The 72,089-nt window shown below is 33.4% G+C and overlaps 2 long non-coding RNA genes across 2 annotated transcripts; one reads left to right on the top strand and one right to left on the bottom strand.

Annotated features, from left to right (window-relative positions):
- Positions 1-12,410: 12,410 nt before the first annotated feature.
- LOC129217651 (uncharacterized) lies at positions 12,411-22,909 on the top strand. Its single transcript, XR_008580241.1, has 3 exons — positions 12,411-12,577; positions 14,503-14,674; positions 21,696-22,909. It is a non-coding gene; the product is annotated as an uncharacterized LOC129217651 (long non-coding RNA).
- Positions 22,910-24,507: 1,598 nt separating this feature from the next.
- LOC129217652 (uncharacterized) lies at positions 24,508-31,191 on the bottom strand. Its single transcript, XR_008580242.1, has 3 exons — positions 31,104-31,191; positions 28,456-28,525; positions 24,508-24,633 (listed from the first exon to the last, which is right to left on the bottom strand). It is a non-coding gene; the product is annotated as an uncharacterized LOC129217652 (long non-coding RNA).
- Between the last annotated feature and the right edge of the window lie 40,898 nt (positions 31,192-72,089).

Below are 72,089 nucleotides of genomic sequence, written 5' to 3' on the forward strand. Positions count from 1 at the left end.
TTTAAAAAATTATTTTTGGCAACAGGGGAAAAAGAAACTATTTTTTTTTTTTTTTTGATAGGATGTATTTATTTTAATGAGCTTATTAATTTTTATTATTCGCAACTTCAACGAACTATAGGGGCACTGCAGTCACTGTCTAATGGCGGAGTTAAAAACTTAAACAAACGCATGTGGTAACGAAGAAAATGCTAAAAGTGTTGTGATTTTTGTTGTTATGTATGATTTTTTCGCTTTATTCATTTGAAAAGATTTTTCAAAGTCTTTTGGTTATTCTGACCCATATAGAAAGAGATTAGAAACCAAAAAGTATTACGAAAGTAAACAATTAATGCAGAACACACAGTAAGTTGTTCTGAAGCAGCCATTTTCACGATGTTGAATTCGGAATTCATAAATTTTTGGTTCGCTTCGAACGGCATTTTCATTTTGTACCGTTTTTTCTATACATTAGTACATATTAAGTTCAGTTTCGTGACATTTCCGGCATTTGTTGACATTTTTGTCACATAGTGCACATACGTGGCAGACTGTCAAGAGTAACGTTTAACACTAGATAATTTATTTCTATGACTATATGATTGGATATCTAAAGAAATCATGCATTTAATTCATTCGTCATGGAAATGATTTACCTGATATGCGAAATCTTGTCAAGATACATTATTCTTTCACACAATTTTAAAACCATGACCCTATAAACAGATTTTTGGTGAACTTTTATTTTTTATTGTTCAAATTCTTAACGTTCTTTCTGGATTTTTCAATCTGTTCTGCAATAAATATTTCCAAGAAAATTTATTTGCATACTGTCTATTTCAGTAGGATACTGTAGTAACAAAGGTTATTTAAATCATTTATGTGGAATTAGGTTAAGGAAAAGTGTCCAGTCAATGTTGTTAAGTTCGTTTTTTTTTCTCATCGAATTGAAAAACTGATATTTATTCAAATTCACTCAGAACAAAATAAATAAAATGTGTACTCACAGTTTATATATGGTGGTAGTTTTCTTTTCAGTTGATTGACCATTATTTCTTTTTACTTATCGAATTCTGTAATCTTACTATCATTTTATTCCACTCATGATAAAAATTAAAAATGGTTTAACTAAAAACGCGAAATCTCGCCAAGGCTACTTTGCTCGCACAATTCCAAAACTATAACCCTAAACAAATTTCGCGAAACCTTTCAGCTGAGAATAAAAGGAATAAAGTAAATTCTTTCTCGGTTATTTATTTTGTTCTACGATAATAAATTCAAGAAAATATTTTGCATACTGTCCATTCCAACTAAATGCTGCTGTAAAATATGATTAGTTAAATTAATTTAAGATTAAAAAAAAACTCATATTCTTACAAATTCATACAAAACAATAAAAATTTTTACCTGGTATAACGTTATCCAATTTTGTTAATCCAGAGTTTTCTTGTTTACGCTTCCACCATTTAAACCTTTTTTGAAAGAAATAAGGAAAACTAACATTATTTTGAGAAGCTCGAGAATACTACTAAGGGACGAATTAATTTCTGTTGTTGAAGGCGTTCTTAGACATGTTGAATGCGTTACTCAGAACAAACTGACCGCGTTTACGTCAACAGATACACGTGGAGCGCAACGTGGCAATGTTTTAGTTGCATTCGCAGTTTTATAAATCACCGCAAGGTAGCGTATTCGAGCGCTGGAGTTCCGAATTGTTTTGAAAGCTGTTGAAGAATTTTTTTTAAATGGAAAAAAGTGTATTAGCTGCTTTGTTTAAAAGTTGCTGCTATTTTATTTGTTCGTTTTTTTTTTCTTTTTTTTTACGCATCTAATTTTTTTAGATGAGTGAGGAATATTTTATTCCTAGAAAGTAGCTTAAAATATTGGAAAAATATGTTTGAACAATTTGCGATTTTAGCTATTTTGAGAACATTGATCAGGTACTAGAAAGTAGTATGGGTATACGGGAAAGTAGGCTCGTCTAGTTCTAGACAGAACTTCTTGTTTGAAACTGAAGTTAATTTCAGGCTAGATTAGGCAGGAAGGGTTTGGTGACCCCACGGAACCATCTAAAATCAAATTTTGAGCTATAGTGATTACGTTGGAGAAAAGGGGGATCCGGGATATTTCCCCCAAAGTTCGTCGAAACTGATGATTGAAAAACGCAATTTTAGTTTGTTTTTGAATACGTTAAGTGAGAAAGGGTGGGATTGGGGGCCTCTCTAGAGACGCTAATTCAGACTATCTTTGGTAGTAATGTTAGGGAATGGATTTCAAGGTACTCTACAGCAAAAATTTCGAAAAAGAAATTCGAAAAATGCTATTGAGCAATTTTTGATGACGTTAGAGAGGGCTGTCTTCAGAAAAGACATTTTGGAGCCATCATTTTTAGGCTATGTTTGTTTACATTAAGGAAGAAAGGGTGAATAAGAGATTTAATTGGATCTTTAAAATCGGTGGTTCAACCAGCGAAATTTTCCGAAATTCCAGTCCTAAAAATGCAGTTTGAAGCCTTCTTTACAGGGTTGGCCGCATCGGACCCAATTGGGTTGGACCCAATGGGTTTTTTTTTTTTGAAAAAAAAAAAAAAAACATTTAAAAAACCCATTATTTAGCCCACTTTTGGGTTTTTTTTTTAAATTTCCGAGAAGTTTTTTAAAACTTAATTAATTTAAATACTTTCACGATTTAAACTTTTTTATTTGTTCTTCACCACAGCCAATGGACATAAAAAATGAATTTTGAACTTTAATGGTATTTCTTAACTCTTAACAGCATTAAAAAAATACTTCAAAGATTTTAAATAAATATATTTAACTTTTTTCTTTAACCCCTGGTCAATAAATAACTCAAATTATCTTGACTAAGTCCTGTCACGTGTGATTTTCTCAATATTTGTAGATTGTACGGAGGAAACTACTGTAGCTAAAAGGCTTTCATGTGAATTATTTTCTGCAAACCAACAAGTCGCAAATCTCGAATAAACAAGGTATATTTTTTATAAATCAACAGGTTTCACAAACGACAGAAAACAGAATACGATGTACAGTATTTTCATTATTTTCCGAAAAAGTTTAATATTTCTTACTCTGTACACAGAAATAGAAAAACAGGTAACATAAAATTCAAAGAAATGTCTAGATTAAGATGAAATTCCGTAAAAAGGGATTTAAACTACTTGAGGTTCAACAGTAGTTTTACATAACAAAATGAAAAACAATAAAGTAAAATGCAAAAAAAAAAAAAAAAAAAAAAAAAAAAAAAAACAAACAATGTAGTAATTACAAACGAACAATAGATTTTAACACTCGAGAAGTAACTTAGCCTTAACTGTTGGTAATCATGGAAACTAAAAATTTGAAACTTCACCATTCTTTGGTTTCGCCGTCTTTTTTACTTTTCTTCAGAAAACGCTGAATTTTCCAGTTTTTTTACCCCAAAACAATTTTTGCTTTGTCCATATACTTACGCTACAATATGCTACAAGTACCCCACATTTTCCCTAAAAAAAGACAAAAAACCCTCGTTTCTTTAAAAAAAAAAAAACCAGCTTTAGTTGGGTTTTTTTGGGTTTTATTTAAAAAAACCCAAAAAACACTGGGCCCGTAGGCTTTTTTTTTTTAAAAAAACCCCGGGTTTTCCCAACCCTGCTTCTTTAGTCTCGTCAAGACATCCTTTTGATCTTCGTTTCGGAGCCACACTTAAAATTTGTAACCCGGGGCAAAGACCCTGTCTTCCTACCTGATCTGAAACTGGGCAGCTAATTCGTGATTTTAATTAGAAAAAATTGCTGTAATGGGAGGAAATTAAAAATTTTAGTTCGTTGATTATATATGTATGACTCTCAGAGGAGTTGCAATTTTCCATTGTCCCCTCCAATCTCCACGCATCCACGACTGCTGAACACAGATCCATGCCTGATTACCAGTTCTGTCACAAATTTTGCAACCAAATGAAGCATGTATGTAAAGAATTGATATTAATGGATAATAGAGCAACACAATGTGCTCTAACATTCCATTTTTCTTAATACGCTATGCTGTTCGAAAATTGGCACTTACTTTGATAATTGAACATTTGAAATTCAGCATATTTATTCGACTTATTATGTTACCTTGTGAGAAATTCTTGAGGAATTTTGCTTGATTAAAAGAACTATATGATGCGGCCTGCGGCCGCCCCTTGCTTTGGCCGCCCTTGTGCGGTGCACACTCTGCACACCTGCTAGGATCGGCCCTGCAACGAAATTTTGGTTCAAAACAGAAATCAAACACGTTTAATGTAAAGAACGTTTTGTGTTAGTTTACTGATTAAACATTTTCATTGACTGGGTTTCCGCACAACCTATTTGAACCCCAAAAATCCTGAAGCAGGATCATAAAAAGTCTGAAGTTCCTTTCTCATTTGACTACCTCAGCATAAGGCAACGCAGCAGTTAGAAACTGACCTTAATAGGGTAAAAATATATTCGAATTGATGTAAAAAAAAAGGTTGAGGGGACAGGCGTTGAATCAGTTGGTCACCATTCTATATATATAAAAAAAAGTAGCTTGTAAGTGCTATCGATGCAAATTCGCTGTAAAAAGTTCCTCGACTTCATGAACTGGAAGGAAATTTGGCACAATGTTCAATCGTCGTCTGAGAAGGCTGAAGCGCAGTCCTATTCGAAAATTCAACTTATTTTTGTTCTAATTTCAAGAAAATCTTATTTTGGAATATCTGATCGAAAAAACGTCAATTTTTGCGATTTTTACAGCATATTAAACATTTTCAGGAGCTGCACAAGGGGAATTTTATACGAAGTTATTGAAACGCTTAGAATAGTTTCAAATTTGAGGAATCTCCCCCCTCCCCCCGATTAGCGTCGACTTATCTTCAGGACACTGAATAACTGATATATTTATGAAAGGTTCATTTTTAAGTTCTAAAATGCTTTTGCTACACGAAGGAATCTGCGCATCGTTTCAAATTCATTTAAGTTGGAAGATAGAAACGTGGCCCATAAAAAATACCTCAGGATGATTTGTTTCTTTGTGCTGAAGCTCGAAATGCCTAAATTAACGAGAAAAAAAAGTTGCAACCAACTTTAGGTTATCTCCGGCGTCCATTAAAAGATCATTTTTCAGTTTAAAAACTTTACTTCTATTTTAAAAAGAGGTCTTTTGAAAGGATTTGCAAAGGAATGTTTTAAAGAATGACAAACGACTTATATGGTACGAAATACTCTCTGTAATCGTATTATCACAAAATTGGTGAAAAGTCACTTTCTCTTTGCGTTCATCACTTTTGTGGCAACATGTCATATAAAGTCGAATGATTCTAAAACGTGTTTTTACAGTACTACTAACTCTGAATACTGAATCAAAACAACCGCAGATGAAAACTTAAATGGACGTTTGCCACACCATCGATAGGGTTCATTAATTAAAAACTTTTTTCCACCCGAAGAGATAAAATTCCGGCTCTAAAGTTTTTTTCATCGTCTGTGGGGGAGACTTAATTAGTAGCCGGAAAATATATTTTTTTGTTTTGGCATTTTCGTTAGTACGAACTAAAAAATATTTTTGTAGTTCTTGGCATCGGGGATGTTATTTTTTTCTTCTAACATTTTTGACCTTCTTCCTCCCTTAGTGTCAGAGTGTCACATTTCAAAAAAAGAAAAAAAAAAAGTGACGTCACACTTCTTGTTACTCCCTCCAGTTACAAACTCACAAATCAATACCCCCCCCCCCCCTCAAAGCGTAATCTCATTTGTGGTCAGTCCCTTAGGAGCCTCCGCTAATGCAGAAGTAGATTTAAAAAAAAAATCCTTTTGAATTTTTTTTTTTCTTTTTCTGCTGCCGACGAAGAGTTGATATCAATGAGTATTTTGATGGACTGATGTTCTTATCTTATTCTGATAAGGACTTTTGGGGAAGTTGTCCCTAATCTGATGGGGTTACTATTTTTCTTATATAGAACGCAGAAAGAGGTTTCCAAAGGGATAGTCGACCATAACTAATACCTTCCTGACATGGATTTTCAAAGATTTTAATTTTTTAAGTTTTGGAGACTATTGTCCCCAATTGATATTGTTTTGATGTGGTGGTTTTCTGGATTTGCTGATCTTACTGTGATTAAAGTTTTTAGATTGTTGTCCTTACTGACAAGATGATTTAAGCGCTTTGTGACATTGCAGAGGACTGCTGTCATTATTTGGCACACAATATGTGTTAATTATATTGAGAATTTATAGTGTTTGATGTCGCAATTATAAAAATTTTCCTTTTTATCTACTGCTTGTGTTTTTATTTCATTGACTGGAATAGAGTTTCGATTTGCATCCCGGTCAGAGCGATACGTTTCCGATTTCTTTTTATTGAGAAAAATTAATAGCTGGTACATTGAGAAATAATAGCTAATATTTCTTATAATTACCGAGGCGATTGATTTCATGACATTTGATGACGTCAATGGTTAATGCGCCGAGGGTCCACATAATGTTTTCTTTTCACATATAGGACAAGCGAATCGGTAACTTTTTAGGAAACTTCTGATTAGTGGTAGAGTCCCTACATGAAATCTTGCCGATCAGCCAGAGCTAACCAGTCGCTCTATACGAACACGACCCTAGACGTTTGCTGGAAGTCAAATTCAATCACCCTAGTTTGGCAACAGCCATTCATCTTTTTCTTTTTGTTTACATTTTGAAAAAATTCGAAATTTAAAATAATCTTCATTTCTTGAATCGAAATGAGTTTTTTTAAAGCAGAACAGCTTTGATTTGAATCGAAATCTTCGTTTTGTAATGACATATGTAAAAGATGTTGAAGAGGCGATTTCATTATTTTGCATATTAAATCTTATTTGTTTCTATTCCTAGTAACTTTCACATTATGGCCGTTAGCGCGTGCATTTTTGATGCCAAGCTATTTAATATTTTGAAGAATTTCTAAAAACGTGCTGTTCTGTAAAGGAAACATTTCGAATTTTAAACATTCCCTTTAAATGTGAAAATGTGATAGAAATGATCTGGTCAAAGCTAGCAGTTCTGGCCCTGATCGTTTCTCGGTGTCAGGTTTTAAGAATCGATACTAATATTAAAACTGCCACCTTTACTCATCTTCCTTCAAGTTTTTATATAGAGTTTCAATGAAAAAAAATGGAATAGGGTAAGCTTTTTTTTTTTGGATTTAAAAAAAAAAGGTACAGCTTTTGGTGGCCGTTGTTAAAAAAGATGTTCAACGTTTCATTACACAATATTTGCAGACACTTGTTTCAGGGTTTCAAGGAACCCTTTTTTCACTGCAATGAAATGATGACTTTTTATCCTAAAGCTCACACTTCACTGCATTAAAAAAGGAGGTTTCTTGAAACCCCAAAACACCTGTTTGCAAATATTATGCATGGTGGCGACAGATCAGGGAAAAGTCAGGGAACTTTATTAATCAGGGAAAAATCAAGGAAATATCAGGGAATTTTGAAAAAATAACAAAAAATCAGGGAAAATAGATTTTATGAAGAAAAAAATTTTTTTTTGCTTTACAAAATTAAGTACTCTAATTCCCTACGCATTTTCCGCCAATTAACTGTTCAAAAAAAAAAGTAAAATTAATGAGGTGAGATTATACACTGCCGCATATTTGTGCATCTGTTTTCCTCAATGTCAAAGTATTGAATCTTACTTATTAAACACAGGATGAACGTCCTAAGATTGCTTTTATGTCTGTTAGGTTGTTTATTTTACCTAGGGACATGAAATTTCCTATTACGCTTTCAGTGCTACGTAAAATAAACAACCATACAGGCAAAGAGAAAGCCTTCATTAATGCCTTAGCTCCTTTGCCTTTATTCCATTGTCTCGAAGTAATTAGCGTACTGTAATCACGATTTCAAGAAGAAATCTTTGGTTTTTGAATTAATACTATGAAAGCTTAAAAGTTATTACTTCTTCGCGATTTTAATTTAATTGCTAAAATTGAACTTTCAATAAAAAAAAACTTTGTTTTTTGCCGTTATACTATTTGATGTCACCGCAGATTATAAAGGTTTTCTTTTCTTCAGACTGAAGTGATTCTTTAATTTTACAACCAAGTTGTATTCTTCTTTTATATTTTTTGAAATTAACCAATTGTTTTTTTTTTCTTTTTTTCTTGCATTTCAAAGTTGTTTGTTACAAAAGCAATCCAAGATTTTTTTTGTTACATACTGAAATCATTTGAAATAGAGTTAACATGTGTACTTAAATAAATATCTTAATTTTTTTACTGTTAAAATGCTGTATTCATTCATTAAAACCTATGTTCTTGATTAGAGAAAAACTCCCTATGAATAGATGTCGAATGGTTTCATCTGTTTTGCATAAATATGTCAATTAGTTATATAAGAATAACTACATTACTTCTATTCTTTCACTATTACTTGTTATTTTTGCAACAATTATTGTACTCTTTGAAAACTTAGTTCAAAATAATTTCAATTACTTTTTAGTTCTATCATAAATACACATGTTTTTAAGAGTAATTTTAATAGTTTCTTAAAATTCTTATGCTAAGTGATTTTTGAAAGTAAAGTAGTTTTTTTTTTTTTTTTTTCTATAATCTTTCCATTGTAGAAAAATTTAATATACTGTTTTGTAGGTCCCCCCCCCCAAAAAAAAATTGACTTGATATGTTTTTTTAACCATTTTATTAAAAAAAGTAGCATCTTTTTAAAATATATCTTTAGTTCAACAACTTTACACAACTTAAAACATTTAAAATACTGCATTTTATGCAAACATACAATGGATTTCAAGTAGAGCAAAGAAAGAAAACCATTATCATTGGTAACGTAAATCAGGGAAATTTGGTGAACTTAATCAGGGAAATCAGGGAAAAGTCAGGGAACTTTTTTTCACAGTTCCTGTCGCCACCCTGTTATGGTATAAAACATGTTACAGCTTATTTTACTTCTCAAGCACAAAGGTATTTATCCAATTTTTAACACAGCCTTTGCTTTAAAAAGCCATAGCTTTCTGGTTTATGCTTTTAACTGGCAATTAAAATAGACATTAATCAATTTTTTTAAAGTTAGGGAGTATGTTCAAACATTAAAGAATTATGTAGCTTTAGAAAAATACTGTAACACATATTAAAACACGTTTGTTTTAAATCTCTTCAAATCACAATTTAAAAATTCAGAAAGGGTTTTGAAAGGTTAGGAGGTGAAGCAAATAAGTGTTCCGGCTTGTAGTTGTTTTGTGTATATTTTTAACAATAATGTGAAAATGTATCAGATTGTGAATAAATGTTTGGAGTTATAAAAGAAAGTAAAATTAGGTTTTAAGATTTATGCACTTATCATATTACTTGCTTTTAAAGCAAAAAAAAAAAAAATAAATAAATAAATAAATAAATAAAAATAAAATAAAAAATTAACGGATTATTTGGCACTAAAGCTGCACCAATATGCAAATTGGCTGATTAACCAGTTAATTGTAGAAAAATAATCAGCCAATTAATTATAATAGTTGAACTTAAATTTACATGTTTCCAAGAAATTCAATTTTAACCTAACAAAAAACTATTTAAAGAAAAAAAACTTTCATACAAGCCACTTTGCTTAATACCTCCCTCTGCTTTTGTGTAAACTGACAGAAAAACAGGGTTGGCTTTCTGCCGGCAGAAACGAGTTTTTGCCGTGCCAGTGCAGAAACTGGTTAAAACTGGCAGAAACTGGCAAAAACTTAAAATCGTCTTTAAAACTAAAGTAATTACTAAATAATATTTGTTTAGGTAAACAAAAATATTTAACTTCCTTTCAGAAATAAAAAAGATAAAATGTTATGCTAGTGCCCCTGATTTAGTTCAGAAAGGGAACTTTTCAATTGCTGATGCTCGTAGTATTTGATTAATCTAACAAAGGACGAAAATCCTATAGGCTCTTAGGATGGAGGAGTGACATACAAAATTAAACTGGCATTATTGTTTGTAATTTGCTCGATGGTTTGTAATTTGCTCACAAATAAGCTTCATCTAAATTGCTTGTGATTGAAATTATCATGTGCTTCCAGAAGAAAGTGTCAAATTTTACTTGCCAATATTAATCTAGATTTTGTACGTAATATCACAGCTTTGCAAAAGAAATTGGCTCCACTTCTCGAAACTCACTTTTCTGGTCGAATTTTTACCACTACCCTAGTTACTACATGATGGGCCAGTTTAAAAAATATATACAATTTGAATGTTTTATGAATATTGCTTGTTCCTTGATGCATTGCCTGCTAGTTCTTTTGTTGCAAGAATATTCTAAAGTTTCTCATTCGTGCATATTAAATTGGGAAACTATTTAGATTTTCGGAACCACCTTTTCCATGAAGCAACTGAAGAGTCCAAACAATGTAACATTTGATTCTGAATTGTGATAATATTGGAAATTAAATTGTGCTTTGGTTAACAATCAATTATTTTTTCCATGCATTTTCTACTGTCTGCCAATAGTTTTTTTTTTTGTCATTTTGAGTTTTTGCCAGTTTCTGCCGAAAATGTGGCAGAAAGTGGTTTTTGCCATGCCGGTTTTAACCGGTTTCTAGCAGTGGTTTTAACCGCCTCGACAGAAACTTGCCAGCCCTGCAGAAAAAGGAAAAAAAAATATAGAATAAACATCCTAATCATGTTGGTACAAAAACCTGAATAACAGTTGATTCTGTGGGTTTAACTACTCACTCTTGGTGTCTTGAAATATATGTTTTGAGTTAATAACAAAGTTTTTTTTGAGTATACATTAATACATGAATAATATACATACTCAAAACAGCTTAGGAAGTGAAAAAAATCTGCACTCATAATTTTTAGCAATATGGTTTCCAAAATAATTAAAATCTTCGAAAATACAGTGTAGAAAACAGTTTTACTCTGATTGGACTAGCCCTATGAAATCTTGCAGATGATAGGCCAAAAGAGTAGTAATCTCCAATTGTACATCAAACACTGCCCAATTTGATTCAAGCAATGAGTGACAGCTTCAAAGCGTGTAAAATTATGTGAACTTAAAATAAAAAACTCTTTAACGTTTTTGTGAGTTGAACTTTTTGAGAACTTCCAGCATAAATCGGATCATGTTATTTAAAAACTTGTGGAATTCCAACATTTTAAGACTAGTAATTGTTAAATTGCGCTTTTGACATTTTCAGCAGCTTAATAGCTAAAAGGCAAAAAAAAAAAAAAAAAAAAGGGGTGGGGGGGGGGTGAAGCTATTTTGTTAGGATATTTAAAAATACACCAGTGCAATTATTTTATGCCTATTAGTGGAATAGAATTAAAATGTTAAACATTAATAAAAATCTGTAAAAATATCAGTATGTTATACTCTTTATTCTGTTATTATATGATATTTTATTTTGTATTGCATTTCTAGACATCCTTAAAAACTGTAGATGAAATTTCCAATGATATTCAAACCTAGCAGTCAAGGACTGATGGAGGGAGCTGAATCCGGTGATTGAGCCCAACTTGCCTTTTTCTGAGAGGCTGTAAACTTTAAAGTGTTAGGTAATAATTTTATATTACTTTTTCTTTTATTTAATTTTGTACATTTGACAATCAGAACTGAATAGTTAAGTTCATTATTTTGAATCAAATGTCCTTGTGTTTACTTAAATAAAACTTAAGTAATTTATGATTTTAAATAGTACCTGTTCACTTTTTTAAGGCTAAAAATGTACAGTCTTGAGCAAAGAAGAGACCGAGGGGACATGATTCAGTTGTTTAAATTTATTAAAATGAAATATGTTACGGGGCTGAAGTTATTTTAGCAGGGTAGTGGAACCTTGGAACAGTTTACCAGAAGAGGTGGTAATGAGCAAGGGAGTAGATAGTTTTAAGAGGGCCATTGATCTTCACTGGGGATTGTAAATTGACTAGGACCAGTCTAGCTGGGCCCAGAGCCTGTTGCTGGTCGACACTTTTGTATTTGTAAATCAATATTTTATTTTTAAGCAATCAAAGTATTGCTTATTAACCTTAGTTGATGTTCCTATGATTTTTGGACTGTTCGCAGTGGGTTTGCCAGGTTTTGCTAAATCAATTTGGTTAATTTTGATTACATTTGGCTAGAAAAATTCCAAAGCATTAACTAAATTAAGGTTTTTCTATACTTTAGTCAAACCATTGTTTGTCTTTTTTTTTTTTTTTTGCACTTCAAATAGCTTCATAATTTTAAAATGATGCATCTATTTTGTTTTTAAGAACCTAATGTCATGAGACAATATAAAATGATCAAAATGAAAGTCTTAAATTTTCGGTCATCAGTTTCAGTAAACAGCTTTACAGCTGAAACTTGTCTTAAACTCATAGTTAATAAAGCCAAATAACGGGAAAAAACAATGCATATTTTTTGTTTAGAAAAATAATTTTTTTTTCAAAGGAATTAGCTCATTCTAGCTTTGTTCTCTCACTACATATGTTCTGCACACACAAGACTACACATGTGCCACCACCCAGGGAGAGGGACACTCGAGGTCCCTAAACCCAAGGACATGGACCCCCTTCCCCCAGAAGGAGGGAAATGTTCGTGGAGTTTGCTGTGAACTGCATGCTGCTTTTGTCCGAAGATGATTGTGTAAAGTTCAGAGCGTCAGGTATAATTTCTTCTAGACAAATAAAATTTGTAGAAACAATTAACTTGACGAGTAAGGTCCTATAACTACTTTTGGTTGTGAAAAACAATTTGAACTCAAGCAATCCAAATTCAAATTATCACTTTATTTTGCAATATTTTCAAATCATGACAGCTTCATGATTCAACTTACATTTTTATTTTGAGTATATAAAGCTAGGGCTGAACTTCTATGTTACTTACTGGTTATTTAATGAGTTTACTAGAATCTATGTTCATTATAATGCGTAAAAATGTAAACAAAACCTGATTAATAACTAAAAATTTAAACCTGTTGGGTATTTTTTTTTATGAAAAAGAAGTTTTTGTCTAGTAGAATTTACGTACCGGGGGGGGGGGGGGTTAACATGAAAATGTACTGGTTTACAAACAATGCAACTTCCACTAAAAGTTAAGATACATTTTTTTCATAAACCCAAGTGTTTTTGATTTCACGCTAATTCATTTTCCATATGTAGCTAAATAACTTTAGTTTCAACTTAAAAAAATAGCTGATCTTGCATCCAATTTTGCCTAAATGAAAATAGGGGAGGGTGGGGCACGTGGGGCACCTTGGGACTCCATAAATTTCAGCTATAATTTTGTAAACAATTAGTTATCTTAGTACATCACAGATGACAGCAGGATCTCCCCTTCAGTGTACTTTCGAATCTTCACATTAACAGATAAGCACTAATCTAATTTTCACTGTTGACAAAATTTCAGAGTTACATTAACGGGTGGTTTCATGATTAAAGATTTCAAGTAGGAAATGAAATAGTTTAAATCAGAGAAATGTGGGAATAAAAACCATGTCCTTTCATAATAATTTAAAGGTTAAAAAATTTATATTACTGCTAAGCCTAACTTTTAAAAAGTTGATATATAATAATAACCTAAGTGGGGCAGGTTGGGACATTGTCCCACCAGTGTACAGTACAGAAAAAGCCTATTTCATGGTACGTAATAGATTTGAAGAGGGTTTAAATGAACTAAAATTAAAAAAAAAAGGCTTCTGCTCTTGAAACAGCAGCATAGAATGTTCTTAGTAATAAGATTTCAATTAAAGTGGCTTCTAAAACATGAATTGAATATAGAACTTTAAAGACCATATATAAGTAAATTTAAAATGAATATGGAACCTAATAAAATTTGTTACTCTGTAAGTTTATAAATAAAGATTTTTTAATCAATTAGGATAAGTTTTTTTTCTATTCATTTACAGTTCTTTACGCTTGCGTCCCAAGGTATCCCACATAGTGAGGTAGGTTGGGATATTATGACTATTTCTTTTTAATGAAAATTTAATTTATCGAAATCAAGGAATAAAATAAAATTTAATGCAAAAATGTCTAAATTACATGCCCAGCTAAGTTTGTTGAAAATTGGTTAAAAAATTAAATTTCTATAAATCATTATATAAAAATTGTTCCAAAGTGCCCTACCTTCCCCTACACAAAATTTTAAACAATCAAAAAAAGAAAAAAAAAAATAGTATGATACAGCTTGATTGACTCAATCTGCCACTGGTCCTGGGGACCACAGAGCTTGGTTTTATTATTATCTGACTATGTTTGCATAGTAGTCTCAGACCACTAATTATTTCGTTCATTGCTTCCGATCAAGCACACCAGACAGTTACAACATTCTACAAAAAGAAGCAAAGCCCCTTTCCCTCCCAAATGAGGGGGGAAAAAATGTTTGCAAGCATATCTTACATGTACTCAAGTTTTCTTGCCAAGTAAAGAACATTTCTATTCAAAAATATAAATTTTTAAAAATGATTACTGAGATAATTATTCAACTAAAAGAATAAATGTGTGGTAAGGGAGAGTTTGAAAGAAATTTTGATTTTCATGCATGAAAATGTTCTCTTTTTTGAAAAATAATGTTTTTCTCTTTTGCTAGCCTTTGAAAGCAAGTTAACTTCGATAATGAGACAAGTCTGGTCTAATTTGAGCAAAATGGGTCGAAAGAAGAAGGATCAATCCCTCTGGAGTGCAAGTATCCAATAGAATTTTTTTAAACTCACAGCATCAACCTGTTTACACCAACAATGTTCACGAGAAATAGAAAATAGGTAGGTTTGAAAGCATACCCTTTTTAAACATTTTTTTTCTTAGGGTGTATCAAAGACAGAAACTTGATATGCATTGAAAAAAATGTTAAGTAAAATATCTATTTATCATTTAATAACTTTAAATTTAATTTCAAAAGAAAATGCAGTTAAAATTTAATACTTCATTTTAAATACCAGTTCTGTGTTTTATATTCCAAATTGAGTGTATTCTTCATTATTTGTCTCAGAGCCACCTAAGCCCAGATATAGCAATAAACTATCTTACTGTTGTTCTGCAGCAATAATATTTTAACGCTTATCCAGCTAACTCAGCAATAATGATTTATGCCCACAAAATTTAACATTCAAAATTTTGATATATTTCTTCAATCTACACACATTATTTGAAACAATACCGCCATTTCAACTCACAGAATTTAGAATCAAAATTATATGTTGTTTCGGCAAAGATTGTTTTGACTAATAATTTATACAACTGTGGAACTTAATCCTACTTTTACTTTGCTATTCTTCGCACCTGTAAAACATTACTTTATAATTATAGAACTTTCTCCCTAGTTTTGGCTCAATAAAAAATAAAAGAACTCTTTGAGCTGCATAATAAATATATTGGATACAGTTTCCTGAAATTTTCTCTGCTAATTAAATTTTAGACGTTTTACTCAGACAGACACTTCTGCAAATAGTGTTCATTTTTCTTTGTGTGAATTGTTAACTGTTTTTCAGTTAAAGATTTTTCTCACATCTACCAACACATTAACAAATATTTTAAATAGCAAGACAATTGCATTGGAAACAATTTCACTTCTCTTTTAAGAATATTTAAGAAATCCATATATGAATAAATGTAACCCATATGCTTTTTTTGTACTATATCCTTCTAAGTTTAAAATACACAAGAACAAATGCATAAAACAGTACATTCCTTCAAACACATAAAGTCACTGAAACAGGATATTCACTCAAAAAGAATTCCTTTGCTCCTGTAATTAAAAAAAAAAAGCTTTAATAAAAATTTTGTTTTCCATGACACCTTTACTCTCCTAATCAGCCAGATCTACTACTGTATATAGAACATTTGTCACTCATTATTTTTTGTTGAGCAATCCTTGCTTACCATTACACACAACTTACATTAATTCAAAATTTTCTAAGTATAATGTTCTGTTTAACCTTTTGAGCCAAGGCCGCTATATCGCTTATTCCAGATCAGGAGCTTGGAGTCACACAAATGTAACTACACCCACTATAAATTTGTTGACGACACAAAGTCATATTGGCCGTTACAATTGTGTTTCTCTAAACAAGATAAACATTATGCGTGGATAAGCATGCACAAATCAGAACTCAAGCCAGGTGGACATGCACTCTTGGGAGTCTTAAATAGGTTGAAGTCTGATATGCCTGTACCCAAAAAAGTAATGAAAAATTAAAGAAACTAGTTATGTTTGTGTGACCTTAAACCCTCGAGATTTAGGCTCCCAGAAAATTAATTCAGGGCAGCTCTTGTACCAGTTAAACAGCTTCAAATATGCTTTTTTGTCTGGTAACTTAGTCAAAATTGCTTCTGATTCTCAAATCAGATATTGAATTCACCAAATGACCATGACTAAAACAACATTCAAGTTCATCGGAGGCATAAATATATTGGCTGGTTGATTCTCTGTGGATTCTTTGTCCTTGGTCAAAACCATGTTTCAATATCTTACCCTGAACACAATCTAGAGAACCCCCACACAAGTAGCACACTTCATCTTATAGATTTCAACAAAAAATCAATACTGCAACAACTTTCCTACCTTCGATCCATATTGTTTACTACTATGTGTTCCGAACTCTTGGTACAAGTGCACTATAAGCCGGGCTCAAAAGGTTGAACTTCAGTCCTTTATATAAAAAAACTCATTTTGGACATCTGATTTTCCCCATCACAGTTTTCCTGCTCAGTGCCACAAAACCAAATTGCTCATTCAATGGCGAAATGTTACTAGTTCAAAGAGTACCTAAATCCCCAAGCTCGAAAAGATCAACTGGCATAGAAAACCGCATCTGTTATACTTCCTTAATCACATTTGACCCTAGTCTAACCAGAAGTATATTTCCATCCATAACAATACAAGGCTCCAGATAATAACCAGGGATGTTTAGAAATGTGAATATGCATCATGTATGTGTCTATTGTGTTTATCTGTATACATGTAATAAAATATGTAAGAAATGCAAGTAAAGTAAAAAAGGTTTGTATGAATGATATGTGCACAAGTATTGTACGTAAGTTTAGAAATATTATTTAATAGGGAATTGATTATATGTATGTGTGAGTGTGATAATATATGTAGATATATGGTGTTTTTATTAGCATAAATGAAAAAAAAATCATGTGTATAAGTCTGTAAACTATACTTCATGTCTTCATGGATGAGTAATATTATATTGCCAGCTGAGTATTACAAGTAGGTAACTGTATATTTGGAGGAAAAAAAAGAAAAAGTTTTACTTTTGTTGACATTTTTTTATTTGGAAGAGGACAAATACTTCTTATTTAATGAAATTTAGAAATGGTGGTTTGATAACATTTAAAGCAAGTCTTCACATTCCCCACAAATCATAGAAAAAATATTAATTCGTTGATTTTTCCTTGAAGCAGTATGAATGAAAAATGAAAAATCTGAATTGTAATTACCCATTTTCTATCATTCACCCAACAATATGAATGTAATGCTCATATGCGAATAGATATAATGTGTTGTTCTTATGTGTGTAAACAGGCATGTGCAAAAATTAGTAATGTTATATGAACTAATCAATTTAATTTAAATATAACTAATTCCTTGCAAGATAAATAAGGGCGATTCTCTAAAAACCTGACATTTTCCAATCAAATTTTAAAAGAAAAAAGCTTACAAAAAAGAAAAGAAAAGAAAAAAAGCATTTTCCGTTTGTTAGGAACTTATTAAGAGAAAAATAGAGAAGACTCACTTTAACCATGCAACACCCCTCAAAAAGGGGTTCAAATTTTCACACAATTTGAGAGTGACAAAATAAATATATCATAAGTTTTTAAAAATTAAACTTAAGTAATACAGAAGTAACCTAAATCTAAAAGTATGTTTATTGCATGACATAACAAAATCTATGTAAACTCTCCCAAATTGAAAAATATTTCTTAGAGTCCCAGTCAATTTATATAAGTTTTTCCATATTATTCACTCTGAATAGCAGACAGTTATTTTAATAAAAAGAAAAAAAAAATTGCTATACTAAAGTTATGAACTTACAAATTAATAAAAAATTTTACACTAAATTCTATTGTTTGTTATTTCTAATTCTTTAATTTAGAAAGGTATTTACTTTGTCTAGAAAGTTTTGCTCTAATTTATCTAAGTCAGAAATTTAAAGCCAATTCATTTACCTATTCAAGCAACATTTATATTGAAAAATGTATAACCAACAAATCTCTTTTTGAAAGATTTGTCTGTTCAAGAAAAAAAGAAAAGAAAAATAAAGTTTTTCTATTGCTACATCTTTTATTTATCATTTGCCAAATTTAGCTTAGTTTAAATCATAATTTATTTTCTAATTAACGTATTGGAAAGAAGTTCTGTTCTATTGACTGCATTACCAGTGCTTTATAAATAATGCCGGGAGAGGGCCTTTTTTATGCCAGGAGCACAACATTTTCCTCATAACTTGCCTGTTACATGGGCCCTGAATTATAATTAAGGTAAATAATGTTAATTTTATATTCTAACCTCTCAATTCAATTATAAACATTATGAGTAAAATTACATTTTTTTGTTTATTTTAAACAAAAATGTCCTTAAGAATGACAGCAAAAATGTTACACACCCCATTTCAGGACTTCAAAATTTTAATAATGACAGCAGACAAATCATATTAACAAAATAATCAAGGAACCCAAAAAAATGGTGATAAGAATGTACAGCAGATTATTATTATTTTTTTTAACCATAATAATATAATCCATTCCTAGGCCAGGAGAATGACATGGAAACCTTAAGACAAACTTATAAATGATGTGCCTTGATTATTTATTAAATAATTAAATTTCCTTGAAGAATGTTATTTTACATCTTTAAGCATGCATAATTTAGTACTACACATATGCATTTGTGGAATGTTGATATAAATTTTTTAAAATACTTTAAGTACATTTGAGAAACAGATTGGCACATGCCAAGAAAGTGAGTTTCGGGTTATTCAAAAAATGTGTGATTTTGGAAAATCACACGTAAGTGTAATGGGAATGTTAATCCTCATAAATATCTCCTAATGATATGAAAAATAAAATTGTGTGAATGGTATTAGTACGAGAGAGATGCATACAAATGTAAAAGTGTGAATATAATATTGAAACAAAAAGTATGCAAAACCATGTACTATGTATAAATTTTATTTTATGCATGTAAAAAAAGACTAATGTCATTGTCAGATAAATAAATTAAGGTACAGATGTGATATACCCCCCCCCCCCCCCATTTGGCGACATCCGATTTTTTGCACAAAATTGAAATATTTTTCTCGCCAATGAGGCGATAAATTTTTAAGCATGGCATCACTGGTGAAACTAACTTGTGGTTAGCAACGCGAAGGCAAACTTGTTCGAACTTGTTTACTTGGGTTCTTGGTTTTACGCAGGAGAGATACGTGTTGTTTTGTGCAATATACCTTACAGGAATGCTTATTTTGTGTTAGTTTAGATTCAGTAGTTGTGTTTTGGAGTAAAAACATTAGAAAATGCCAGTTTCTTCAAACTTGAAGGTTAATTAAAAGTTAACTCCAACGTGGTGTGTATCTGTAACGCGCCATTGTCAGATGATGTTTTGTTTTGGACTGAGTGTGAGGATTTATACCATGAAAAGGTAAGTTCTTTATTTTAGAATTCACATAAAAATTCTCACTTCGGAAATTCTTTGTTTTTTACAAATCCTTGAGGGGTTCTTGTAGCTTTTAACTTTATTTTTACTGTATGTTAATTAATTTTACAAAAATAGTTCCGTTATTTTGTTCTAAAAGTTAATTCTTATCGATGCCATGAATTATTTAGACATTAACGTGCCTCCTTTAGGTACTGAATTTTATGTTAACAATTGAAAGTTCTTTCGGTTGTACTCTTAAAAATGCTGAATTTTATTAATAAATCTGCAAAATAATGGTGCATATTTCACACTTAAAACTGTCATTATTGTACACTGAACGGAAGGAGCCACCCTTGGGTGTACATACACATGAATATGCATAATATACATAAATATACATAATTGTGACCATACTCTGACTGTAATGTATATTAACAGTCGGAGGGATAACGGACCGAGCGGAGCGAGGTCCTGGCGAGCCAGAGGTCTCATAGTACTTTCGTAATGAGACCGAGGCAGGGCCGGCAAGCCGAGGTCTCATTACGAAAGTACTATGAGACCGAGGGCTCGTATCCCAGAGAAATGATGAAAAAACAATTAATGCATTAATTTCGACTTGTAATTAATACAATAATTTATTTCATTGTATTTTAATATGTTTACAAAAAACCCCGGCCCTGTACATTTTTGAAGCATATATTCGTGATGTTTTTTGTTGTGCTTTTATGTTGTTTTTATATATATTGTGTTCTGAAGTGCTTTGATCATGTTTTTTTTATCTGATTTTTTCCTGTTGGCGCTAAAAAAGCATCGCTAAGAACGATGTATGACATATGTCGTCATACATTGTTTTCTTGGCGACGCTTTCTTGGCGCCAACAGGAAAAAGTTGCCATGGGTGGGGTATATCACATCAGTTCCTAAATTAATACAAATTGCATGGAGAGACAAATTGTATAGCATGTTTTTACTGTGCATTTTCGGAATATTGTGTATTCATAATGAGTGTAAATTGTTTGAAACATGCATGGGATAAATTGTTTAGCCTTTTGTTTTCATGTGTGTAAGTGTGCTTTTCCCCTTTTAAGTATGCATGTGCTGAGCGATTCCTGTTGTGTAGTAATATATTTCAATGCATTACTCATGCCCCTGCCCCATCCGTAAAAAATATCCATGGTTATTTACGATGAACAGCCCATTTAAGGTTGACCAAACATTTAAAATCATTTATTCAAACAATCACAGACAGGCAGTTATCTTCAGAAATAAGTTATTAGCAAATAGATTTAAAAAGTTATATCAATGAGTTCAAGTATTTTGTTTAGAGCACATTTTTCATTAAATGATACTTTACTAAAACTTGCCTACTAAAGCTTAGTGAAAATTATAAAAAACAGTAAAGCCATTCTAATAATTAATACAATTCTTCCTTTTTTACTAGAAAGGATTTAAAATATATTAGTCAGATATTTCTTTACGGAAAGGGCTTTTGTTTTGATGGCAAATCTCATTGTAAAAATATAACATTACAACAATCGAATTATTTGATAAAATTAATCACATTAAAGTATAACATAATTTAATCATATTAGTTTATGCCTAATCAGTTAATTTAACTAGCAAATAAACTTAACTAGCTAGGGTCAGTTAGCAAATAAAAATAATGATCATTTTAAACCTAAAATTTGATACACTTGAATCACTTATAACAAAAAAATAAAATAAATAAAACGTCTTTAAGCTGATAAATGTGTATTATTAACAACAATGTTTGTAAAAGGCATAAAATTTGCAGAAAAAAATGCATAAACATTTTTTGTATTACAAAGAACCTTTTTTTGTAACTCAAAAATATTTGCATGTAATTTTTTGCAAAATTTGATTATTTAATGTGATTATTTTCAAATCTTACACCCTAATGACATTAAATTGTATGAATTTCGTCACATGTTTTGGGGTTACAAGGAAATTCAATTCAATGCAAAAGAAATTATCTTTTAGATGAAAAAACATCCATTATTAACATTTTTTATGTATTCCATGACATTCTAATGTTTAAAATTTCTGAATTTCACTCAACATTTGCAGAATTTAGTAGAATATTTACAGATTGTAAATTGTTTAATTCAATTTTCTTTTTAGGCAAAGGAGGGAAAGGTCTGCAGTCAAGAAATCTGCTGAGATCCTTAATGTCCTGCCAAATCCTAATAATCCAGTCTAAAATCTACATTGGCTTTTGAACATAAAATTCAATTTACAGTTACCATTTAAGTAAATAACTTTGCTATATTTTATTATAACAAAAAGTCCATCGTTATTGATTTTAAAGATTAATCATTTGAGTTATTACGCTAGTGATTAGTTTGAGAATAGAATAAAAATGGAGTATTCTGTACAACTGCTTTATGTAATGATTTAAAACAAATTGAAAATCTAAATATTTTTAAAAATTAAAATCTGAACATGTAAAACTACTGTCAGTACAACAATTGTATATGCAACACAAAAAAATTAATCATACTTATCATAATTTAAAGCTAAGATGCTTTGATATGTCACAAAATTAAGGTGGTTAAATTTTAAAACAATGATGGTTCTATGAATTTGAATGACATAGGTAAAAATCAAACACTAGATTTATTTTGAGTAATCCAGATAATACAAAAGAATCTGTATGCACATTATTAAAAGAGAAATGCTGAGACAAACAAATCTGCAGTGAATATCGATCTGTATCAAATTTTTAACTATTTGAAGAGAAGACAAGTTTAAAGACACAAAAGTTACGAAAGAAATTTCAAATTCAGCACGGTTCCCACACTTTTTAAGGGGGCATAAAAATTTTTTCTTGGGGTGCTGATTGATTAATTGATGTTTCTAAAGTTCCAATGATCATTTAGTTATTGAATGCAGTCGTGAATGTTGATCACCTAAGCCTTATTAAAATGCGATTCTGAATTTATACATGGTAGCTTCTATTTAATATTAGCTTAATTTTGTAAAACATGCTTAATAAGCCAGTCTTTAAAAAAAATGGATAAAAAAACAATTAAAATCTATAATAAAATATAATTTGAAGAATTCAAAAAAAGAAAAAAAAAATCTTGATGTGTTCAAGTTTCTGCTTTACCATAGTAATAATTTTGAATAAAAACATTTATGAATCCCAATAAATTAATTGTATTTTCAAAGGGCATTTAGTTAGTACATCAAAAATACATCAAAAATAACAATGATTGTAATAATAAATAGAAATAAAATACATAAATAAATAAAAATTAAAATAAAATTACATAAAAAAAATTAAAAAACTTTAAAGTCCAGTTATAATTGTATTGTGTGATTCATAATCGTAAATTGTGTGTTATGTCAAGAAATTTTTTTTATTTAGTTTAATTTTTTTTTTTTTTTTTTGGCTGTTAAAACTTAGATTATATTCTTGTCTGAAATGTCATTTCATTTGAACTAATAAAATTCCTTCCAGCAAAACTGATCGACTCGGAATCTGTTTTTTGTTTTGTTTATTTTATTAATTTTTTCTACGAAACTCTTTATATGCAAATTAAATATTTATGTCTTGTTATACATCAGCCAAGGCTTAGAGGCAAAATGGCCCTTTTACCTTTCGAGAACCATATGCTTTGTTGCAATATGGAAATTTTATGATTAAAAAAACAGTATTTTTGAAAAAAAAATTTGTGTGTGTGTGAATAAGATTCTGATGTCGTAACATGAAAAATTTACTATTTGAATTTGATAAATTACTGAATAAGTTTTGAACTTAGGTGACATATGTGTCCCATTGTTGATTACAGCATAACAATACGAGCTTTTGAGTGCAAGCAATTTGTGTGAAGCCAAACTGGATGGCTTCACTCAGATTACTTATATACCAATAACAAGTATGCATATTGATAAAAAGTTCCTTGTAACCCCCAAATCTCATGTAATTTGTGTGCTTCAGAACATTGTTTGAATTCAATTTTTACTGCACAAGGGCAAATATTTATTATATTATTTTTGAAAAAGTGTGTGGTATATAGAGAGTTGCATTTAATAGATTGCCAGTTTAAAAGTATTCTACTGTATGACATAACCTCACTCTAGCAAATCATTCAAAAATTGATAATAGAAAAAAGAAAATACATTTTCATTAAAAAATATTCAATTACAACTGTCAGTATCTTAAACCTTCATACTGAATGAATTAATTTCAAGGTGATGAAAGTAGTAATTAAATAAACTTATTATGAAACATGCTAATTTTCAAGCTGAAACATTAAGTTTAGACGGCTACTGAACCAAGAACATTTTAAAAACAGAAAACAATTAAAATGGGAGATAAAGTCTACAGATTTTTAACAGCTTTAAAAACGATGAACATTAAAATAAGCTAAAACTAAACTAAATCAAAACAATTTACAAAATATATAAAAACAACTAATAATGCTTTGTTAGAAAATTTTCCATTGGTGGTATTACAGCAAATTTCTTTTTCCATAAAAGTTCAAAACTAAAAACTCTGTAATCTTAAATTCAAAATACAAATCATTCTACAGTACTGTATTCAATACTAAACTTAATTTCTAAGTTGAATAGAATGCATATTTAATTTCTGACAAAATTTTGCTCAGGCACTCAAAACAAAATACTTGAAAATGTAAAAAGATAAAAGTTACAATCAAATAATAGTTTTCTTATTGTATAACATTAAACCTTTGAAATCTGGATATATTGTTGCAATTTATTTATAAAAACTAGTAGTTTCAACCAGAGAAAAATAACATTAATGATATCTTCCATGTTAGACAATAATTTTGTATATGAACACAAGGAACTTAGATCCTTACTTTATTGAATTAATTACTGAATAGTAACTACATATTCTGAACAATTGAAACATTTTTTCATGTTCAAAAATAATAAACTTAATATTTCAAAAATCATAACTTGCAAAAAAAGTGGCATCTTTTTGTTTTACATCCTGGATAACACTTGACACAGACAGAAGGACCATGTACACTTGCTTAACTGTTGCTATACTGTTGTGCAGTTACTGTACTATATGACATTTTCATAGCTAAGAGGAAAAATGAAAGTTGGTAAAGAATGTAAAAATAAATAGTTCTAGTTATACATATCATTGCCTCAGAGCAACAGTAAGATCTCTTAGTATTATTTCTGGGATTAGATATCTTACTGTTGCTCTGAGGTGACGATATATAACATCTTACAAGATATTAAGAACAGGTTATATATGCAATGTATGATGGATTAGATCTTTATAGGAAGAATATGTCTTGAGAAAATACAAACAAATACTGAGCTAGAACAAACTTTATTTACTGAAAAAAAAATTATCACTCAAGCAAGGGTGTTGCAGAAAAGAAACTTGGAACATGAAGTCATTTAATAAAAAAAGATCTATCACAATATCCCTTCCAAATAAATAATTAACAGCAAGACCATAACATTATAATTTTCATTTTCTATATTTGTAACATTATTTGTATAATACATTCAGGATTGGCATTATCAGAATTGGGCAAATTATTATTAGAACATGGTAAATTATAATAAAAACAAGGGGAATTATCAGAACATTGTAAACCACTATCAGAAGGATTAATAATTGCTTGACACCTTCTTTCATAATATCACTCGAGAATTTTATTTCATCACTGTCAGAAAGATTTTTAGGCACACAACTATACTTGAATCAGTATCAACAACTGAAGATGTTTGCAGCTGGTTCTTTTAGTTCTAACTAGTTTTTTTTTTTTTTTTTTTTTTGTTTAAACCAAAGTTTTTTTTTTGTTTGAAAACTTTTTGAAAGAACCAAATTTATGGTCCCAGAAAGTAGTGAAGATTTCAAGAGGAAAAAAATGCTAATAAATATTAACATTCACATTTGTATTACATTTCTTAATTACCACATTAAGAACAGAATCTTGATTTCATTTCCTTATAAATAAAGCTTTCTATATGGAAATATTGTTTGGAAAACTTAATTATTAATATAATGCTGTATGTTTATAGATTTTTTTTTTTTGTACGTAACTAGGGTGCTCTTCCCACTGTTCCCTATTGCTCACCAACACCCAAAGATTGCTTTGTAATCTTATTTTATTCATGAAGATTTAAATTGTCCGTTAGAATGATTCAGTCTACAATGAGAAACTAAAGGTTACAATTAGAGAAAAAAAAACGCGCTCCTCATTCCCCAAAAAATAGCCACAGCAAAGAGCTCCTTTAATTTAGAACAATATTAAAAACCCTCTCCAATTCGTAAACAAAAAAGAACTTGATAAAAATATGAACAGTAAACTCCTGATTATTTGCAAGTAAATTAACAATTAGGAACATATATTTTGGTAGTAAAAAGCGAATACCAATAGCTGTTTTTCTGTCAAAAAATTGTAAATTCAATCTGTTTTTGTTTTATTTATTTTGTGCGCTTTCTTCATGGTACAAACTGTCTGTTTTCCTTAGCTGAAACCTTACGGCTTTTTGCGCATGTGTCAGGTCTGCTCTGATTTTATCATAATAGGGTGGGAAACCTGGAAGTAAAAGGTGCTAAATAATGTGTTCAGCAGTACCTCCAAAGAAGCATCGAAAAAAGACAGCAAGTGAGAGCGGAAAGTGCCCATCCTCAACCTACCGCCTCTTTTTTAAATGTTATCTATATTGAGTGCTAGTCTTTGCTTTCGAGAACAGAGCGTTAAGTTCTGCTGTGCAAAAATAAAGAATATTTTTACTATACTGTATACATTTTCATTGTTTGAAGAAAATATGGTGCTCAATAGAGCTAAGTTTTTGAGGAAAGACAAATTTTACCTTATGTGTCGCTCATTTTGGCCTTATTTTGCGGTTTATCCGCAGCACTTATTCCTTTTCCCAATTCCTATTTTCTGAGCAAATTTTAATTTTTAAGTAGGCATTTTTAATCTACATTAAAGTTCCTACATTTACTAAAATTTTTACGAACATAAATAAAAACTATATTACAATATACTAATAAAATCTTAATTTAGTACATTACTTTTTTTATTTAAATGAATAACATTCATGTTATTAATACATATAATTTTTATGTTGCTTATATCGTAGTTCAAAGAATAAGTATCAAAAATATCAAAGCATCATGATATTTAAGATATTGTTACAAACTCTGTAAATAGTAATTATTTTTATGATTAATTTGTTGTAATCTAGCTAAATTTAGCGTTTATTCCATTATCTTTCATCTAAAATTATCTTAGTAACATAATATGTGAATAGTTTTTTGTAATGAACATACAACCCCCAACTTTCGACTGAAGTATACAGTCCCATTTCTGAATGATAAGATTTGTGAATAGAATAAAAAGAAAATGTGAGAAATTTGTAGGATTGATTTTCTAAATATTTCTTCTCTCGGTATAAAACGTAGGGCGTCTTGTGAATGGAAGAGTCAGCTTGTTTTCTAACTGTAGAATCTTGTTTTCAGTGTTCTGCTGAAAGCGTGTATGAGCCTCTGCGCTGTGTTTTTGCATATTTTGATGTAAATACGTGTCACCGTTGAGATTACGGTGTTAATTGCTATTTGCCTAATTGCTATGGTTAATTTAGCAGTTGTTAACAATATTTCTTGTACATAGTTGTAAATAAATCTCCTGCGTTTTCTCAAGAACTTTGTCGTTATTTAAAGTTTGAAGTTGCATCGAACGTGTAACGATATGATACATATTGACTGATATATATATCGGCAAACCCTGACAGTTTAAGAAGTATTCAATGAAAGCCTACCTAGTACGTTATGTTTAAATGAGTTTTACTCAAAACTTGAAAACGTCCACTTACTTCCCTTTGCTTCTCACTGCCTCATTTATTCAATTAATAAAAAGTTTCATCAATTAGAAATTTTGCACAGATTTAAAAAAAATGGGGGGGGGGGGGGGAGGGGGGTTCATTGCATTGGATTTTATGGTTTCATGTTTTTGATATCTGAATAACAATAACTTTTTTTTTAACACAGATAAATACTTTTTTTTGAACATTTTATGTTAACTTCATAAGAGCTCAGTCACTTCCTACGCCGGGCTGATGAGTGCTAATAAGCACAAAACTGCAGTCCTCGACTGGAATGACTGAGCTGGCTATGTATTTCATGTATTTCTGCCTTAGCCCTGGCTATAGGGCGGCAACTTAATGAAAGTCGAATGTTTGCAAATTACAGTAAACACATTATCTGCCTAATAGGGTAGCACGGTACCCATGAATAAGCTAAAACCGCAGACAATCCGAATATGTAAAAAACTACACTTAGTGTGTACAGTAGCTAAAAAATATTAATAACGCTCACACACACATTTAATTTATAACTAAAAACATTGCTTCATTGCATCTATTAGCATTGAAAAAAAAAATGAAATCTAAAAGCGAACAATTTCGGAAGCAAACAATTTTAATGATAATCCGACTGCCAATAACCTGAAGTCTACAGTATCACTGGTCTATCCAGGATTTTTCTCATGGTCCTATTTTTGTGAATTTATTATTTTTTTTAATGAAAAATCAAATCTTTTTGCAAAATTTCAAAATGTAAACCAAAAGTTATCCATCAATATTGATTAGCTTTTTGGTTTGCATACTCATTTGTTAAAAAATTTATCCATTAAAGGTCCGATTTGGTCAATCTAAATCTTTTTGACTCTAATTAGATTTTTGTGAAGGGTCCTTAAAAATACATACATTTCTTCTGGCCAGACCCCTGAGTATTTATGAAGGTTTATTCCTTATTAAAAAGACAATTAAAAATGGAAAGCTGAAGGAAGACCCAATTATAAAAAATTAAACAAATAGTGAAAATTATGACAATGTGACAAGAACATGATTGCAAAATGTATATATGGTAACATACCGTCAATCAAAACCTCCAATTTTTGCCACCGCTTTCTTGCCAGTAGAACACCATCAGACAGGAATCAAAGCTTTTATAAAAATATAAATTTGGTAAGACTGGCAAAAGCACATAACAGGCAAGGTGCAATATTTATGCAAGGAGAAAAATAAAATTTGAAATCATTTAAAATGCTAAGTAAACGATAAGTTTCTTGGCAAAGTTCAAAAACCTCTCCAAATAACACCCTAATTTTTTAAAACTGGGATAACCGATTTTTTGTATAGTTCATCGTTCATCTACAAATCCAGGAAAGCAAACTGAGGGATACTAGAAACCTTTGGTATAAACATGTTCTAATTGCTTCAAATCTCTTTTAGCTCTTTGGGCCATGGTATTTATTGCATAATTTAAGGTAAAAGTTGTAAACTCAGGCCCAAAATTTCAAAATTTTCCTTAAAAGAAAGGAGTTATGCCATAAGGTGACAATACGTCCTGCTTTCAGGCAGTCTGTCCCGCTCTCCCTGCACATTATGTTGGGATGCAGAAATGTCCCGTTTTCAGAAAATGAGCTACCTACTCAAACAAATCGAAAAAAAACTTGAGCACACTTGATAAAATGTAGAAGGGCGATCAAATTAGTCACATAAGTTGAAAAATAGCAATAACTAAACCAATCAAGCAAAGTAGGCACATAACCAAGCAATTAGTAGATCACTGTGTTAAAAATGTTTACTGTATTTTACAAAATAAACCATGCAATTTGGCTTCAAAAAAAAAAAAAAAAAAAAAATCACACTTGGAAAATTAAAAAATATATCGAAGCAGCAATTCTGCCTTCACGATTTTGTGGGCAAAAATTTATAGATAATGGTTTATAATTATTTAAGAGTGTTTATACAATTGAAACTTTTGAACTTATTGAAAAGTAGGGCACTTCTTGACAAGTCAACTATTTTGGACTAATTTCATGTGTGTCTATTGAAATGTGATGTATCATTCTTCTTTTTGATTTGTTCATTTCTATTCTTTGTAATAAGCACAGACCGTTCATATGAATGTTGTTTTTTTAGCATAGTATTGCCTAAAATTCTAAAATGTCCCTTTTTTAAGGAGAAAAACAAAGCCGGTCACCTTAAGTTATGCAATATATACCGCTAGAGGAAATAGTTAAATACATACAAAAATGTGTGTTTAATTTCTATCTAAAATCTTTCTAGAAATTGACCCTCTAAAAAATGGGTCAGTACAAATAAAGATTATTAAACAAAAAATTTACTTCCTGAAAAGTAGTGAAACCAGGCTTATTTGATTAAGATGTTCTGGGTGGAGAGAAAAGGTATACTCATTATATATTGTAAGAAAAAACAGCCTACACACATAAATACAGTCGGACTTCTATATATCGAAGTAGCAAATTCTAGGAAAAAAATTGGATGTATAGAAATTTCGATATATAAAAAAGATCTTATTTTATTATAAAAATCTCCTAAAACATTAAAATTAAAGCTAATTTTTGTGTATGAAACCAAATTTCTAATTTATACGGGCATCGGATTAAATGAAAGTTAATTAAAAAATTACAGGAATTACATATTTTTGCACCTAAATACATCTTTATTCTTCAGTAATTCAACTTTATCCGCATCATTAGTGGATTTTTGTTTTGACAAGGAAATAGAGAGAAAAGTAAAATATCAATCTACTTAACTTGAATGATTTTTACTGAATCTAAAAAGACTAGGAATAATAATCAGACAAAAAGGATAACCTGAAACCGATTTTACAGTATTACTGGTTACAACTAAGATTTTAAATAAATTTGTGGGAATTTAAAAACTCCAGAATGGAATAACGACCTATCTACGCACTCCTCAATCCCAGATTCCTTATGATTTCCGTAGCAACCTTTAGTGAACATAATTTTTTTCGATATATAGAGATTTTTTTCGATGTATAGAAACAATTTTTCTATGTAATGAACATAGAAATTTGCTGGGATTTTGATATATAGAAAATTTTAATACGTGGAAATTCAATATATGAAGGTTCGACTGTACATTAATGGAAGAAAAATTGCCTCTTGATGAGGGTGGCTGAGTGATACCTTTCTAAATTAATTCTGATAGAAATCAATCCTTAAAAGAGTTGATTACTTGTCAGAGGTTGTGTAGAAAATCAATATTATCACTAAGTGCTTACAGAAATATACCACTAGCCTCCAGCTTTATTATGTGGTAATCAGCATTTATATGGTAAAACAAGTATTTATCAAATGTTAAAAAACCACATGCATGGTATATAAGTACTGCACATTTTATATTGTCATTTTTACTCGCAAAATGCAACTTGGGGAATTACACATTAAAAGAAAGCCTTACCACATTCCACATTAAGGTAATCCAAAGTTAAATTGGGAAACTAGTTAACTATTTTCTGGAGGAAAACAACTTTTAATCATCAGCGATAACCCTAACTTCATTGTTCTAGAATGACTAGTTCGTCATTAGTTACACTTCTCCAGAAACGTTTAGAAAAAAAATACAGAATTTACATATATTTCTCAAGAAAAAAAAAATATTATCCACGTATTGTCAAAAATGACCACCGAGAACTTATAAATAAGTACAATTAAGATATTTTTTGCAAAAAAAAGCTTAATTACTTACTCATTTCATCGCCATTTGCTTGACTCCCTGTTTAAAGCAGGGCTGCGGAGTCGGAAAGAAAATGGCCGACTCCTACTCCTGGATTTTGAAACGCCCGACTCCGACTCTGAATTTTTTTAAATTTTTTTAATTGTATTTTTTCAACTCCCTCTCTCCATTCAAGGGAAGGGGGGAAACCTCTTAACACAGATTGAAATATTAATTCCTTTTTATGAAAATTTCGCATTTTGCGTTTTATTGTAAACCCAAGACGCCATACAACGTTAGAAATTCAATTTAAAAATCAAACTTTCCAATAGTTACGAGTTAAAAAGTGAGATGACTTAAAAATCCCTTTTAAAATTTTTAAAAAGGATTATCTGTAATTTTCCCCCCTTTAATGTTTAACAAATAGATATTGATCAAATCGTGTGCTTTCAATTTTTGAAAGCTGTAACTTGAGAGAAAAAAAAACCTTTTTTTCTAAATCCAAGTTCTTGAGAGGGGGTGGTTTGCCCCGGGTGACACCCATCTGGTAGATGACACCCAAAGTTAATTTCAGAGTTTATAAAAAAATATAAATACTTTAATTCTGAAAAATTTCACGAATATATTTTAAATTATATTTCATCAATAAAATTTCAACGAAAATAGGGCACATATACGTCAGGAGCTAATTTTACATAAAACGCTGCGGCATACAAATTTGTACGAATAGCTTTTACTATACATATATTTCTTCTTCGCTAAATTTTTAATTTAAATTTTATTGGCTGCTTTAGAATTAACCTAAATATGAAGATTTTAAGATTAACTGCAATTATTGAGTGTTGTAATCAGGAAATCAATTCCACTTATTTTGTTCCATACATTTTAGTGAGAACCAAGCTTATAGAAATAGTCTTAATAAAGAAAAAAACATTAGATTATTTCATCGAATCTTTTGGATTCGTGCTTTCGCGCCAGAACTTCTTTGAATTTGCCGATCACATTTAAACGTTTCAACCTTAGCTACGGGTGTCGACTTACTAATTTGTTACGTTTCTTTTACTATTTTATAAGTGAGATCGAACAAAACACTATATTTCATTTTTATTTGAAAGTGATTACTTGAAAATGTTAGGCAACAAAACCGTTTGCTGACAGTTGCTATTAGTTAAGTTAAAAAGCAAGCAAACTAGGGGACGGCTACAGAAAGTTCGGTAAGCATTCAAGCTAGCTAATTGCCATAATGGCAGTTATTTTCTCATTAGTATCTTTTTATACATGTAATCGAACCAATTGGTAATCAGTTTTTAAAAAATGCAAGGAGAATCAGTGAAAAGGAAAGAAAAAATGAAGCCCGGAGTCGGAGTCGGCAAAGCATTCAGCGTTTCAAATTACATAACTTGTGACATCATAAAGACCACGCCTCATTTAAAAAAATCGGACGTTTAAAAAAATTAGTTAAACATTAAACGTTGGGGAAAAGGAAGTTTTTTCTCGCAACATGTTATTATTATTATTCTTTTTTTCCTTTTTTTTTTCTTGCTTATTCAATCAATTTCAGTGACTAAAAGTAGTACTTTTGACTGAAGGAAACAACCCCATTATGTCTCCAAATGTGTCGAATCTTCGTCAGACAACATTTGCCGAAAAAGGAAATTTTTAGGAGGTCACAGCGACCTCCCATCGCGGTACCCCTAGTGGGTGGTGGAAAGGTTTTCTGGACCCAAGAGATATCGAAAAAAATTGAAATTCTGAGATTCATATTACTTCCCAGGTTGAAACATTGAAAACCAAAAATTTACAGTGAAACCCCCGATTTTACGCCCCCCCCCCGCTCGATCTTAAGTTTCCCCCCTCAATTTACGTTTTTTTTCCATCATGTCCTAGTTTTTCTGTATACTAAAAATGTTAATTAAACCCGGATGTTGTTTATGAATTTCCCGCATTTTATGATTTCCCTGTGAAGTAAAAAAAAAGAAGACAATGTTTGAAAGTAAGCTATGGGTCCTTTTGTGCTTTTTTAAAGCTAATCCATGCTGTTAAAAGTTGAAATTCTGAATTCTAGTTTATTTCCCGGGTAGAAACAGTCGGAAAAAACTTTACAGTGAAACCCAAATTTTACACCCCCTTCCCCCGCTCAAATCTACGTATCTACGTTTCCCTCACATTTCACGTTTTTTTTTTTTTTTTTTGTCCCAGTTTTTCCGTATACTAATAATGTTAACTTAACCCGGATGGAAAGTTTGTTATTTTCCCGCATTTTACGTTTTTCCTGGGAAGTAAAAAAGGAGAGAGAGTGTTCTAAAGTAAGCAATGTGTCTTTTGTGCTTTTTTAAAGCTAATGCTACTGCCCCATCCATAGCCGATCTTACGGACTTATCGTCCGCCAATGAAGACGAACGAGAAGAACCGGAAGCACAGCCCGTCCCTTCTTTCAATATTGCAAAGACTTGCAAATAGTAAAAGACTACTTTCTTTCTCATAAATAACAGGGAAAAAATTTGCAAAGTATTTCAATCCTGGAAGAAGCGGCATGACTTGCAAAATATTTTAATCCTGTAACACGCTGCAGTTACTTTGAACTCAATGAACCAAAAACAATCCACTGTAACGGACTATTTTCAACCTAAACGCCCGGATTCGCTAACTACACGTGTTAAAATGATGCAGTAGCTTCAATTGGGACTGAAAAGCCGGGAAGGGGGGGGGGGGGACAAAAAAAAAGGGAAACATTAATTTGAATTTTGTCATCTTGAATTCAAATTATGTTTTTCGCAATCACGAGTGTGTGTGTGTGTATGTAGGCGTGTGTGTTTATGTGTGTGTGGGAGGGTATGTGCGTTTGTGTGTAGGGGGTATGTGTTTGTGTGTGTATGTGTCTGTGTGCACAGGCATGAGTGTGTGGGTAGTTGTGTGTAGGTGTGTGTGGGGGGGGGGGGGTATGTGTGTGTAGGCATATTTGTTTGCGTCTGTGTGCAGGCATGAGTGTGTGGGTAGTTGTGTGTATGTGAGTATGTAGGTATGTGTGTTTGTGTGTATGTGTTTGTGTGTGTGTATGTGTTTGTGTATGTGTGTGTAGGAGTATGTGTATGTGTTTGTGTGTGTGTGTGTGTGTACGTCCGTGTATGTATGCGTGTAAATGTAGAATATGGACGCAACCTGGAGACGGCTTTCGCTAGAGGAGCAGCATCGTGAGGCGGTCGGTCGACGGTGGTGCTGCAGAGGGTGCTGGTGGGAAAATAAAATCATAGGACATCAAAACAGTCAAATAAAAGCAATAAACAATCGTAATTGCTCAAAAAAAAAAAAAAAACCCCGGCAACTTAAAACCATAGGATTTTTAGCGGCAGCAAAAAAATGAAAGAAAAAAAAAGTACAAAATTTTGCAAAGTCTGGTTTTGAGAGCACATGAGTGGTAATTGATGCAAATATAACAGCCTAACTCACATTTTTCTTAAGATTTTGATGAATTATGTACACAATAACTTTCCCAGAAGAAACGCTTAGACATGAATTAGACTTACATTATTTATCCCTAAGTATTTTGAGATGTCGCAAACACTTGGTAATAATTTTATTAAGCAAGTGTGACTTGTTTAAGTAAAACAATTGATTTACTAATATCTAAACAATGAAAACATTTACTAAATGTTACTGCTTGTGATAAATAATGTTTCGTAAACAGATATACAATAAATAAATAAAAACAAAAAACTCGACTGCGTAAAAACCAAAAAAGAAAATCAATAAATAAAAATAAGCCCAGCAGTTTAGAATTTTATTAAGTACTACTGAATAACTAGACCATTGAAACATTGAAATAGGTTTACAATCGATACACACGTAAGACAAATCATAAATTCAAAAACAGAATAGAAGATCAACAGTCGGGGCCCATCCTCTTTAAATGAAGGAACCTCCGTAAAATTTGAATGGGCCCTGACTGTTGATCTTTCTATTCTGCTTTTGAATTTATGATTTGTCTTATGTGTGTATTAATTACGAAACTATTTCAATGGTGTAGTTATTCAGTAGTACTTAATAAAATTGCAAACTACTGGGCTTATATATTTTTCTTTTTGGGTTTTACGCAGTCGGGTTTTTTGTTTTTATTTAATAATTATTTTTATTTTATTTTTTAGTCAATATTCACTGACTTAGTTAATATGATTATAAGACGGTAAATTTCGAAATCTTGTCATTTCATTGAGAGGTTTATTAAGTAACTTGCAGTGGTCTAAATTACTGATCATTTTAACTCGGCTTAAAGCTACATGGGCTTGACGTTCAGCAAAAATGCGCGAACTTAAGTCAACCACATCACAGCCATATTAACAGCCTGTATAATTCATGATGACGCGAAATAGGAAACGTCGTCAGTCAAATCTTTCTCGCAAAACTAAAAACGCCCGTCAAGGAAGTACACGTAGCGAAACTCAGTTCCTTGCATCAAGGCAAAAACAAATGCAACATGTTAAAGATTAAAATCGAATTCATAGACTTTTTTATTTATTTATTTAGAAGCTAAACAGCTTCACATACATAGAGGACTGCGTGCCAGGCGCCTTGCCTCCGAATTCATAGACTTGGTAAACAAAAAGTTCAGGCAGTGAAAACGACACCTGCATTTGTCGCTCGCTGTGTCGCACGCAGGTAGCACACGACACGATCCCCAAATGACAAAATGGCGACTGAGAGTTGATATGGTGAATTTTAATTACTGTCATGTGTTTAGTGACACTCTCAAGGTTAAGACAAATCAAATGACGTAAGAAATATAAAAATTGACCGAGGCGTTTAGCCTGTACAACGCCACATAGGAACAAACATACATACATAGACTGATAAACACATTACCCTCCTTTGCGCCGCGCAAGCGCAGTCTGGTAATAAAACAAATAATTATGATATGAAAAATTTGACACTTCTGCTTTTTTTTTGTAATTTCTAGTTTTGGTTCCTAAATTGGAAAATGAAATAAATAAATGAATTATAAAAAGTGTGGGAGTGGACGGTTGCCCCCCTCCTTGCCCCCCGAATCGACGCCACTGAAATGATGTAAATTGGTATAATGTTCATTTTGTAAAATATATATTTTATTCTTTTGAAAAGAATCATCTTCACTAAATTTATTTTTTTCTATTTGATTAACCTAGTCCTTTGAGAAACGAAAAAACGAGGTTTCACTGTATTATATACTTTTTTTTGTGCAGAAGATGAATTCCGTTTCATCTGCCACAGTATTCTATTGCTAAGTTGCAATAGGGAAGTTTTCGATTTTTCAATTTTATTTTTATATGATAGAGGATTATGTATGACCATCATAGGTGAAAAAATTTTTGCAGTACGATAAGTAGTTTTTTTTAAATTAATTTTTAAAGTTCAAGCGCTTGTGACGTCAGATGGCATAGGAAGTGACGTCATGCCCTCTTCCGATAGGGGAGAAGCCGAAAGTCACGCATTCGACTTCGAAGACGAAACGTAAAAGGCTTATCTCCTCACATTTAACTCCTTGCGTTTCTGGAACATTAAACCTCTCATCCTCTCGGAAATATTCGAATATCATCATTGTTTTTACATGAGGAAGATTATTTAGATTGTGCTTTAACGAATCCGGTCACCATAGTGTGTTCAAAAGGATTATTGAATTTCTAAAAAATAAAAATATAAGCGCGCTCAAAATGTTCCTAGCGAAAACAAGGGATCTTTGGCGGAAGGCTGCCCATTCGCGCCCTGTGACGTAGGCTCGTGACGTTTCAGAAGCGATTTCTTTTGCGCTGCGCGTGGATTTTTTAAAATTCATTAAAAATCAACTACGGTGTTTTAAAATTCGGCGATGGTGAATTTTTTAGTTTTGAGGGTCAATTAACAATATCCAATAGCCAAAATATGAACATTTAATAGGTTGCAACTTCCCTATTCTATGGTGTAAAATGGATGTAGTATTCACCAAATGATGTTACGCTTTGTAAAGGGGGAAGGGGGCTCTTGAAATTATGAAAGTTCGTTTCAAGGGGCATGACTAGATTTAAAGGAGCATTCCCCCTCCCCCCTTCGAGTTTTGGGAGGACTTAACAAAAAATTGTGATTTTTTTTCTTTACTTTTGTGAATAGTTCAGAAGGTTAAATGAAGAGAATAGCAAATGTCCTTTTCTGATGGGTTTGGGGGGGGGGGCACCGAACATTAAGTAACTTATAGTAAAACTCACTGGGGTGATGAAAATGTGTTTAAATTTACTATTTTGGAATGAAGATTATTTGGGCAAATATATAAAAGAAAATACAGGTTAAACGAGCTATGCACTCAGTACAATACTTAAAATAATCGACGATTATTTTATCAATAATCGTCGATGACGGACCCGTCAAGATATGACGGGTGAAAATTGTTTCTACTCTTCTACATTTGAATAAAGCCATTGCCTGTTTGGTGATATTTTGATAGTTGAAATTGCAACCTAAACTGCAGTGGATTAACCCTAACACCCCGTTTGCACTGCCGGAATAAAGCCGCTTAAGTTTTCTGCTTACTACTGCGCACTCACTTCACGCATCTCGAAGCGCTCTGGTTGAGAGACATCCCGAAGCTGCTTACAAGCTCCAGTAGGTGGCGTTCATTGTTGACCAGTTTTTCGTTTCTTCATTCCCCTTACCAGTGAAACAGTTAACTTACCGGATCCAGTTCAGCCTTGTCACAATAAAGCCTTTCCCTGCATGTTAAACATTACCAGAAAATATTATCAAATTATCATGCCATTACGCGAGTTTCATTGTTGATGATGTCAGAAGCGTTACTCGACTATTGGCTATTGTATATTTGAGGATGAGAACCTAAAACAAAGGGGGAAAAAACTCTCATAAGTTGCCTATTGAAGGGATGAAAATTTTCCCTTATCCTTTAATATCCTGTGTCATTCGAAAGTTTTTTTACCCCGCATCAGATTGAGCTTGTTCCAGTTCTCATTTTGTTAGAACTGCAGATATAAAGGTTTACAATTTAGCGAAAGTCCTAGGCTCAAACCAATTCAAGCTAGGAGCTAAAGAGCAAAATATACACTGGTGTGCAAAAATTAAGGACGAGACGGTTTTTTAAAAATAACTTTGTACAAAAGCTTTCCAAATCAACACATTTAATAACGTAAGATCCCCAATACGTAAGGACATGTGTAATGTAAGCAACACTTACTAAAAGAGAAATCAGAGGGATAAAAAGAAGCTTCATTGAAAAAGTAGCATGGAGCGCAATGCGACTGAAGGCCGAAACATCCCTGTGATGGGTGTCTAGCAAGAAACATCCGGTCTTTGGTAGGGGATATGATCTCCCCCGACTGCTAGGCAGGTTTCACAGCGTCTGCCCATGCTGAGAATGAGGGTGTCAATGAGTTGTTGAGGCATTGCTGCCCATTCGTTTTGCAGCGCCAATCGAAGCTCTCGAATCGTTACTGATGGTAAGGTTACGAGCTGCCAAGCGTCTGCCTAGAAAATCCCATACATGCTTGATGGGATTGAGATCCGGAGATCGTGCCGGCCAATCCATACGTTCAATATCCTCACTCTCTAAGAGCTGTTCGGCAGCTACTGTGCGGTGACATGGTGCATTGTCGTCCATGAAAAGGAACTGCGGACCCATAGCGCCTCTAAAAAGACGCACATATGGAAGAAGAATCTCGTTACAATAACGGGTCCCGTTGACTGAACCTGCGTCGAAGATGTGAAGGTCTGTACGACTACCAAGCATGATGCCTCCCCAAACGAGAACACCGCGACCTCCATATCTGTCCCTTTCAATGATGTTCGAGGGATGATTGCGGCTTCCCCGCTCTCTCCAGATGAGTATGCGATGAGAATCGCTACTAGACTGAATCTACTCTCATCTGTAAAGAGTACTCGTCCCCATTCATTGTCTCTCCAATTCCGGTGTTCCCTGCACCACAGAGAACGCCTTCTCCGATGGGCAGGCGTTAGAGGTACACACCGTATAGGGCGTCGTGCAAACAGACCACCACCGTGCAGTCTTCTGGCCACGGTAAAACGCGATATCGGTCGTCCAGTCGCTTGTGTCGTGTGTCTAGCAATTTCTCCCGCTGTCTGCCACCTGTTTCTTCTGGCCTGTAAGACAATGTACCGGTCATCTGCGGATGTGGTTCCTCGTGGACGACCACTACTGAACACCCGGATAGCTATTCCTGTAGTTTGAAAGTGTCTCCAAAGTCGTGAAAAGATGCTGTGAGCAATTCCGAACTCTGCAGCCACACTTGTCACACTGCGGCCTTCCTCCAACTTCCCAGTGGTTCGACCTCGAGTAAAAGCATCCAGATGTCGTCTAGCAGATTGATTATTCGCCATTTCTCGCTGAGGCAGCAACTCGGTGTGAATTTAACTGCTATACGGCGTGCAATCTCTTTGCCAGAAATACTGATCTTACACCGACAATATGCTTTATACTACTCACACTCCCCCATTACGTCTGCCTGCATATCTGCGCATGTGCTACCGTACATCACCTTACTTAATCTCCTGATTGGTCCTTCTGTCCGCTCTGCCTCTTCGTTCAGCTAATATGCTAATTTTTCGACTTCGTCCTTAATTTTTGCACACCAGTGTATTATTAAAGACCATGAGTTTTTATGTCTTTGATTGGGAGCGAGATTTAGTTATTTCTAATTATGAACTCTTTGCTAAAATTTTATTTTCTACGAGAGGGAGAGTGGGATTTTCATTTAGTTCGGAACGGAACTCGTAACGCGTTCGTTAATCTGATTCTTTCTAATAGACGATTTAAATCTTTTGGAATCAAATAAGATTGCAAAGCAATCTTCGGATGTTGGTGAGTGCCAGTGAACAGGGGACGGAGCCAACTTAGTTTCCAAAATAAAAAATATTGCTATATGAAAAATTGAATAATGCATAAGATATTGTTCTTCCACTATCTTAACAAGCAGTTTATACTCTGAGTGTATCGCTGGAGTAATTCTTACGTGATTATTATTAGTATAAGAAGCAAGAGAAAATCTAGAGACTGAAACAAGGTTTGAACCCGCTACTTTCAGCGTAAGAAGTCAACACCTAACGATTACGCCACTCAGTCAGCAAATTAAAAAGAACATAAAAAATTATACTCATAATTCATTGTACTCCTGTGATGCAAACAGCTTTAGTAATTACGCATGAAAATTTGAAACTTGTCATTATTTGTGATTCTTGGAGTGAAATTTTTCTAAACCTCAGTTTTGAAAAATCCGAAAATAGGGTTGTATGAACCCATTTCATTGCTTAACAAGTAGACATGCATCAAAACACTTGTTCTTGCTTAGAGTATTTTAAAGGGAGATTATCACCTGTACAATCAAGGGCGGATCCAGGAAATCAATTACCCTTATTTTCTTTTCCTTAGATTCTTCCCCTAACTTCATGAAAGGTCGCCTAAATTACTAGTTACTTTAGTTTAATTTCTGAAAATTTCCTAAGAAGTGCTCTAAACAGAAGCGTGCACAGGAGGGGGGGGGGGAGAAGGGACACCTGTTGTCCCGGGCCCGAGCCTGAAAGGGATCTGAGATTTTTAGAATGAGGTTTGAAATATATGCAGGGAGGTAGGTGTAAAGTATAGGGATGAGGCCCGTAAAAATCACTTGCGACGGGTCCGAAAATTTCTGGGCACGTCACTGGCTCTAAACCCTCCTAACCCATACCTCAACATGATCAAAAATGTTTTACAATTGCGTTTTTTAGGTTTCGATTTCGAAATTTTTTTTTTAGAGGAGAGCACCCGAGCCTTCTCTAATATCATCTCTAAGATGGTCTGAAATTGATGAGCTTTTGGAGCTTCAATTTCGTAAAAATTCCTGTAGAAAGTTTTAATCCCAATCCCTAAAGTAAAAGAATATGGGCTAAAATTACGTTTTCAAGACTTCAATTCCGAAAAAACTTCCTGGGAGAGTTTTCTCCTAACATCATATACGATACTGTTCAACTGTTTGCAGAACTTCGAAATCGAAAATATGCCGCGAGAGAGTTCCTGGATCTCTGCTCAAGGAAGGAAGGGGGGGGGGGGGAGGGGCGATATCGCTCCCATCACACCTCCCTTGTAACCGTCCTAGTGTGCAATAAGTTTCGAAATGATTTCTCATTAATTGAAAATCTAACATACTAATGCTTAATAATTACCATCATAACGTAGTGTATTAGTACCAGTTAGAAACCTTTTCCCCTTGTTTTTACATTATTCCAATCTATTTTTAATATCCTCTAAAGCTAAAGCATTCACTTAGGGCTTTGTTCCTGATTTTCTCGAGGCGGGGTAGTAACATGTTACTGCCGTTCTTGGTCATCCTCCTTCAAACTTTTTTCTGAAATTTTAATATATAAAAACGAACTAACACAAATAAAGAGAATTAATATAACGAGGGATAAGTTTTAAACTGGTACTTAACGTGCAATTTATTATTTCAGAGGGAAAATAGACACTAGAAGTTTAACCAAAAACTTTCTGAGGGCAGTGGGGCTCGACTTTTTCATGTTGCCACAGAACAATGCTCCAACAATGCTTGCAACAGAACAATGCTCCAATTCTGAGGAGCCACTGTATAAAATAATTTCGTAACAACCCCCCAAAGTGAACTCGTGTACTAACCTGTTGCAAAAATTTGAAAATTCGAAGTATATTTGGATTTTTTAAGTACTGAAGCTCAAAGTTTTATGCAATGATAAAGATGTTCCTGTTTGTTCTGAGACATGTGTCTACAATGTTTTTACTTTTTGTATTTTAAATTCGTTGATTTTCTTTTTTATCGGTTCTGCAGATTTGTTTCTTTTAGTGTCTTAATTCTCTCACAGATGGCAGCACGACTTATAAATTCATCCAAATGAATGTATGATTATGAATATTCCAGTTTGAGAAAGAGAGAGAGACTGGTGGAGATTAAAAAAAAAAAAAAAAGGGCCAGATCTAGGGAAGAGCAAACCGGGCATGGACGGACACGGACATGACTCTTGGGGGGAGTGCCAAAAATTGAAAAACGACCCCCCCCCCACCTTTCTCTATACACACAGAAAAATCAAGTTAGTTATAACATCTGTATAGGCGTGAAAGTGTCATACTTGGATTTTTTTACATATTAATGAACAGAACAATCATCATATTAATGAACAGGCAATGCATAATGCAAATTAAAATACATGCAATGAATCTGTTTCTAATATTTATGAAGCATTAATACCCCAAAAACTTTTCGAAGAATGGAAATGTTAAAATTCCAAACATTTGTTTAGTAAAATGAAAACCACAAGATAAAAAATAAACAATTAAAACTGAATTCGTTACTCATATCAAACTAAAAACATGAATAAATAATTTGCTGATTATACAAATTGAAAATGTATTTATCGAAGTATTACATCACAATTAAATTTCGATCTGGACTCATCCAATGATTCTTTTCAAGGCTTTTTTGGTTTTACTTGTACCAACTTAATACCAGCTTTCATATATGCTAAAAAAATTTTTTTGAAAAAAAAAAAAAAAGAACCGACTTTAAAATTGCTCTAAAAAGTGAAAAATAATTTTATTCTTTAAACACCATCGATAATACTTTTAAACATAATTTTTGAAGTTGGCGCAAAAACGATCGATAAAATCATTCACAGCCATAACTCAACTACAAGTATAAATTTAACCAGGTCCAGTTTCTTCACTACCACATGCATATTTGAGAAACAATATAAATGTTTCGTTCCTAATTTTGGATGATTTTTTGATAAAAATATGAAAGAAGCATGGTTACACTGGATTTTACTTTTTGTTTTTGCGCCAACTTCAAAAATTATGTTTAAAAGTATTATCGATGGTGTTTAAAGAATAAAATTATTTTTCACTTTTTAGAGCAATATTGAAGTCGGTTCTATTTTTTTTTTTTTCAAAATTTTTTTATTTCATTATTTTTAGTGTAAATGTAGATATTTCAGTAAAAGGAAGAAGTTACCTTGTAAGAAGTTCGGCTCTATATCACTGTATTGCTTTAGAAAAGCCTTTATTCAAAATTATCATTACAATTACTATTAATGTTACTGTTATATGGCACCAAACTTTAATAACAATGTGTTTCATATTGTCGCGTAGATGAAGATAGCGAAGACAATGTGAAAGCCAAATGAAGTGAATACTCGATAGTCTCAAGTCGAGATTTTTATTCAGAACCACGAATGAACGTTACATCTCCTTATATACAACTTGAGAAAGTGCTGGAACTTTCCAGACTTGGAAAGATACAGAAATTAATAGAACATTCGAGAAAATACGGGAAACAGCAGAAACGAAATTTTAGTAAAATTCACTGTGTCCTAGTCGGGATTTGAACCCGGGTCGCTCGTGTGGGAGGCGAGAATTCTACCACTGAGCCACCATGGATAACATGGACGAAATGTGCGAACTTCGCTGCAATATCATTTTAATCATTTAATAGGGAAATTGCATAAAATTTACTGTTTTTTGCCCATAACTTTTTTTCTAAAGAACAAATATTGTCAAACAAAGTAATGGGACCTAAGCCATCCCCTATCCATTAAAAAAAGAATCATCAAAATCGGTTCACTAGGTGAGACGCTATGAGTGGACAAAAAAAAAAAAAAAAAAAACATACATACGGTATGAACTGATAACCGCCTCCTTTTTGAAGTCGGTTAAAAACAAAGATGTCATTCTTTTGCATCAAATACACTATAACAAAACGAGCTGATGTGCGCATCACATGACTTCCTTTTACTCCAATTTAATGTCATTTTCTCATTATTGGCAGTTTTAATATGATTCAATAGTTTACTCTTTAAATATCACCAACAGTGGCCAAATTAAAACCAGATTAAAAAAAAAAAAATTATAAAAAAAAATCGCCAAATTTGTTGCCAAGTTGGCGACAAAACATGACGACCAAAAGACTGGCGATACATCGCCAAGTGTCCGCCAAATTATAACACCACGTGAGTTTACATCGAAAACGAGTTGATGTGTGTATCACATGACTTCCTTTTACTGCAATTTGAAGAAAATAGTACCTCGGAGTGAGCAAAAAAAACTTTAAATACTTTCATTCCAAGTCCGTTGCGAACCGAAGCAAAGAAAAGAAAACGTTTTATACAGAAATTTTCCCAATATTGACAGTTTTAATGTGATTTAATGGTTAACTCTCTAATATGGCCAAATTGAAACCAGATTTAAAAAAAAAAAAAAAAAAAAAAAACAGAAATTCGTCGTCAAGTTGGCGACAAAACTTGGCGACCAAAAGCTTGGCGATATATTGCCAAGTGTTTGCCAAATTATAGCACCGCTTGAGCTTACATTGGAATTAATAATGATTTTACCCCAAAAGGATTAAAAAGACCCCCTTTGGAACATCCGAATGCAACCAAAAGAAAAAGTGCACAACTAGATCCCACTTGGAGTCTATGTGCCAAATTTCAACTTTCTAGGACATACCGTTCTTGAGTTATGCGAGATACATACACACATGCGCACATACATACGTACATACGGACGTCACGAGAAAACTCATTGTAATTAACTCGGGGATCGTCAAACTGGATTCTTCAGGTGTCTATACGTTCTTAGGCATGTATCCACGTGTGGTCGGGTTGAAACAAAAAATCAATATTCATTCGGGAGCGAGCAAAATGGAAATTAAGGCCAATTTTTGAGTGAAATTTTTTTCGCGAATACAATATTTCCTTTTTTGTAAAATCGAAGCACCAAGAAGGAGCTGTCCGATCTTGGTGCTTCGATCTTTTTGTTATAGAGTGCATTCGTAAGTAGTATTAGGGGAAGGCACCAAATACTCAACAACATCGAAAATCTCTCTGAATTGCGTTTATGGAGCTTTACTTTCGAAAAATTACTGGCCCTAATATTACAAAATATGGTTTCACAATTGCATTCGATTCCTTCGATTCCGAGTCACAACTGACTACAACTATATTTATGTCGAGGACTGCATACTCAGTGCCTTGCCTCCATTATTTTTTTATACCGATAGATGGCAGCACCATCACCGGATCGAACAGTTAATGAGAATTTAGAACTAGACAAGGAGCTAATAGCTACCTGGTGCTAGCACCCCCAGAGGTATCGTTTCACTTGGAGGACATTGAGACCACGAACATATTTAACGTCGCCCAGTCCTCTTTAATGACGACGGTGGGTCTTCGACCATCGAGGTTCGAACTCAGGGCCCTCCGACCCCGAATCCGACACTCTATCGATTGGGCTACCACGGCCCACAATTGCATTTTAAGACTTGAATTTAAGAAAATATTCGGACAAGGGTCCTCATACCGCCTTTCATTAATATCACAAGCAATGAGTTTTTTAAGGACACTTTCAAAAAATTTTAATGGAATAGCCGCTGAATGTAAAACATTGCGTAAGTTTTTTGGACCATAATTTTGGAAAATTTTCAATGGAAATGCTCCCAGATCCTCCTTTTTATAAAATCTTCAAAGTTTTTCTAAAGTCTCGTTTTCGAAACTTGAATTTCGAAAACTTGTAGGGGGGGGGGGATGAAGAATGAATTAATTTCAATCTATTTAAAAAAAAAACGATCGGAAATCGTTTCTGAGTCGGAACAGTCCCTTACCCTAACGTCAATATTACATGGCCTATAATCGCGTTTTTAAGGCTTCAATTTCTAGAAATTTTCACTGCGACCCTTTTATCTTTTTTCCCCATAGCATCTGCAAAGAAAGTCTAAAATTGCGTTTTTAAAACTAAAATTTTCTAAATTTTGACCGGACCAACCCCCCTCCTTCCTATCAAATTAAAAAAAAAAATTTCGCTGGAACCTTGGGAAAAAGTTATATTATCAATCCTAGTATAATATTTTTATGCATGACCATAGGGATTGCAATACCGGTATACTGGATACCGGTATTTCGAGCAATTTTGCAATTTCATAAAACCGGTATTTGCTGAGGAAAATACCGGTATTTTCGATATTAGCTGAAAATAATAAATAGTTTTAATACAATAATTTTCAATTCAACTTATTAAATATCTGCTTATATTTTAAATGTACATTTATTTTCCCATGATACAGGGCGGTCATTCCAAGCTCGTCAGCTTGCGAGATCGAGATTCTCGCTCACGTGATCGGTTGTGACGTAGAAATGTCGCAAAGTAGTATTCTAATCTACTCGAACCTAGTCGCAAGCTGAGTAGATTAACATGCTACTTAACGACATTTCTACATCACAACCGATCACGTGAGCGAAAATCTCAAACTCGCAAGCTGACGAGCTTGGAATGACCGCCCTGAACCGAAATCAATCTATTGATGTAAAGATTTAGCTTCAAAAGCATGAAGTATAGAATATCACGAAACAAAAGTATTTTATGCACCATGGTTTTTTTTTTTCCATTTTCCTGATCGCTCATTTTCCCTTTTGGAAAAGTTAATTTCGAGTGTAATTTTGAATGCCCCGCTCCCTTCCCTTTTGTCCGATGACTGTCCTATGAATTCAAACCATCAATTGCAGGAATGCTGAATGATTTCTTTTCTTTAAAAATTTGTCTGAACTGTACTAAATTTTGTCAAAACTGTTTCTTGTTAGCATTACAAATAGCAATTTGTTGGCACCAGTATTGGTTTGTTGTGCCGTCTCGTTATTTGGCTTCATACTTGGCAAGATAATACTTAGAAATTATATACTGCCTTAAAAATTTGCATAGAGGAAAAGCATAAATATGTTCCGCAAATTCAAAGATATTTTCAGATATTTACATAATTATAATTGCAAAGATTGTTGAAAAGGAAGCTAAAACGAATAAGAAAAACCAACAAGATCAAATTTAGTCAAGTTTATCGTAAATTTCAGACCAAAGGGATAATAAAAAGTAAACAAAAGCCCCTCCTGTTCAAGAGAAAATGATGTTAATATTGGAAAAATATCGTCTCTCAGGAAGGAAATTTCAACTAGCTTTAAATTAAAAAAACTAATAGAAATACACACAATACGAAAGAAAAACACACACACACACAATAGGGTTTATCCAACAATGACATGCAAGAGACCGAATTCTTTTGAAGATAAAATACTTTTAGGCAATTAAATTAGAGGAGGTGTGTCACGTATTATTAACAGTACCACCGACCTGCGTGAATTCAGAAAAAGTAGTTTCAACTGTAGGAAAGTTGAACACTGAAATGAGTTCCAGGCTTAGAGGCAATTCAATAGATGAATTTTTATTTTTACTAGTATAATTTTTTTTATTATGACATTTGTTCCTTCATTTTATTACTTTCTTCTATATCTAATATATAGAAGAAAGTATTGGATTCGTGCAAATTTTCGAATTTCGAATTTTGACGGATTCGAACGTTTTGAGGTGCGCTGAGTCCATTTCGACCATTTTTGGAAAATGTCTGTCTGTCTGTGTGTGTGTGTATGAGTGTGTGTGTGTGTGTGTCACGTCTGTGTGTGACCAGTTTTTTTGTGGCCGCTCTACAGCAAAAACTACCGCATGAAATCGAACGAAATTTTGTACACATATGTGCCCCTATGTTAACTTGTGCCCATTGGTTTTTGGCGCGAATTCCTCCAAGGGGGGTGGAGCAATGGGACGTTTTTTGAGTTACGCGTGCTTGCTATTCCTCAGGAAGTAACTGGCGGAATCAAACAAAATTTGGTCCATATGTTGCCATTAACAGGAACAGGGGCTGATTCAATTTTGGTGCCAATAACTCAAACGGGGGTTGAGCTATAGAACGTTTTTTGTCGTCAATTGTGACTGCTGTATCTCAAGAAATAATGAACGGAATGAAAGAAAAATTTATCGGCAAGTAGCCCTTAGTGGGTATAAGAACTGATTTTATTTTGGTGTCAACAGCTAAAAAGGGGGTAGCGCAATCGCCTGTTCTTTTTTTCCATTGTGAGTGTCCTATCTCAAGAAGTAATGCTAAGTTCTGGTTGAAATTTGGAATATATGTGAATCCATATGTAAACAGGCTTTGGTTCAATTTTGACGCCAATCGCTCCTAAAGGTGTTAATTTTTTATTTTATTTTATTTTTTTTTTGCGAATAAAAATATTGTTATTAATGCAACAATAAGAAAGATAAATCGTAATAGATTGTCGTCTGCGTATTTCTCGTGATTTTAATTGTATGGAAATGATCGGAAATATTATCTCAATGATTTAAAATTTTTAACTGTTGCCATCTTGCGTTTGTTAACAAATAAAATATCTGTAATTAATTCAAGTAAGGCTTTTAAAATAACTTTCAATTTTCGCTTTTTGCTTTGCTCTTGCAATAATTCAGACATTGGGATGGTCGTCAAGTTTTTGCATGTGTAATTTTGTTTTTGTTGGGAATATTGCTTCCTCGTCAAGCATGGGGGATCAGAAAAAAAAAAGAAAAATATAGAAGAAAGTTTCGTGATGGCCACAACATACTAGTTTTATATTTGTTCACAATACTTTTTCATATTAATACAATTTTTGTACAAAAATATGAAATGTGGCAACGAAACAACACGCTTTCAAGCAATTTTTGAAAAAAAAAAAAAAATAAATAAATAAATAAAATACCGGTATTAATACCGGTATTCCGGTATCACGTTTCAAATACCGAATACCGGTATTGAATTTTTGGTCCGGTATTGCAATCCCTACATGAACCACGATGGTAATCCTAAAACGTGTATTGAAGTACTAGCAATTGATTTATGAAATGTAAATAGTTGTTTTCAACTGTAACTTTTTGTGACACCCCATAGTTGAAGGAATGCTGTGTTTAATGATATTTTTGAGTATTTCGTTCTCATGCTTTAAATTAATTGCTCAAAATTTTTGGATTTCCTGTCACCAATCGAAAAAAATTCTTTCACTTTTGATAAAAACACTTTTTTTATTCATTGACAAAACTTCGATTCTCTTTTAAAAGAAAAATATTTAAATGACTCTTTTTTTCCAGCAAAAAAATTTCGTTTACGTGTAAATGACGTTATTTTTACTTGAGTCGTTTTCCTTCACTGTAATACTTTTTGTGCATATTTTCAACTGAATATTAGTTTCCCTTTTTTTAAAAAAAATTCTTTGTTAAATCAGAACAATCATATTTCTTGTAACAAAACCTTCTCGAGTATTTCACTTTCGCCCGTTTAGAAAAAAAAAAAATCTTTTTTTTTAGCGGTGAACATATTCCAGGATTGAAAAAGACTTTTTTTTTTTGGTATTTACCAAATTCATTTTTCGTTAAAAAAGCTGTTTTGGTAAGTAGAAATGAGTAGGGTCTGGTGGGGTAAAGTGGTCATAAAATACTGGTTTTTCAATTTTGGTAAATAATAAATACAGAAATTTCTCTTAAAACTTTATTATTATTTTTGTGGGTTTTTTTTTTTTTTTTTACTTTACATTAATAAAGAACACGCTGCACTGAATTTTCGGATGAAAAAAAAAAGATTCAAATAGCTTAATGGCATTTTCATTTTAAACAATTGATCGAAAGTCATCATAAATAACGGTAATTTTTTTAATGCTCAATATACATAGTTGTTTTAAAGAATTTAATTTTATTTTAAACGATTTTTGTGGTCAACTATTGTTAAAAGCTTGTTTTCACCAAGATTTTTAACTCATATATCATACACGTGTTTCGGAGTTACAGGGAACTCCTTTTTCAATCCAAAGTAGTGAAATCCAAAGTAGTGAGTTTTTTGATGTAAAGACATTCGGTCGGATGTCTTAACTACCTAAAGTTCACTACTTTGCATTGAAAAAGGAGTTCCCTGAAACTCCGAAACACGTGTATGCAGTAATCTGCTAATTTTGTGAATTAAAACGTTGTTCATTACTATTTACTTTACTGAACAAAGGTATTCATTTATTTCTTACTGCATTATTATTTCACTTGAAACATTTCACTATAATCAACATCAAACTCAGAATAACGACTAAAGAACGTAGAATACCGACTAAAGAACTTAGAATAACCGACTAGCAACTTTGTGCCATGAATGAAACAATGTTGCAACGTTCAAAACCGTTTGCCGTTCAAAAGAACGGCAGTTCAATTTTTAGGACATCATAATGTACCGTTCATTTTAAGGAGTCGTTCTTTTTGACTTGTAAGTTCATGAACGACACATCGCTAGTAGGGGTTCAAAAAATGTTTTTTTCAGCTTGAGTCCAGGGCACTCCCTATTTTTTTTTTAGACTTACTAATAGTATTATGCTGCAAAAGTCTTAGCTTCTTACTCAAATTTTAAAAGGGTGCTCAATGACTCCTTCATTTAACATTAGCCGTAGCATAGAAAATGCCACAAATTTAGAAACATTTCATTTCCCCAGCTGCTTTTTTGCAAAGAATTATTTTATTTCAAAGTGTATGCATGTATATTAGAATATGTAGCATTGCGTTTACAGTTCAATTTATTTTTTTTAACCCCCCCCCCTACCCATAGATATGAAGTTTAGGCGAGGGTGTTGAGCACTCTCTTTCAGTAGAAATAGGAAGCTAAAATTCTTCCAATATATTACTATCCACAAAAATATTGAGGGGTGCCCTGTTATTTAGGAGAACTTTTTTTTTCTTTGCATGTATTTTTGAACCACCCTTATCTCTAGTCTGCATCAAGAAAGTGTTTACTTCAAATAGAAGAAAATTTTAATCAGATTTTTGTTTTCTCCCAAACACGATCATTGAAAGAAAGTTCATTTTCGGGTCCATTTCTTTTCCAGCAGGGAATCATTGTTCTTTATTGATTGCAAAGAATTCAATTTGGCTTCCTAATGGCTTTATTGATTTTACTCTTATTAATCTATTCAATGTAAACGGCTTCGCTTGAAAAAAAAAAAAAAAAAAGAATCTTTCTCGTTAATTTTAAACTGTCTCATGCCTAAGAGAAATTTGATTCAATGTATCAAAATAAACTATCATTGAGGTACAGGAGTGTTATTCTTAATTATAATATCATAATATATAAAATCTTCTGTGCGGACGTTTGTCACCATAAGGCTTTTAAACGGCTGGACCGATTTTGATCAAATTTTTTGTGTGTAATTAAGTTGTGGCAAACATGGTTTCGAAGCACGATGGATCGAATCGGAAACGTTTTTCCTTATTAATTAATTAATTTAAACATTGGATGGTTATACCTCCCAAATGATTAGTATTTATTTTAACCTATTGTTGAGCGAGAACTGAAATAAATATTTAAACCGTTGCCAAAGTACAATAAGAAAGCCAGCTCTGCGTTTTGTGATGAAATTTCCTACTGTGATATATGTCAATTGAGAATAGATAATACGTAGAGAGAGAGAGAATGAAGCCTTTATTTCTTAAAAGCGACGATTTTAGGTTACGTGATATAATATTTTAAAGTTAAGAACTGGAAGAAATCGGGTTTCTTTCACTAACCAAATGATCAGAAAGTACCGTACCTAACAACATTTGTTTCTCAGTTCAAACCCATCTGAGTTTTGGCACCAATGTCAAGAATACTTTAAGGATTATCAAACTCATCAGTACATTATTAAAGGAAAAGACGGTGGAATTTAAAGACGAAGCAAACTTTATTTTCTTCCAGATAAATTACAACAGGGTAGTTCTGTACCCAAAAGATTAGTGCAGTGGAAGATTTTTATCTTTGGCGGAAAGAACAAATTAGGCAATATATTCGGATATTTCGATAATTGGGGATCCGGCGATCTTTCTTCATTGGCGTCAATTTTTGGTTCCAGCGCCAGCGCGAGAGGTATTTTTCTTTGCAAATCAAATCAAAGAGATCGGAAACATCTATTCACATAGGGTTACTATAAATCTGCAGGGTTACCAAAATTAAATTATTTACGCCAAAAATGAGACGACCGCGCCAGATTCCCAGTTACCGAAATATCCCCCAATATATGAAGATTATTTAAGTACGCAAGGAAATATAGTGATACAAATGCTCAGCGAGAAAGCAAGATTTAAAAGTTTTCGTTCAAAAGATCGGACCGCTCATCGGTCGGAGTGCTTCGCTCACCAATCGGCTGGATTACAGAAACGTGGTATCTTGGCGAATTTGACCATAAACAATAGAGTTGCGGGATTATTTGTTTGCAATTTAAAGCTGCTGTTAATGTAATTTATTGTATTTTTTTGTTTACTTGGCGAAATATTTTAAATTGCGAAGAATTGTTGTTGGTTTTCAAATAGTGTTTAGTCATTTTAGTTGAATAATGTGTTTATTTTACATCAGGAGGGAGGGATGAGTGATTTTTGCTTATTCAGAGAACTTTTTTTACCTTTATCATTTTTTAAAACAATATCCTTTCGATTGTTTTATTCTTTTTCATATGGGGGATGTTGCAGCGGGATTACCTGTTTGTTCTAGGTAGGTAGTTAGTTTTTTACACTTAATATCTGAGGAAGTTTTATATCCTTTGAGTATGGCAGAAGGAACAAACCATCAAGTACGTGAGAAAAATAGTTAATAAAACAACTGCTCAGTGGGCATTAGATAAATCAAGTTGTAATAAATACACGCATTCTGACACCCAACAATTTAAAACATTTTCTTTTTATTAATTTTTTCAACAAAAAGGCTCAAACACTTTATAATATATTGACATTTTTCAACTTTTCAATTTACAAAGTTTGAACAGAACAATGTCTGTCGGGTCCTCTAGTATAATAATAAAATATTAAAAATTATAATTATGAAATTTATAATATATAATAATTATAAATCTTACTAATATTATATATGCGAAAGTTTGTCTGTATGGATGTATGGATGGATGTATGGATGTTTGTTACTCTTTCACGCAAAAACTACTGAACGGATTTTGATGAAACTTTACAATAATATAGCTTATGCAACAGAATAACACATAGGGTAGTTTTCGTCCCGTTATGGGGGGCAAAACCCCCTTAGGGGGCAATAAAACACAATTTTTGTATAAATTCTCTAATATTGGGATGAAAAAATACTTGCACATATTTACATTATATGTCCATCGAAAGCTCTGATTTTTCTGCTGAAGATGGCACCTGTTCGAAATTTCTAAGTAGAATAAAAAACGAGTTATGAGCTTTTTAGATCCATGTTCGAAGGCTTTCCCCAACTCAATACAGTATTTAGTGTATCATCTCAACTCCCTGTCGATAGCGACAATTGTTGTATTGTTGACTTTCTTTGCTTTTCGTGATTTTTCAAGGCTTTTCTCAAGTCAAATCTTGAAGTAGGATTTTTGCACAAGATTGGCAAATAATACATGATTTGGCTGATGATTTTCCATTTAAACGGAACTTTAATGTAATTAATGGTTTTTATTATTATTTATGCTGATTGAATACTTTCTCATTATCCAAACAACCAGCAGATCGCCAAAATTTTTGCAGAAAGATTTCCGTAGCTGATGCATTTGGCAGTTTTTTCAACGTTGCTGTTTTTGAAGCCGAAGACTACGTCATAATGTTTCTCAGCTTTCACCATGTAAACAAAATATCGCCAATCAAAGAATTTTCAAAAGACCTTTTTTACTGTGTTAAATAATCCAGCAACTAAATTAGGCAAATCCATAAACAGCACAAAAACTTCCATTAATTTTCCTTTTTGCACAATTTCAAACAATCACCAAATTGTATTACTTATTTTGGTAACATTTCGGATGAAACTGTTTAGCGCCATTTTATGGTGACCAAAAATATCTCAGCATCTAGCGACGATATCTCTGTAACGAAAATTAATATCATATCGTTTTACAAAGTAAGGAAAGAATGGGGGAGCATCATCGAAGGTACCCCGAAACGACTTTCGCAAATTCGGTAAAATCGCACCAAGAGCCACAATGATTGAAATTTCCCGAAATAACTAAAGCAAGTATAAGGGGATTACGAGCGCAGCTACTTTTTTTAAATCACTTCGTACTTCATTAGCCATACAGAGAAGGTTTTAGACTCCATGTTAAAAAAAAAGTATCAACAGATTAATCTTTTTAAATATGAGAAGATTAATTTCATGTTTTTTAAATTTGTATATGCTTAAATATAGTGCTTTCGTTTCTAAATCAATATTACTTTGTTCTTTATACTTATTGCTATTTTAGTTTTATGGGTAAGGAAGAAATTCGATTTTTAATCACGTCAAAAAGATGTGTTTTAAATTCTTTCACTTAAAACAGAAAACAAAAGCAAGTAACGATTTTTTCTAATAATTATTACTGACCCAGGCAACGCCGGGTATTTTTGCTAGTTATAACATAAAACAAATACTTTAAAAGGTATCTACGTGTATATATGAGGCAGTAAGAAGCAAAGGGATATAAAAGGACATTTTCAAGTTTTAAGTAAAACGCATTTAAAGATAAGGTCTTAGGTAGACTTTCATTGAAATTTTTTTCTAAATCATGCTGTAAAACAGAACCCAACAGGGCTACTAGTCCTATCTCTTTCCCCAAGACAGAGGAGAGGTTCATCTATCATTTGTACTGGTTATCAACAAATTTTAAATTTTGCCACTTGCATCTCTTTGCTTCTCACTACCTCATATGTGAATTATTCGTTTGGTAAAAAATGCTGTACGTAAAGTTATGTTAATCACACGAGATAACTCTTCGCTGTTTTATGCATAAGAGTTTATTTAGTGCTCACATATATTAAGTTGACTGAAAGTAATTTAAGTTTTCTAGTTAAATTAATTATTTATACAGAAGCTATACATATATAGAGGACTGCGTACAAAGCGCCTTGTTTCCTGACACACATTAAAGATTTACAGCACAAGAGATGGAAATATCACCCTGAGCAATAGCGGGAATCAAACCCACGACCTCTGGCTTAGAAAGCAAAGCTTCTACCCCAGAGCCACGGAGGCCCTTAATTAAATAATCGTTGTATGATATACTTATTGTAATATGTGATTTACTATTTTGACACAAAATTTTTTCTTGAAGTATTCACTACCGGTTTAGGAAACATGTCGTAATTCTGTTACACAAAAACAATTTTGCATAATAGACTCCTGTTTGTGAAAAATGCAACACCACAAAGGACTTACACGAGTGAGCTGAAAATTGCAGGAAATGTAAAGTAGGGTATGATATGCAAATGATTAGAATTGCAGACCGGTAGCGCATGCGTATGCTGAGCAGCACCCTCTGAACGGCGTATCGAACCGAATATAAATAGACGGCTGTAGCGAGGCGTGTATGTTTTTTGGTGGTTATATGCTATAGTAAACGTTAACTGAATCTTTACTATGCCTCTTCGACGAAAGAAAGCGAAATTTGAGCAAATTTCGGAGTTTGAACGGGGCAAAATCGTCGGCCTTCGTGAAACGGGAGTGTCTTATCGTGCAGTAGCCGGCTCGTGTGCAGCGTAAGAGCAGCACAATCATGCGTGTTTGGAAGCAGTGGGTGGACGAGGGTCGGACAGCTCGGAAATCCGGGAGTGGACCCCGAAATGTGACGTCAGCTCGCGATGACAGACACCTGTTGCGTATGGCGCTGACGGACTACACAACTTCTTCTAAACAATTAGCAGCGCAGTTTTCAACAGCTACAGGTGTTTCATTGCGTGCTTTGTGAATTCGGAGACGTCTGCTGCAGCGTGGGCTGCGCGCAAGGATTCCTTTATATAGGATACCTCTCACGCAAAACCATCGCCGCCTGCAGCTACAATGGGCCAATGTGCATAGGAGCTGGTGTGCTGATTGGCAGCAGGTCGTCTTTTCTGACGAATTCCGCTTCAATTTGTGGCACCATGATGGCCGAATTCGTGTCAGGTGCTATGCCGGTGAACGGCACATTCCGGAGTGCATTATCGAACGCCACAATGGACAAACACCGGGAGTTATGGTCTTGGGTGCCATAGCATATCATGGACGATCACAATTGCTACGAATTGAGGGCAATTTGAACAGTACCCGATACATAAACGAAGTTTTACAGCTGCAAGCTATTCTTTTCCGGCAAGGATTGCCAGGGGCTGTATTCCAGCAGGATAATGCCCGTCCACATGTCGCCAGGGCTGTCAAATCCTTCCTTGATTTGCAGCAGGTACAGCTTCTTCCTTGGCCTGCATATTCCCCGGATATGTCTCCGATTGAACATGAGTGGGATTTCGTTGGGAGGCGTCTCGCTCGTGATCCTCGTCCTGTTGCTTCTAAAGACGAACTTTGGTTAAGCATACAAACAATAGAATACTCTTCCGCAGGCGGATATTCAAACTTTTTTCACTCCATGCCGAGTCGTGCAGCAGCTTTTATTACGGCGCGTGGTACCACACAAAACACTAATTTCTATCTCTTTTTATTGTTTGTTTGGTTTGAAAATGTAATCATTTATTTGTAACATTATCACTCAACTGTGTATTAGATTTCATACAACTATGATGCTTCCTTAATGGTGCTACAATTTTCACAAACAGGAGTGTATTTTAGAAAGTTTAAGTTGTTTACCATCATCAAATTTCGAAAAAAAGAAAAAAAAAGGAACATTTTCCGTAACAGCAATGTTAAAAATAGTTTGTGTAAAATGCTCCACTTTATGGTAGTGTTGAACAAAACTGCAGTTGCCGCAAATGAACCTTATCTATTAGTTAAGGCGGATGTTGAAATTTGCTTCGTGCTGCTGTATAACATGCTCAAAGCACTAACCATCGCTACGACGACCCTTCACCTATCGTCGCCGCAGCTTTGAACAACTGCTTTAAACCTTTCTAAAAACTAAAACGCTTGGCCCATCATCTTTGTGCGATTAGTTTGCGCCCTGTTTCGCATCCGGCGATTTCTGACTTTGTGTACATATAGCGCGTCATCATTTCGTTTTCAAAATGAGGGGGCCAGATGAAGCCCGTTGCCACGCAATAATTTCTGCACGACAAAAGCTATAGTCATTAAAAAAAAGATCTGGCAACGCAATGCATCCGCTTGCAGCGCTATCTGGTGACAAAACTCGGAATCAGCTTTCTTATCTTAGAAACGGTAAGCGATAAATTAAAATACTAACTTGTTTAACCATCATCAAATTAAAAGAAAAAAAAAACATTTTCCGCAACAGTGATGTTAAGAATAGTTTGTGTAAAATGCACCCTTTTTTTTGTTAGCGTTGAACAAAACTGCAGTTGCCGGAAATGAGCTTTATCTATCAATAATGGTAAACGTGATGTATTTCAGCACAATTACGCATATGAAAACGGGACTGCCCTTTCGCTGCACATTGTTCAACATAGAAGATCACTTGGAATGCAATAAATTTTTTCCAAAAAAAAAAAAAAAAAAAAAAGCCGAAGGATTCAGGTCAGGTGAATGTGAAGGCCATTTTACGCAACCACCAGTCCCGACGACAGGAATGCATTTTACACCTACTGTTTTCGATAACTACAACGCAGAAATGTCTTTTCTTTTTTAATTTGATGAGGTTGAACAACTTTGTTGTTGGCTTTTTTCTCGCCTGTCTCACCGTTTCTGTGATATTAACGATAACTCGAATTTTGCTGCAAGATGGCGCTGTGTGGCTTCACTGTGTTGCGCAAGCTTACTTGAATATACTTAGACCCCGTTTTTATGACTTCAGCTCTAGCCGTTGAGAAATTATTGGATTGGCGACGTACTTAAGCGAGCACCCTACCCTGTATGTGTGTATGCAATCCGGTAACCTTTTATGTTTTCGTTCTTTTTTTTTTCTAGGATAAGTCGGCACGAATTAGTTTTACTCAATTTCAGACATTGTACCAACTTAGTCTTTAAAATAATCTCATACAATAAGATATTTTTGTTCTGAGCATATACTCATCCGTATGCCAATGCCTTTTCTGAAAATAACTACTCCCAGCTTGTGTTCCTGAATCCTCAGTTATGAAAGTTTGTCGAATGCGTACCGCTCTTCGTATTATTTAATGACAGAAACAACCACAGCGAACAGTGGAACAATACAGAACGTAGAATCCCGCCACGCGCTCATTAAAAGCGTTCCAAGCATTCGAGAAAGTTTTCATCGTTGGATTTTTGGAATGCAAATTGCATTTTCGCATGCTGGAACTACATCAGTAACACCTGGTGGTTCAACGCGGATTCGGCAGAGGAATATTTTTGCGAAACTCGATCCGTTCCTTTTTCCAGGGAGTAATTGATATCCCATGATCCATGTAGGTAATTTGCCGAGTATCAGCGCTGGAAGTGATTTGTTTTATTTAAATTATTTCGTTTTCCAATTTATCTGTGTAGTTCCGTTTACGAACTGAAACAAAGTTTAGTTCATGCCGTATACAGGATTAATATTTCATAATTTTTAATCTTCGTTTTAAATAAGTAAATTTTACTCTACGAGGCTTTGAAGTTAAAATATGGAATATGAAATTAAAATATATATAACTAGCTGCTTTGCTCTTGCGTTGCACGGCCCGCCACAAAACTAAAAGTTGTGTCAAGTGTCGGGGATATTCAAGAATCGGGTTAAAGCAAAATAAAAAAAAAAAAAAAAAAAAAAAAAAAAATCTAAAATTTCATGAAAAGAAGTAGAAAAGTTTTATGACTCAAAATTTAATTTAGACTTCTTTGGATTTTTTTTATGAAACCAAAAATTCAGTCATTGTTATTAGGGCGATTCTCGTAAAAAGTCCCTTGCGTAACGTTAAGTTTTTTGTTTTATTCAAATAACTATTGATTAACATGGGATTAACTGTTATGCTTTGATAGTATATTAAAGGAAGTATTATTTCCGAACAGCATTATTTTTTGAAGACTTTGGCTTGCTGGAAAAAATAAAAAACTTAGCGTTACGCACGAGATATTTTTTCGAGAATCGCCCATTAATAGGCATAAACACTATGTTTTTCAGGTTTTCTTGCGAAAAGCGACGAAAACCCCCCTTCTGAGCATCAGAGGACCTATGTGCCAAATTTGGCAAAGATCCGACTCAAACTGTGGATTTGGATAAATACCCCCCCCCTCCCGGTGTGAATTTCTCAGCGTCAAAATAATCCTGTGTGAAAATTCGGAAAAATCAAACGAAAATTCCTCCCCTCTCCCCCCCCCCCGTAAAAAAGGGCAGATCACGCTGAAAGGTTATATTTTCATGGAGCGTTCATTAGATAAAGTCATTTCATTAACGTTTGGTTTTCAGGCTTTTGATCCTTGCACTTTCTCTGTAAACCCCAAGTTTGTTAATAATTCCATAGTTTTATCTCTATATTTAACCTGAATGATAAATTTATTCTAATCGAAAATCAGTTCCATAAATTCCACAAAACAGAAAATCAAATTTTTCTCAGCAACAAAAAGTACCAGTCAATTATGGACAGGGGCCGTGGTAGCCCGATCGGTAGAGTGTCGGATTCGGGGCCGGAGGGTCCTGAGTTCGAACCTCGATGGTCGAAGATCCACCGTCATCATTAAAGGGGACTGGGCGACGTTAAATATGCTCGTGATCTCAATGTCCTCCAAGTGAAACGATACCTCAGGGGGTGCTAGCACCAGGTAGCTATTAGCTCCTGGTCTAGTTCTAAATTCTCATTAACTGTTCGATCCGGTGATGGTGCTGCCATCTATCGGTATTAAAAAATAATGGAGGCAAGGCACTTAGTATGCAGTCCTCGACATAAATACAGTTGTAGTCAGTTGTGACTCGGAATCGGAACCAATTATGGACACTAAAATAGATTTTTTTTTTCATTTTCAGTCAACCAGAGGGCGGAGCCCCGCTGTCTCATAGTGATATAATAAAGTTTTCATGCACCATAATAATGGTACAAAAAGATTTTTCATACGACAATCTCTCAAAATATTTGAAAATTTAATTTTAAGTTCTTATTTTCTTGGTTTCCAGTGGGGTTGTGTAAGGGGCCATTCGGCCATAACCAGACCTAGTGCGCTCCCCGACAAGGCATCAGTTTTCATGTGCCACCATTAAGGCGGTGATGCGAACCACAAGTAGTTTTTGACGCTCAGTTTCCACCGGATGGAGGTAACTGGCTCTCTTTGATGCGAAAATGCACTAGGAATTTAATTTGGTCAGGAGAATTCAAAACTTTTAGTTCTGAAAGAAAAATATGAACAATTTTTTTTTTTTTTAAATATGATCATTGTATCACTTTGAAATAGGACCTCCGTGGCTCTGGGGTAGAAGGTTCACTTCGAATGCCGGAGGTCATGGGTTCGATTTCTATCGGCGCCCTGAGTGTATTTCCTCTCTGTGCTGTAAATTTTTCTTGTACTGTTATTAAAGAAGTCCAACATCTTTCAGCAATGTTAAGTTATTACTTGATAGTGAGTATTATTAAGACACGACAACAACATCACTACGAAATTTTGTAATTTTAAGCTTATTTACGGAGTGTACACGAGCAAATAACATTACTATGAAGTCTAAACAGTCCTTAAACTTCCCTTTCTATGAAAATGACAAATATTTTTTTCCTTCACATTTAATCATCAATTTAAGATTTAACAAAGTTTCTTGTGTGCAAAATACAGCTACGATATTGTAGTTTTCATTTGTTGATTTAAAAATTTCTGAGCGTAAATTCGTCAACTGTCGTTGTGCCTTCATTTATCAGTAGACAAAAAGTTGCACAAAAAATGTGACTAACTTCAACTGCAGCTTTGATGGGAGCTGACACACACTTCTTTAGGGGGGGGGGAGGCGTGGTAGTCCGATCGGTAGAGTGTCGGATTCGGGGCCGGAGGGTCCTGGGCAGGAGCGGCATTTCAGCATTTCATTTGGGGGGTCGAGTTTCTCAAATATGTATTACCACAGTGCGGTAACAAACACGCATTAGCTAACAGGAAGTGGTCATAAAATCGGTTTAATATGAATAAAAATTAGTGCTTAGAAGCAATTAAAATTTTGATTCATTTTCTAATAAGTTATCATACAAAACATCTCGATACTGAAGTTTTTATACCTTTTGGAAAAGTTTTAATGCATGATTTTTGGAATTCTGAAGAGCAGAGAATCGTGTTACTATCAGTGTCTAGTGTCGTAGTGTCGTGCTGTTTTGCCAGTACAGCTAAATAGAAAAGTTTTTTTTTTTTTTTTTTTTTTTTCCCATTGTGCTTCGAAAATATTTCTCTAACCTAACAAAAATCTTTCTCTACCAGCTGAGCTGATTGGAATAGTTAAAAAATAATTGAAGTAACAAAGTTACGTATGAAAACACATTTTATGTCTTGCTCTTCAAAATCACACCGGCAACTTCAAAAATTGTGAGAGGCTTAATTTTTCATCATTGAATAATCTATTCTCGTCGGCGCTCTCAGCTTCAATGAGATGTCATCTGCCACCAGCTCTGTTATTCACTATTCCAGGCTGAAGAGTCCATAACAAGGACGGAACTGCAGTCTCTGGATGTGATAATCGGTCTGTCGGTATATTGCTTCGAATTTTTCTTGCCTAGTGCTAAAAATTTTACTCATAATTGAAACATTTTATATTTTCGTTTCCAAAAAATCCAATCCAGGTAATATAGAGTCAACCATGCAGAAAAATAATTATCATCAAATCTTGTGTTAATTTTATTCGAAAAACAATCTATTACTTCATACAAAATATTAAAAAATCAGTGTTTGACTTCACATCATCATGTGGAATTTTTTCTTTTTACGCCTTTTTAAAATTGGCTCGAAGGAAGAATTTTTTTGAAAAAGTTTCTCGATTGATTGAAATATACATCTATGTAAAATCTATTTTCAATTTTAATTGCAGATTGAACTGTGGTAGTATGAACGCACAGATCAATTGTAGATTGAACTGTGGCTTGAATAGTCCGAAAGTTAAGGGTAGCAGATTGAAGATGTTTTGATAGAGTAAAGCATTTTTAAAACACTTTCCTCAATACAAAAAAATTGAATAAAAATTCAAACGAAGTCATACATGCTGAAGGGCACATTGAAAGAATCGTTTTGCAATAATTCTCAGAGTCGTCAAATCACTGCTTTGAAGTTTTAGAGAAAGGTTTTTATGGTTTTAACTCTGGAGGACCATCTTGTGTCACTCCGAGATTGCATAACTATAGAGCCCAATAAAAGGCATTTGTTGATATGTTTTTTTTTTTTTTTTTTGTTCAATAAGCACATGCATTTTTAAGAAGTTTCTATGAAAGCAGATAATGCATTGAGCAGCTGAAACGTGTTTCTAGCAGAAGGAAGCGATGAACACTCATCAAATACACTTAAAAAATGAGCGTAAAACTGATTGTAAAATATCAAGGAATTTTCTTGTGAAAACCATGCAGCCACACTACTTTGCACGAGCCTCTCATATTGGACATACCATCGTTACACTGGGCACACAAGTATGAAATATTTAGTCGTGAAAAGGCCGAAAAATACTTCGTGTATTTCTAAGTGATCATCCAAATAACGAAAAACACTTTTTCTAGTCTGGGAATGTGTCGAGTTTCATCAAATAGTTACTGAGAACCAGCGAGATTTTTTAATGAACATTGATTTCCGACTTACATAAATTGAATACACCCATTTTCTGTCATTCTGCTCAAAAAATTTGGGGGTGCGACCGCCCCCTCTTGACCCCCCTATTTGCCGCCCCTGGTCCTGGGTTCGAACCTCGATGGTCGAAGACCCACCGTCGTCATTAAAGGGGACTGGGCGTCGTTAAATATGCTCGTGGTCTCAATGTCCTCCAAGTGAAACGATACCTCTGGGGGTGCTAGTACTACGTAGCTATTAGGTCCTGGACTAGTTCTAAATTCTCATTAACTGTTTGATCCGGTGATGGTGCTACCATTTATCGGTATATAAAAAATAATGGAGGCAAGGCACTTAGTATGCAGTCCTCGACATAAATACAGCTGTAGTCAGTTCTGACTCTGAATAGGAATAGGACTTCGTTAGGGTTGCGAGGAGAAAATGTTGAGGAGTGAGTATAGAATGTTATTCAAGCATGTTAAGTTTGAATGTGCGTATTTTTTCAAGCAAATAGTGTTACGAAAAGAAAAAAAGAGTTCACCTTTAAATTGTGTTATGTGGATATCATAAATTCAGCAAGAACTATGTAATATGGATACTAATGCACATCTTGGACTTCTGTAAACGGGAGCAGCAAGAAGACGCAAGGTAAGATTTACTATTACTAACACTTCATTTTAAGTCAAAGTTCATAGCCAAGTTCTATATGAAAATTACTTTACAAATTCATTTTCAACTAACAATACGTAGAGAACAATAATTTTAAGCTATGTTGAATTGAAAACCGCTAAGCTTATTATTTTTCTTACACACCGGGTGTTTTTACATGAAAATGTAATTTAAAACGCCCTGCAAAATGAATTTGAAATGGACACCATTTTCATGGCATCCTTCTGGTTGTGCAATGTAAATCGTTCATTTTGTACTTTGTAAAACATGCGGTTGTAATCGCATATTGTGGTCTTTTATGCTAAAAAAAAGGACCATTTGCTATGGAAAAAAGCAGCGATATTTACACAGATAGCGCTATCATTGAATTGTTTGACGTAACGCTTTTTATCCTCAATTATTTTACTGACAGCTTTCAAATTTGATTTTTGCATCATAAAAGTTGCGGTATATAGAATAACCTTAAGAATGCTGAAAATATTTTTAGTGTTTCAGCGGTTTAATTATGCAACTAGTACTTAAAGAACTACTGAGAGGAATGTGGTAGAAAATAAAGTTGTAAATTTCAAATAAAATACAGTAAATTCTTATGTCGTTAGCCCTTTACTTTTGCGACATTTGTGGCATGGAAAGTCTGCTACAGCAAATAAACACATGTCAACTCTAATTTGAAGTATTTTCTGAAATCCGTTCACCAAGCATGAAGACCGTACACTTAAAAAAAAAAAAAAATCCGATTAGCGCTGCGATCACCAGCTTGCTGTCAGAGCTACAAACGTTAGAGCTACAAACTTTCGAGCTACAAAAATCAGAGCTACGTCTCTGTAAGAACAGTCAGAAAAAAATTAACCGTCAGGATATAAAATGCTAAAGTAAGCGTGAACAGCAGGAAGAAACACGATATATTAGAGTAAATTTAACCATTATCGCATTATTAAACATTCTCACCTGCTTGCTGTCAGAGCTACAAACTTTGGAGCTATAAACATCAGAACTACGTCTCTTTGTAAGTACCGTCAGAAAAACGTTGCTGTATTACGAATATATTGGTGTTTGATAAGGGGGAGGGGATGCTTTCGAATATCGTCAGGATATAAAGTGCTAAAGTGAGCGTAAACAGCAAGAAGAAAACGTGGTTTAGAGTATATTTATTGCATTATTAAACCACTTTTTGATTTAAACAGTTTAGAATTGAAGTAGCAATCAAGGAACCAGTAGTTGGTTTGGTGTGTACATATTATGTATTAAAATGATTTTAAGATAATGCGTAACAACACAATTTGAAAATAAATTTGGCGAATAACTTCAACTCTTTCCAAGGGTTATGTATGGTAGTGAAATTAAAAGAATCTCTTGAAACGGATTTAAAGAGGGCATCAATTCCATGGCACCCATTTGTTTATGTGGTATATAACAGCGTTAGTGTAGTTAAAAATTTCCATTTATGGCTGTGTAAATCCATTGTGAAAGATTTCTTCTTGTAGTTTTCATTATGTTGAGTGGTGTTACATGACACAGTTTGGCTACATTCGGAAACAGGCACCGGTCGCGCCGGTACCACTGCAAGCGGTCGAAGCGGTTGAATTCCTAATTGGAAACGTATTGGGACTCGACTGTTTCCGAACGCTTGCGGTTGCACCGGTGTGACCGGTGCCTGTTTCCGAATGTAGCCTTTCTAAGCAGAAAAGAGTGGCATTATTTCACTGTCAACAGTATTTGAGTTCAAGCGACTGTGAACAACTTGAAGATAGGAGGTAAGAATATTTGATTTAATTAAATCTTTTCTTGTTCCTCCTTTTGTACAGCAAAATTATTTCCTATACATATGAGTACCAGATGGCACGTATTTCAAACAGATTGAACTTGTAAGCATTAAATAGAACGGTTATTTTTTTCTCTTTATGTATACATGTGTATCTCGATCTATATATTCTTAATATCTTTCGGGGGAGGGCATTCCATTCATACAAGGAAAACATATTACTCAGTAGTATATTATGTTAGTTCTGGTTTAAACTGTTTTGCGTATTTCTACATGTATTTCAAGCATTATTGATGATGACAAGTGTGGTATTATATAATATCAAATATTATTTGCCTAAGGGAAGAAACAAAGTTTCCTTTCGGATTGTAACAATCATTAGGTTCAAAACACAAACAAATCTAAAAAGAATAGTTTGACGTTCAAAATGATAACAGTTCAATAAAACAATATTTTTTTCTAGCCACATTGGTTTTGTTTTGTTATTTATTGCAGATGTTTTTTAAAATTAATATGTTTTAGCTTCGAATAGTGTGTTAGTACCCTTTACATGCAGTATAAAACGCACAAGCCTGTATGCCATGGGTAAAACGAATGTGCTATATAAAAATATAGCCATGCGTTATTTATGTTTATTAAGGATTTAAAAAACTTGAACATTTAAAATTAATAAATTACGCGTAAGGTGTATTTTATTGGGGGGGGGGGGGGGGCGGGGGGAGAGCGGGGGGAGTTGTTAAATTTATGCACACTAACTTGGGCAAAGGCAAAATACTTTTCTTGTTGAAAGCATTTAGCTAATATAAATATTGAAAAAGTTGATATTAAAAAAATTAATATTATGACGGGAACGTATTTTGTCTTTTTAACTACCGTCTATTCTTGAACTTGGCAGCTGCGAACGGTTCCAATTGAAAAGGGGTGATGGTTTAAGGAAGCGCACTTCCCGATGTATTCAGTTTTTCTTGCTCGTTACTTCCTTCTTGCTACCACCCCTGTTTTGATAAAATCAGATGAGACCTGACGCATGCGCAAATTCCAGTAAGGTTTCTCCAAAGAATATTCGCTTTGAAATATCGGACAGTACCATTGTTTTCAGCATCTGTTTGACATTTGAAAAATATTTAATGCAATTTCCCTCTTCCAATCGAAGCTGTTTTTAGCCTGTGATAGTATAACGTGGATGGATTCAGAGCTAGGTTTTTCAAAAGTGCAATCGGTGAAATCTTTTAAGTCCCTTCAGTTTGAGGCACCTTTTCCCCAACGACTGGCGTATATGTGTCCCCTTTTTATTGCTGCATTTAGGAAACTTTACCAGGACATGAGTTAATTTCTGATTTTATGATATACGAATTCAACTGTCTCGGCACAAATGATTTTTCGTTTCATGAGCTTTATTTAAAACCAGACCTTTACCAAATAAAAATATAGGCGTAGATCGTTTATATTCTGACTAAGCTAAAGAACATTATCAAGGTGCAGATTATTTATGTTTTCACTTAGTTAAGTAACAACGTTATTCAGGTGTAGGTTGTGTATATTTCGACTAAACTAAGTAACATTATCGAGCTATATCAGTATAAATTGTGGATGACATTTGGTCCACCGAAGAAAAAAACATAACGGACTCGGCAATCAATCATAAAATAAACATTGTCAATAAATAGGCGATACAGTCGATGTATTCAACTAACTGCTGTTGAAGCTCGGAACTCTTAAATATTATCGCAATTTTACACAATCTGAGAAACTGAATATGAGTGAATGAAAAAATAAACTAAGTATATCTAAATGATTAGGAGAAAATAGGTCTGTGTACTAGACTAAGAGTTAAAAAAAATACAACTATCATAAAGTATGTTGCATTAAAATAGTGCGGGGTAATTGGCACCTTAAAACTTCTAACGACTAAGTTCCACCCAATATTCCTAACTAATATATTCTACAACTTAGGTTTATGATTTACCTTTACTCATTTTCTGATCATCCGATAAACTAGATTCCACCCACTATTCCTAACCGATATATTTTACAACTCAGTTTTATGATTTAACTTTGCATGTTAATAAAGCACCCGAATTTTCTGGTATTGCAATTTATGAAATCCAGCCTCTTAATTACATTTTGCATACAGTTGATATCCACTGTTCCCAAACATAGATTGCTGTCACGATACAATAAAATGATGTAATATTCTCACAAAATGTCACCTATTCCGAAAATTTGTTAACATACTCAACAACGCCAAGTTCACTATTCGATCGACCAAATTTCCACGACCATTTTAGAACATAGCAACGATAAATCATTTAGTCCGTAACCGCTGCGGTTATATTCGCGGATCGAATTGAAACTTAAAATCAACATTGGAGTAGCTCGGATAGTTAATCAAACAAATCGCATTCGCTGTTTTCACATTCCATAAATTCAGTTTGTTCGTTAAACTAAATTATAATCTGCCATTTTCAATCACTTTAAACATTTTAATAGGCCCGTCCTAAAACTAGACTCGCTGTGGATTCTGTGTACTGTGAGAGATACATTAATGGCCGAGTGGGGAGAGTAAACGAGATGGTTTAAACTTGTTCGGAGTTCTCAGCAAAGTTTATGGTAATATTTTGACCTAACAATGAAAACTAGTGGTGTATTATGCTCTGGAATTGTTAAATGAATGTCCTTCGAATAGTTGAAAGCTTAAAATAACATGATTGGGTTATTAATTTTACTGCAGATAAGAGTTTAGTTTTTACGTTGGGAATCCACTGGCCAATACAGACACTCCTTCATGTGACAGCTATGTATGTCACATCAAAATGAGATTAACATTTTATTTATTGAAACATAAAACGCATGTGTAATTATTTAGGCAAAGGCAAAAACGTTTTTATTACATTTTCTTTTTACTTCCTTTTACAAAAAAGGAAGTATTATATTCGGGGAAAAATTCAAAAATCGGGATTAATTTCCATTTTGCTCATCCCTGAAAGAATATTGAGTTTTTTTTCAACCCGACCACACGTGAATAAGTGCCTAAGAACGTATAGATCCCCGAAATATCCATTTTGACAATCCCCGAGTTAATTACAACGAGTTTTCTCGTGACGTCCATATGTACATATGTATGTATGTGCGTATGTATGTCGCATAACTCAAGAACGGTATGTCCTAGAAAGTTGAAATTTTGTGCGTAGTCCTAGTGGGGTCTAGTTGTTTTTATTTTCTTTTGGTTGCAATCGGGTGCTTCTAAAGGGGGCTTTTGCCCCTTTTTGGGGGGAAATCATTGTTAATTTCGATGCAAACTCAAGTAGTGTTATAATTTGGCGGACACTTGGCGATATATTGCCAGTCTTTTGGTCGCCAACTTGGCAACAAATTTGGCGATTTAAAAAAAAAAAGTTATTTATTTTCAAATCTAATTTCAATTTGGCCACTGTTGGTGATATTTAGAGAGTTAACTATTGAATCACATTAAAATTGCCGATAATGGGGAATTAACATTAAGTTGGTGTTAAAGGAAGTCATGTGATGCACACATAGCTGGTTTTGTATAGCTAATTATGTATAGAATCATCGGAGGCTGGTGCACCAAAAAAGTGTGTGTGTGTTAGGAGGGGGGGAGGGGCGTGGCCTATGAAACTACCTTTTTTTGTAAGATTGGGCTATCGTACTGGATTTTAATATATTTGATTAAGGAACTATGTAAAATATCGAATATGACATCAAAAATCGGGACTGATGGCCACCGCAAACATTCCCCATCCATTTCAAAGTTAAATTCTTATAAAATAAGATGAGAAAAGTCCATTTATTTGGAATTTTTAGTTTTTGATTTCGTAAAATAAACCAACCTAACTTATAAAATGCATTTTTCAATCGATTCATCATCATTAATCTTTAACTCTGAAAAGTGAGGGGGCAAGGCCCCTTTACTTTTGGAAGTAAGGGGGCATTTACCTTCCTTGCCTCTCCCCCACCCCGTACCAGCCTTCTATGATATAGCTACAGATGCAGGTATTGCATTCGTGAAAACTTTTGAATTTAAACGGATTTGCCCACTTAGAGATCTGCGAAATCCATTTTAAAATTTTGAAAAAAAGTCTGTCCTTTGACCATTTGCGCTAAATTTAAGTAGATTAATATTTTACTGTTTTAGCATCAAATGTTTGCTTATTTTATACATTATAACTAATCCATATCTTGGACTTACATGATCATAAACTATTTTCCCTTAAAAAAAACCGTTAAGAGTCTTACTTTAAGTTATCTTTAAAGTTGCGTTTTTTTTTTTTTTATTTAACCACTGTGAAAAAAATGTTGACTTTTTATGCTTTTAAGTACGGTCTCAAATGTGTAAATACTGGAGGAACTCTTCTTGTGTTAATGTTTAATTATTGATTTTTCGAATCGAAAATCTACTTTTTTTTTGGAAAGATCAAATAGTCTACAGAGACAGGAATTAGGACAAAAACCAATATTGACACTGCTACCATAATGAATATTCTTCAATTAAAATCCTTGTTTCTTTGGAAATGAAAGCTTTCTAATAATTAAATATGAAGATAATTTTTTCTGTGTTAATCTTTGTGTGCACACGGGGTTTTCTTCGAAACAGAAAAGATTAAAAAAAAATGGAAATAAGAAATAAATTCTTCGCTGAATTCAAGAAATGTTTATTTTACAGGATATGCTTTAAATGTGTCAAACGACGTTTTTGGGGGGAGAAGAGAGGATTTGAATTTTTATAATAAATTGCAGTAATTTTCTTCTGTTTTTCAATTTTCTGCTACCTATTTGCTTTGTTAAAATGAATATTTTATAAGCGGAATCTCGACCTTATATCGGGGAATGTTAATCCACAATCAAGGAAAAAAAACTTCAATATAATATATTTTATATTATAATGAAGTATTCATATTACATTGGAAGTCAACGGAATTCAGCCCCAAGATGGCGGTCATGTCGCTACTTAGGCTACGGTTGAGGACTCCTTCCTGGAAAATAAAATATACTTTATTTCAACTAGGGAGTAGACATTGTTGCCTATATTTTTCAAACATCGAAGTTTAGCGTTAATGTTTATGAGATGACAATGTTTTATGTTTGGAAAGAAAAATTATCACTTAACGAAACAGTTGGTTCCAAGGTAATAAATGAACGTTGTGATATCCTCCCACAAGTTAAGTTCACCAATAATTTAATAGAATTTTCTGCTCCAAACGCTTTATGTGATGAAGCTTAGTGTACGGAAATAAGTGTAATTTTAGTTGGAATTTTATTCCACACTAATTAATTTTGCGAGCATGCAAGTAACGCCTGAGTTTTAAACTTCAATTATAGCACCAGTTACTACTGTTGGATCACTTTTTATTTTCATGCTGTGTGTACTTGGCTGCTTCTGGTGTTGCTTCTGTACACATATTGAAGGAATTTTTCTTTCGTGATCCTTAACTAGCATTGGGGGTTAAATTTTGGATCAAAGGTTTAAATTTTCAGTTCGCAGGCAACCTTTTTCTACCAATAAGCAGCCGATATTTTTTAAACATATTTTTGTTACGGCGTACGTATTTTAATGTTTCTTTACCTAAAAAAATCTTAAGTTTATAGCGTATATTATTTTAAGTATGAGTGCATAACCAAACGTTAATCAATCATTATAATGTCTAAGAACTTACCCGGGTACATATTTTTTTTTTCACAAATGCTTTCGGTGAACAGGCTGCATCCATGGATGCCCTGAACTCATATTTGGAAAGGGGAGGGAGTGGGGGTTCTTTACTTTCCCAAATGAAACTACAAAACTTACCGAATGATAAAATGAGACATGCGGGCATACCCATATGTAATGAGAGAAGATCAATTTAGCAAAATGTAATAAACAAAAATCATGATTGCAATACTGTGTCCTACTTTCCAAATAAGTGTATATTTTAGGAGTTCACAGTGACCTCCTATTATCTTCCAATAGAGTGACCCTGGCTGTACCAGAAAGCATCTTACGACATAATACTTATTGTCCGTTTTTCACGAGAAGGCACTTAGCCGTGCCCCATTGAACGCGGAGTTCCATTTTAAGCATCGGTTTCCTAGGAGCGAATCACCGACCTTCGGCGTCGCTTCTCGCCGAGAGGAAAACTTGATTCTTCTGCGCATGCGCGCCCGAGATAAATCGATGTTGTGAGTGGCACGCCGGAATCACTTGACTTTGATTTCAGCGTCACGCCGAGTAGCGACGCCAAAGCTCGGTGATTTCGCATTTAGGAAACCGGGGCTTTATTCGGGGTTGATCGGTACGTAATCCACGCGCTTCTAAAGGAGACAACCAGGCAGCCTTAACTTAGCCGTGCATTTTAATGTCCAAAAAAGTATTAGTGTCCTTTAGATCACTTGCTTTCACTTTTATTTTAGTTATTACATTTTAAAAACCGCTGCTTTTACAATAAAATGCTATGATCTGAATATACCTTCTGCCGAAAACAGCGAAATAGAATCTTCGGATACCACGTGACGATGGAGGAGTCAAGTGCCTTCTTGTGGAAAACAGACAATACATCACGCAATATTTAAACTTACCCTCGCTCATAAGGTCGAGTAGGAATTAAATCTACTGTGGTAACGCTTTGCAGGATGGCTACAAAATCAATGCATTTGTCAAAGCGTATATAATTGTTTTTTGTTTCAACATTTGATGTATGATTCATTCAAGCGTTACAATTTGTATCTTGCTTTAAACGAGAAATATTCATATTCAATTAATTGATAATGCAGAATTGAAATATAAAAAAAAGTTTTACCTTAACATATTTGTCAAAAAATATCTTTGAAAAAAAAGCATCTTTCTCGGCCGTCATTCCTAATCAAAAATAATTGTCACAATTTTTCAAAACGAAAAAAAAAAAAAAAAAAAAAAAAATCAAAATAAAAAGTTAACGAAAGTGAGATTTAAAAGATTTGTATTTCTTTTAACGACAGATACAAGTATCGACGAACTTTTCTTTACAAAACACTCACAATGAAATTCATTAGAATAAAAACATTCTTTTAAAAGAATGAAACATTTCCATAAGCAATAAGTAAATGAACAAATAAACGTGGCAGGAATAAGAATTTTAGATCGTCTGGAAAAAGTAGAAAAAATGTTAAACTATTTTTAATGAGATCATAACGGAACGAAGATTTTTACTAAAGAAAAGAACT

The sequence above is a fragment of the Uloborus diversus genome, chromosome 2 (genome assembly GCF_026930045.1).
Source record: "Uloborus diversus isolate 005 chromosome 2, Udiv.v.3.1, whole genome shotgun sequence".
In the NCBI taxonomy this organism is placed as follows: Eukaryota; Metazoa; Arthropoda; class Arachnida; order Araneae; family Uloboridae; genus Uloborus; species Uloborus diversus.